This window comes from Dipodomys spectabilis, unplaced genomic scaffold (genome assembly GCF_019054845.1).
Source record: "Dipodomys spectabilis isolate Male_0828 unplaced genomic scaffold, ASM1905484v1 ptg000118l, whole genome shotgun sequence".
In the NCBI taxonomy this organism is placed as follows: domain Eukaryota; kingdom Metazoa; phylum Chordata; class Mammalia; order Rodentia; family Heteromyidae; genus Dipodomys; species Dipodomys spectabilis.
Genome location: NW_024870795.1, coordinates 3806149 through 3876351, shown reverse-complemented (window position 1 = coordinate 3876351; position 70203 = coordinate 3806149). Strand labels below are relative to the sequence as shown.

Here is a 70203-nt window from a genome sequence, read left to right as displayed (position 1 = left end):
TAGCTTTTTTACTCAAGGCTGGTGCTCTACTACATGAACCACAGATTCACTTCCAGGTTTTTGCTGGCAAATTAGAGATAAATATCTCATGGACTTTCCTGCCCAGGCTGGCTTCAAACTAGGATCCTCAGATCTCTACCTCTGAGTAGCTAGAAATACAGGCCAGAGCCACCAGAGCCTGGTGATTGGAACTTCTGTAGTCTTGGAAAAGGAAGTTGTGAAGCAATGTGCTTACAAAATACACAGGTGAATCCCTGGTTGTGAAGAAAATGCAAATAAAGACAACCCTGAGATATCACCTTACCCCAGTCAGAATGTCCCACATCCACAAGTCAGCCAACGACAAATGCTGGAGGGGATGCGGAGAAAGAGGAACCCTATTACACTGCTAGTGGGAATGTACACTTATACAACCACTTTGGAAAGCAGTCTGGAGGGTCCTCAGAAAGCTAAATACCACTTCTAGGTATCTACCCTGAACAACAGGACCCAATATACAAGGACACATGCACCTCCATGTTTATTGCAGCACTGTTCACAATAGCTAGGATATGGAAACAACCCAGATGCCCCACCACAGATGAATGGATCCAAAAATTGTGGTATCTATACACAATGGAATATTATGCAGCCATTAGAAATGACAAAATAATGGCATTTGCCGGGAAATGGATGGAGCCAGAAGGAATCATGCTGAGTGAGGTAAACCAAGAGCAAAGAGACAAATGGTACATGGTCTCCCTGATAAGTGGATGTTAAATCCAAAATGTTAGGTGATATGACAAAATTAACAGGACTTAAGAAACAAAGAACTGGGCTGGGAAGGTGGTTCAGTGTAGAGCGCTTGCTTTGCATGCTTGAGGCCCTGGGTTCGATTCCTCAGCACCACATAAGCAGAAAAAAAAAAAAAAGCCAGAAGTGGCACTGTGGCTCAAGTGGTAGAGTGCTAGCCTTGAGCTAAAGAGCTGAGACAGTGCCCAGGCCCAGAGTTCAGGCCCCACGACCGGGACCCCCCCCAAAAAAAAAAAAAGAAACAAAGAACTTCCACTCATCTGGTCAAACCACTACTAAATAACCCCATGCTGCTGATCACATGTATGGTGTATATGTGTACACCATTATTGTAAGGTCCGCCCCTGGATGGCAAGCAGACTCCACCCTCCTCGCAGCAAAGTCTCCACCCATTACCTGCATTACCTAGGCAACTGGGACACCTGGAAGAGGTCACATCTGCATCCGCTGAGGTCACATCTGAATTTGATGTGGCCACACCTTTCCCGGCCCATACTGTACATAAGGCCTAGCCCAGGCCCAGACTCTCTCTCTTTCTCTCTCTGTTCGTTTCTAGCTCTTGCTCTTGCTCTTCTTTTCTACCTCTGTCTGTTCTCTCTCTCTGCTCTAGCTCTTTCCTCTCTCTTTCCCAGCCACGTGGAGTGCCAACCTTGCCTGGTCCCAGCAGGTCTACTGAATAAACCTACCCCTTACCTGAATACCACGTGAGTGCTACTGTTCTTACCCCTCTCTCTGCTCTTTTCTAGCTCTTTCCTCTCTTTCCCAGCTCTCTCTCATTCCCAGGCCTTTCCCAGCCACGTGGAGTGCCAACCTTGCCTGGTCCCAGCAGGTCTACTGAATAAACCTACCCCTTACCTGAATACCACGTGAGTGCTGGTGCAGTTCTTACTCGGTTACCTCTTTTTAAAAACCTAACAATTATATGTTATAGACCGTGATAGACAATTTGCTCCAGGAAAGTTAGAATGAGTTTGTGACTTTAAATGAGCATTATTATCCCATAATACTGTGAAATTTGGGAAATTATGTAATCACTTAATCACAATTTTAAAAAAAAACTAAAAAATAAAAAATTTAAAAAAAGAATGAAAAAAGACATTTGGTGAACAAATGCAGCAATAGTACTCAATAGACACTATGTTGAAGATGCACTCTTCAATTTGTGAGTGGGGATTGGAAGGAAAATTTGAGAGTAGGGGAAATAATGACATTGTCCAAAAAGAAATGTATGCTTGACTTATGTAACTGTAATTCCCCTATATATCAACTATATAACAAAAAATTAAAAATAAAAATATAATATAAATGAAATAAATAAATACACAGGTGAGATCTTTAGCTCCTTGGGCTGTAGCCTGGTAGGGGATATCTATAGGATTAAGATATTGTCTTTATCACTTTATCTATTCTTAGCTTTGTCTGTTCTTAGGATTCGTGGTGGCCGGACTGAGGTGTGTAGTGAAATGTTCGAATGGTTCAGGGGACAAGGGGCGAGATGCAAGGTTGATAGCAAATAGCTATTAAAAGGAGCTAAAAATAGCCCAGATAATTTTAGCACTTGACCTACAACATTCCATCTCTAGAATCTCAATCATGTTCTATTCAGCCAATGCAAAGCAGTCCGCAGGAGCTTTAACAAAGAGACAGCTTCTTCCCAGTCAGATCTTCCCAGGTCTCCTGTTGGCTGAACATCATTCTCTATGTAGGCAGAGGCCAAATGTTGCTTTGTGTCCTGTAGAGCTATATGGCTCCTTCCTGCAATCTGGCAAAGATGAGGCTGAGTAAGCAGGAGAGTAGCCTCCCCAGAGAGAAACAGACATTAACACAAAGCAAGAAGTCTCCAGACCATTTGAGTGTATTAACCATCATGATCATTTGGTTGTAGGTTGTCTTCTTTTTCAGCCCTTTGCATATGAAGTGATATTTACACACAATACCTAACAGGAGATAAAATAATTATGAATGAAGTATGGCTTAAAGGACAAAGGGGTAACACACGCCAGTCCAGGTACTCTATACCACTTGAGCCATACCTCCACTTTCAGCTTTTTGCTGGTTAATTGGATGTAAGTCTCACAGACTTTCCTGCCCAGGGTTGACTTTCAACCGCAATCCTCACATCTCAGCCTCCTGAGTAGTTAAGGATTACAGGCAAGAAGCCTGGCTTCCTTCCTCATTCTTCTACCTATAACGTAACCTTCACACAACAACTCTAATAACTTTATACTTTCCTCAGAAATGCAATCGCCTGAACTCAATGCCATTTCACAAATAATGAGAGCAAGGTTTTGGAGAAAGGGATGTTGAGGTTTATTAGTTTTATCAGACAAAATTGAGGGAAAAAACACTGTGCTGTAGTAGAGGAGGAAGAGGAAGGAGGGAGAGGACAGGCTTTTATAGAAAAACCCAGCAGCATGCTCTCCCAGATACATTTGCAGAGACATGATTTGGAGCTGGATGGTGCCCTTGAGTCTACTTATTTTAGAGATGTCAGTCTCCAAGATTGCATTCCATGCTGTCCAGAATGTTCCTCTACTCCCACAGTTAGAAAGATAAGGACTGGAGCACAGTGACCTTGCCTAGAGCTGTAAAGACATTCTTCAGTTTCCCAGCTTAAAGGGAATTGGGGGGGCAGGGGGCGGGGGATATAAGACAAAGAGAAAGGCCTGGCACTGATCGCTGAAGCCTGTAATCTTAGCCACTCAGGAGGCTAAGATCTGAGGATCTCGATTCAAAGCCAGCTGGGTCAGGAAAGTCCATGAGACTCATATCTCCAATAAACCACTCAGAAAACTGGAAGTGGTGATGTGGCTCAAGTGGTAGAGTGCTAGCCTTGACCTGAAGAGCTGAGGGACAGTGCCCAAGCCCAGAGTTCAAGCCCCACAACCAACAAAAAGAAAAATAAAGAGAAAAAAATGTTCACTTTTAATTATTATTATTATTTTTTGGTCCAGTCATGGGGCCTGAACTCTGGGCCTGGGCGCTGTCCCTCAGCTCTTCAGCTCAAGGCTAGCGCTCTACCACTTGAGCCACAGTGCCACTTCTGGCTTTTTTCTTTTTTGCTTATGTGGTGCTGAGGAATCGAACCCACGGCCTCATGCATGCAAGGCAAGTGCTCTACCACTGAGCCCTCATTTTTAATTTTCATAACTAAAAGCATTCCTGGTTGGTAAAATGAGTTATTTATTGGGCTAAAACTACATTTGTAAACATATTAGGTATCTGTTCCTGTTAACATTTTCTAAGAGTAAGCAATGATTCCATCCCATCAAGATCTGTTTTCTACTCCAAAATTTATGATATAGAATATATCTTGAGAGCTAGGGTTGTTGCTCAGTGATCGAGCAGAGGCTGAGCATGCACCAGGCTTTGGGTTTAATCCCCAGTATTGTAGAAAAAAAAAAATTAAAAATAGGGCTGGGGCTCGGAATGTAGCTCAGTGGTAGAGGGCTTGCCTAGCATGCATGAAGCCCTGGGTTTCATTCCTCAGTACCACATAAGCAGAAAAGGCTGGAAGTAGCACTGTGGCTCAAGTAGTAGAGCGCTAGCCTTTAGCAAAAGAAGCTTAGTGCCCAGGCCCTGAGTTCAAGCCCAGGACTGGAAGTTAATTAATTAAAAAATAAATTTAAAAAATATACAATGAAACAGAAAGAAAGTAGTATCTACCTCTGTGTTCATTCTTTTGTTAAGTCTTCTTTTCTTTCTTTTCCTTTTTTTTTTTTTTTTTTTGTCAGTTATGGGGCTTGAACACTGAGCCTGAGCGCTGTCCCTCAGCTCTTCAGCTCAAGGAGAGTGCTCTACTGCTTGAGCTACAGCACCACTTCCAGTTTTCTAGTGGTTTATTGGAGATAAGAATCTCTCCATTTTCCTGCCTGGGCTGGCTTTGAACCAAGATCCTCAGATCTCAGCCTCCTGAGTAGCTAGGATTACAGGCACGAGCCACCAGCTCAGTGACAATCCCGTCTGGGCATAACTCAAAGATTAACTTGGACTCAGGTACCAAAACTGTCTTCATCCTATAATGTTCTCACTTGTAAGCTTCCATAAGTCCCTATTATCTTCAAAGGCAAAATCCCTGCTGTCATTGGGATAAGTGTCCCCCAAAGGCCTGTTAAAGGCTTAGTTGAAAGCTTGATTCCCCAAACCATAGTGCTACTTGAAGGCAGTAACACCTTTAAGAAGTGAAGCCTAATTGGAAGTTACGTCACTGGTGTGTGTCCTCAAAGAGAATATGAAAAGCAGGCCTCTACCCTGACCTCTGCTTCCTGACCACCATAAGGAGAACAGGGTTGTCAGCTGTGTGTTCCCACCATGATGCACTTCCTCAGCACAGGCTCAAAAACAGGGCCAAATGCTCATGGACTGAAAGCTATGCAACCATGAGCCAAAGCAAACTTCTCCTGTCTAAGTTGATGCTCTCCTATATTTTGACACAGTGACAGAAAACTAACACAATACCTCATAGCTTGGGATTTAAAGCCCTACTGAGGTAGGCCAAACTTTCTTTCCTAACTTCTCACTGCTGAAATTACCAGGATCTGTATCTCATTTCCCAAACCTACCTTCTATATTTCTCCTTTACAGGCTTTGGATCTGTAAGATGTAATGTAATATAAGATGCATTCCCCATCTTTGGATTTTTGTTTTGTTTTGTTTTCTTTTTGTTTATCATGCCAGTATGGGGGCTTGAACTCAGGGCCTGGGAGCTGTCCTTTAGCTTTTTTGCACTCAAGTACTGGTACCCTACCATGTGAGCCACAGCTCCACTTCCAACTTTTGTGGTTAATTGGAGATAAGAGTCTCATGGACTTTTCTGATTGGGTTGGTTTCAAACCCCAATCCTCAGATCTCAGGGTCCTAAGTAGCTAGGATTACAAGAATGAGCCACTATGCCCAGCTCCCCATCTTTTCTGTTCTACTTCCTGTGTTCCACATCTACCCATTGTTCAAGGCCTGGCTCAAGTTCAATTTCTCCACACAGTTCTTTCCTAAAGGCATTAGCCCTCAGGGAGCAACCAGGGCTTGCTTTCCCGCAGTACCTTGGGGCATGACATCTCCCACAAATCCATTTACTAATCACTGGCTGTAGAACCTAGAGAAAATGAATTGGCAATATAGCTGTTCATTCAAAAGTGCCCAAGGCCCTTAATGCTCAACATCAACTACTTGTAGCCTCCCATAGTGCCACTAAGACTCCACTCTATTGAGAACTATAATGGAAGCTTTCACCATCACAAACTTCCAAGGAATTTGGCTGGCCTACAGAGTCACGAGTTCTCAAATTACTAGCAGGCTGGCAATCTACATGTAAATCACACAGCCTGTCAGCAAATACAAAGACAGAAGCAAACAAAATGCTGGCAGGGGGTGCTGACCTACAGGAGTCATTTGCCCTCTGAAAACTGCAAAACACTGAAGAGCAAAGATCCAGTACGTATAACTAGACATGTGCCTCCCTCCCCAGGTTCTTAAATGGCCAACCCAGAAAACCACTAGGACATAATAGTCACTTAGAAGAAAGAAGCATTTAATGTCAGCTAGGACTGACAGGCTAGCTCTTGTGGGATAGAGTGTAGCAAACTGCTCTTGCAGCCTTAGAGATAGATATAGTGTCCCGGAATCTGAGGGCAGAAGAGGGGCTGAGGCTGGATATGTCCGACAGCCAAGGCAGGAAGTTCTATAGCTGGTTCACAGCCAGGGAAAACATCCTATCACAGAAACAATACATTAGCAAAACCAACATATCTTACGGCTGTCATGTAGCTGGGAGAAACATCTTGGAGCAGAGACCTTACATTCTATAGTTGGCACCTTGCGATCATATACCAGAACCAGCATGAGACTGAGATTAGTATCCGGACTCTTGCTGATGCAGCTGGGGTCAGTGGGAATAGGTGACTGTGGCCAGGCCTGGCTTGCAAAGCACCCAGGGTGAGGGCTGTCAACCAAAGTGGGGCAGAATAAGCTTACAGGGACCATTTGAGGATTTTTTTTTTTTGGTTGGTTGTGGGACTTGAACTCAGGGCTTAGGCACTGTCCTTGAGGTCGAGGCTAGTGTTTTACCACTTTGAACCACAGTGTCCCATCACTTCTGGTTTTCTGATGGTGAACTGGAGACAAGAGTCTCATGGACTTTCCTGTCCAGGCTGGCTTTAAACCTGGATCCTCAGATCTCAGCTTCTGGAGTAGATAGAATTATAGGCAAGCGCTACCAGCATCCAGCTCCATTTGAGACTATTTCAGTACCAGCAACTCCTATAGCCATGAGGATTTAATTACTTACATACTATTTTATGGTATATAAGTCCTTTGTTGTCCCAACTAAACACCTGTATTATCCTTGTGGCCATTGCAAGAGAGTCCCCAGTGTTCCTTGCTTTGTGGCTGCAGTTCTACTGCCTCAGTCTGGATAGGAGACATTTGATTGCTGAGGCCTAGAACAGGGCATACCTTAACTGCAAGGGAGGCTAGGACTACAAGTGTTGGTTCTACAACATCTACATGTAAAGAGGAGAATGCTCAAATGGGCAAGGGTTTCTTTTGGGTAGGAAAAAGAAAGATGTTTTCTATGGGTATAGGAGAAATCTCTTACTTTTAGCATCAACTTGCTTACCTGAAAATAAAGACACCAATATCTTCTTCCCACAGTGAAAGCCCATGGCCCACCCAGCCTCCCTGTCTCACATGACGGGTGGAGCAAGGGGACACAGCTGGCTGGCCTTGGTCCTATCTGCAGCTGCCCTATTGGTAGATTCAACAAGTTGTATGGATATTTATGTTTTTAAAAAAGGGTGGGCTAGATAGTTTCACCTTCATTTCCCCTATGATGATTGCTCCCCTTCGACCTGGGCAGATGATATATTCCACCATTCTTTTGTCACACTGCCTTCACAATTGATTGGGTCCAGAGATTTTCAAGGTCAGCCTGGTTAGTAAATTTTGAGAAACACTGTCATGAGTGCCTAAGCACCCACCCCTCTAAACACAGAATGGGTGTAATTGATACTCCCTTCAAGACAGTTGTACAAACCTTGAGATAAATATTTTTCTTTGCAAACACTTTTTGTTCCCAAAGGAGTTATCTTCTCAAGGTTTTTTTTTTTTCTTTTTCTTTGTTTAAAAATTACTTTCCTATTTCTTCTCCCAGATTAAGTGTCATTTTTTGAGACAATTTTGCTCAGTCTCAGGGCATGCTAATCATTTGGGCAAGCAGCTAAGGTCACAGAGAAAGAAGTGCTCTGATTCCTTTTTCATTTATTTATTTTTATTTTTACTAAATGTTGCAGTTTATTGGGGGAGTATGAAACCTAAAGATAATAGTGCCTGTGTGCTTGTAACCAAGTTGTTCATGAATACAGGGATTGTCTCTGAGTTTCTGGCTACTGTTTCTCACAACTCACATCCCTTGGTCTATCCTGCTTCGCCTCCATGTAAAACAAATATACTGATCCAGGAGTGAAAATAAATAATAACCAATTGTGGGATATGGTCCAAAAGAATGCTAATAAATTTTCTTATGGTGTGTTTGAATTCTACTATAGTTTGAGTTTTAATATTAATAATAGTAAACTATAACTATGTAGTATATATACACACATACCCATCTATATAAATTTTATTTATTTGTTTGTTTATTTGTTTATTTATTTTTGCCAGTTGTGGGGCCTGAACTCTGGGCCTGGGCGCTGTGCCTCAGCTCTTCAGCTCAAGGCTAGCACTCTACCACTTGAGCCACAGTGCCACTTCCGGCTTTTTTCTTTTTGCTTATATGGTGCTGAGGAATCAAACCCAGGGCCTCAGGCATGCAAGGCAAGCGCTCTACCACTGAGCCACCTTCCCAGCCCAATATTTTTTTTAATTTTTATTTATTTTTTTGTGCCAGTCCTAGGCCTTGAACTCAGGGCCTGGGCACTGTCCTTGAGCTTTTTTCTCAAGGCTACCACTTGAGCCAAAGCTTCACTTCTGCCTTTTTGGTGTTTAATTGGAGATAAGAGTTTCTCAGAGGGGCTGGGAAGGTGGCTTAGTGGTAGAGCGCTTGCCTTGCATGCATGAGGCCCTGGGTTCGATTCCTCAGCACCACATAAGCAGAAAAAAGCCAGAAGTGATACTGTGGCTTAAGAGGTAGGCGCTAGCCTTGAACTGAAGAGCTGAGGGACAGCACCCAGGCCCAGTGTCCAGCCCCCATGACCGACCAAAAAAAAAGAAAATTACCATAGAAAGACAGGCATGGTGGTACAAATCTATAGCCCAAGGTGTGAGAGTCTTTCAAGCCCAGGAGAGCCTGGGAACATAGGGAGATCTCATCTCCATCTCAAAAAAATATGAGGCAGAGAAGAAAAAGAAGGGGAAGAGGAAAGAAAGGAGGAGAATAAGGAGAAACCCTTGACAAGATTTAAGCAAAATTTTCATCCTGCAGAAAACATTTGCCTAAGATAATTTATAACTCACTAAGATAAATTTATAACTCACTGTGTATGTTTATGGTGCTAGGCATCCAACCCAAGGGCTCACATATAGTAGGCAAGGGTTCTACGCTGAGCCCCCTTGCAGCCTTAGTAATTTCTTTGAGCTGGTACTGGGGCATGAACTCAGGGCCTTTTTGTTAGCTTCTTCAATTGTGGCTGGAGCTCTAGCACTGGAGCCACATCTCTAGTTTATGGCTCTTCTGATGATTAATTAGAGATAAATGTCTTGTGGACTTTTCTGCACAGGCTGGCTTTAAATATCCATCTTCAGATCTCAGCTCCTCAAGTAACTAGGATTATATGCATGAGCCACCAATGTCTGCTTAAAAGATATTCTTATGTTTGGCAAGAGAAAAATTACAAATAAATACATAAATAAATAAATTATATGTATACATATAATTTCAATTTTTTGTGTAGGTGTGCTGGTCCTGGGACTTGAACTCAGAGGGTAGGTGCTGTCCCTGAGCTTTTTTCTGCCAAAGGCTAATGCTCACCACTTGAGCCACAGCTTTATCTCTGGCGTTTTGGTGGTAAATTAGAGGTAAGAGTTTCACAGACTTTCCTTCCTGAAATGGCTTCAAATCATGATCCTCAGATCTCAAGCCCCTGAGGAGCTAGGATTACAGGCTGGGAGCCACCAGTGTTTTACCAACCTTTGTTCTGAAATAGACACACAATTACATAATTCAGACTGAGGGTTTAGCTTAGTGGTAAAGTACTTGCCTAGAATGTGCAGAGCCCTGGGTTTAATCTCAGCTCTAGAAAAAAAAAAGTAACAGCTGTACAAATGCATAGAAATACATCAAATAGTGCTGAGTAGTAGGATCATAGGTGATTATTTTTCCCTTTAAAATGATCATTCTCGGGCTGGGAATGTGGCTTAATGGTAGAGTGCTTGCCTAGCATGTATGAAGCCCTGGGTCCAATCCCTCAGTTACACATAAACAGAAAAAGCCGAAAGTGGCACTGTGGCACAAATGGTAGAGGGCTAGCTTTGAGCAAAAAGAAGCTCAGAGACAGTGCCCATGTCCTGAGTTCAAGCCCCAGGATGACAAAAAAAAAATACAATCATACAATCTCTACAAGTAATAAAAATGAAGATATTAAAAGGCTGGGGTGTAGTTCAGTGGTAGCAACATGCACACACACAGATATTCAAATAAATAAAGCTGGATGCCAGTGGCTTATGCCTGTAATCCTAGCTACTCAGGAGGCTGAGATCTGAGGATCACGGTTCAAAGCCAGCCTGGGTAGAAAAGTCCGTGAGACTCTGATCTCCAATTAACCACTAGAAAACTGGAAGTGGTGGTGTGGCTCAAGTGGTAGAGTGCTAGCCTTGAGCTGAAAAGCGCAGGGACAAGTGCCCGGGCCCATAGTTCAAGCCCACGACTGACAAAAATAAATAAATAAATAAGATATAATAAGTGGGTTGCCTTAGCAGATTGAAGATAGCAATCTGCATGCTAGAACTGAACATCTAAGGAGTGCAATAAACAGGAATTCACTCAGAGAGCAGAATTTCCCAGGGCAGGGAGAAGCATTAAAAGGAGACTGTACATAGGTAAGTTGATGGACAGGTATGTGCACAAAGAGTAAGGAATGTTTACAGAACTCTGAATCCTCCAAGAGCAGAACTTGACTTATATCTTGTTCATTGGAGAGAGAAACTTACAGGTAACACTTAATGAGGCATGTGTCTTATTAAACAAATTAAGGGGAATTGTCTTCACAGACATACTGCGCCTAGCACTACCCTGGACAGTGGTCTAAATTAAATTCTTGTACCAATAAGACTGATGTTAGATAAGCTCAAGGGTTTGTTGCCTCATCCACAGACCTCCTAATTCCACTGATGGATCAAACAGAATCTGATGGGACACTGTAGATCTCATTCCAGCAAACCACAACGTTTATCAGAAAGTTGTAGTTGGGCCAAGGCCCGTATGCCAAAGAAATGTTTTAAGAGTTATCCTATCTATTCTATTCTATTTTCCATTCCATACCATTTCATTTGGACTCATTCGTGCAATTCTGAAAATAGTACCACCAAATCATCTTTTTCTGGGATCTCAAAGCACAAAATAGCCAAGGGACATTGTGTGTGAGGCTCAGAGCAAGGAAGGAAGTATTTGTCCCCTGCAGGAAATCTTGCAGTAAGGAAATATTTGTCCCTTGCTTATCCTTATTATTTCTTAAGGTGTTCTGAGTAAGAATCATAATTGCTAGAATTTAGGGTTCCTTTCATAGGCGTGCTACTGATTCAGTGGTTCAGGCTTCAAGTTCAGAAAGACTCTGTGCTTACTTAATACTCTACTGTTACTTTGAAATTCTTTTTGGGTGCTGGGATGGAGCCCAGTCCCTCACAAATGTTGAACACCTACTCCATTTAGCCTTTGAATTTGTACATGTGTGCATGTGTGTATGTGCACATGCGCATGTGCACCAGTGCTGAGACTTGAACTCAGAGTCTCAACATTGTTCTTTAGCTTTTTTGCTCAAGCCTGGAGTTCTTCACTTAAAGCCACAGCTCTACTTCCAACTTTTTTGTGGTAAATTGGAGAGAAGGTCTTTCTGCCCAGGCTGGCTTCAAACTATGATCCTCAGATCTTAGCTACCTGAGTAGCTAGGGATTACATATGTGAGCCATTGGCACTCAATTGTGAACCAAGTGGTAAAGCACCAATTTGAAACAGTAAAAGCTAAGGCACAGTACCTAGGCCCTGAGTTCAAGCCTTAGGATTGGCATGCATGTGTACACGTGCACATACACATGTGCAAACACACACATATAGTTTACAAAGTATATATAATTTTCCTGTTCTCTATTTACCCATCCTGTTTCAGTCATGTTATACTAATAAAATAAAATTACTTGGACTGGAGTTGTGGTTCAAGTGGTAGAGTGTCTACCTACCAAACACAAGGCACAGGGTTCAAACCCCAGTCTCACAAAAATAAGAAAGTAATAATAATAAAGACAAATATACTGATTGATTCTTTAATAATACATAAATAAATTCCTTGCTAAGAATTCTCAGGCCAGGTGCCAGTGGCTCATGCCTATAATCCTAGCTGAGGAGATTTAGCTCAAAGCCAGCTCTGGCAGGAAAGTCTCTCTTTTGCTGTTGTTGGTAGCGGTGGTGGTGGTGGTTGTGGGGCTTGAACTCTAGGCCTGGATGCTGTCCCTCAGCTCTTCAGCTGAAGGCTAGAGCTCTACCATTTGAGACTCAACCCCACTTCCAGCTTTTTCTGCTTATGTGATGCTGAAGAATTGAACTCCAAGGCCTCATGCATGCAACGCAAGCACTTTACCACTAAGCCACCTTCCCAGCCCCAGTCTCTCCTTCTTGTATGACACCTTGAAATTCTTTCCACAGGTGAACCTCTAGTACCTGTGATTTTTTTTTTTCCAGAAACTCATAAGCTGAAGGGACACCCACATTGTGGACCCAGTGACATTCCTGGACAACCCTCTCTTTTAGTACTCAACAACAGAAAGGAACAAGAGCAACCCCATGGCATTACTCTTTCATATCATAATCTGTAACTACTTTACTCACTTATATTTTGCTACTCCCTCTGGAAACACAAGTTACAAGTTGTATATTGCTAACTTGACAGCATCTAACACCATCATTAGTATATGCTAGATAGTCAATAAATATTTTAGTAAACTAAGCTTCCAAGGAAACTTTACATAAAGAAAAGTAGGAGCGGGGTGCTGGTGGCTAATACCTGTAACCCCAGCTACTCAGAAGGTTGAGATTTGAGGATCCTGGTTCAAAGCCAGCCTAGGCAGGAAAGTCCATGAGACTCTTATCCCCAATAAACCACTCAGAAAACCAGAAGTGGTGCTCTGGCTCAAGAGGTAGAGCGCTAGCCCTGAGCTAAAGAGCTGAGGGGGACAGCGCCCAGGCCCAGAGTTCATGACTAACAAACAAACAAAAAAAAAAACCAAAACAAAACAAAAAACTCCTACAAGCTTTTCATAAAACAAAAGCTCATTTTATTAAATAGTACTTGGTCTTGCAGACATTCAGTAGATATTCTAATGTGGTGTGTGGGGGGGAGTGTCCTCCAAGATGAAAACTATACTAATCATTATATAATGGGACTTGGGGATTAGGATTCACTTTCTTTTCTTTTTTTCTTTCTTTTTTTTTTTTTTCTTTTTTGCCAATCCTGGGCACTGTCTCTGAGCCTCTCTGTACCCAAGGCTAGCACTCTACCACTTGAGCCACAGTACCACTTCTGGCTTTTACTGAGGAATCGAACCAAGGGCTTCATACATGTTAGGCAAGCACTCTACCACCAAGCCACATCCCCAGTCCTAGGATTTACTTTCCAAAAATTGTCATTTGGCAGGGTGCTGGTGGCTCAGGCTTATAATCCTAGCTACTCAGGAGGCTGAGATTTGAGGATCATGATTCAAAGCCAGCCCAGGCAGGAAAAGTCCACCAGAATCTTCTCTCTCATAAATCGCTCAGAAAGCCGGAAGTGGCACTGTGGCTCAAGTGTTAGAGCACTAACCTTGAGCTGAAGAGCTGAGGGACAGCACTCAGGCCCAGAGTTCAAGCCCCATGACCAACAACAACAAAAAATGTCCTTTGCACTTTAGCTCCCTATCTAAAATACCATAGTGAGAGAGAAAATGTTAACCCCAAAGTCCTGACACCTGGCTCTGTGATGCTGTTTGGCTAATTGGAGCCCCTAGCTAAATCTACTGCAGGTATTCCCTTCATCTCTTCTGCAAGTTCTAGCACTGCTGTGTACAAGGTAGACAAGCATCTCTCTCTCTCTCCCCCTCCAGTTTTGACCAAAACAATAACTACATTCAGCATTTCCTTTTTCTTAATATGGATGAGCATTCAGGATTTAGCGACAGGAATCTCAGTGGAAACGTTTTCCCTCCAATGCTCATCCTGGAGGCCCAGATGCTGAATGATAGGGCATTTGATGAAAAGTAGTGGAAGGTGTGCTTGTGTATTACTGTGTTTCAATTTTCTCCACTGTAAGTCCTAATGCAGTAAATATGCATACATAAATCACATTTTAAAAGGCTGTGGTACAGCCTTTGCTTAGCATGCCCAAGGCCCTGGGTTCCAGCACCACCTGTAACAAAAACAAACAAAAAAATCTACCCTCATTGGAGTCTTCCACAATTTATTAATCGTAAAGGCGTCTGCAAACAATAAATCTGAGAGTCTCTAAATATCCATTAAGTCATTAGCAACAAATACATAATAGAGACACTAAAATGTGGTGTTTGGTCGTAGCCTTTGATCTGGAGACTACCTGAGCGGGACGGACAGGTGGAGAGGTCGGAGGATGCGGGCGACAGGCCAAGGGACAAAGCCCCAGGGAATGAGCCTTCCCTCACCCCACGGCCCGTCCACAGCCAAGGCTAAACGCGTTGGAGAGCCAGGCCCGGCTTCCTGTACCCCTTCCATGTTGCTCTCAGCACAAACCATGCATTCTTCTCTCGCTGGCCCGGCACAGCGGAAACCTCGGCATCCTTGGACCACACAGGGAACTTTAGGGCCGGTGGCACTCCGTGGGCCAGGCCGCTACGTAATAACTGCCAAGCTCAGCACAGGGGTAAAACATCCGCTCCTAGATTTGGGGAGGGGGGCGTGTGCCAGGCAGAAAAGGGCGGGAAAATGAAGCGCTAAAGAAAGAAAGAACGAAGTTGGGGGCGGGGGAAGCAGGCCGTGCGGGAAGCCAATGAATGGGATCCGGGCAGCCGCGCGCGCTCCAGTCCTCGATGTGCGCAGGCGCGCGACTGGCGCTCTCGCGGGAAAGAGCCGTTGCCGGCGGTGTACAGACATATAAGGGGCGGGGAGGAGGCTGGGGAGGGGGGGTGGGAGAGAGTGGAGGCGGGAGTGAAGTCTCGCGAGAAGAGGCGGTTGCCTTAGAGGAGCCCTCTGGCTGTGTGCGTCCTAGGAGCCGCCGCCGCCGGAGCTGCGGACGGTTTCTCTCAGCCCGTTAGTGCGCCCGGCCGAGACTTCCCGCCGCCGGCATGTCGCGCTACTTGCGTCCCCCGAACACGTCTCTGTTCGTCAGGAATGTGGCGGACGACACCAGGTAGGCACCGGGCTGGTCCTCCGGGCCTGCGCGGGGAGACCGCGGGTGCACGGTGAGGAGCGGCGGCGGCGGGCCGGGCAGGGGCGGGGCGAAGATGGCGGGGCCCGCGCCCGCCCGGGCGCCCGACTAGGCCGCGCTGCTCGTCAGGCCCGCCGCGCGGGAGCGAGGGCACGCCCGGGACGGCTTTTCGGGGGTGGGCCGGGTCCTCGTGGCGCAGCCGGCCCTGCAGGCCCGACTTCCGCTCCCCATTCAACTCCGGTCCACGTTCCGGAGCGTGCACGCCCCCTCGCCCGGAAAGGACCTGGTGGCTTGTTTCTTTTCTTTTATGCCAATTAAACGTTTCCGTTAAAACACCGTAGCGAAATAACGGATTGAGGAAGGAAGATGTGCATCCGCGTGTGCTACCACCCCCACCCCCCCGGACCAGCATTTGGTACCCATTCGTCCCCTCCCTTGGCCGTTATTTTGATGTTTCATCTACTGCAAGTAAAGGACTGGTGAAGTGTGAGAAACGAGAGGTTGCTGGGGTTCCCCCCCCCCCCCCCCCCCCCGCCCCGGGCTAAATGGACTAGTGTTTCCCGGAAATTCTGGTTACCTTTGAGACAGGGGCTTGTAGAGGAAGTCCCTCCCCTTTGAACGCTAGCAGCTAAATTAGATCAGTGGAGATAACGTCTCTCCTGGCTTTGTTTTTGGTTAATTCCCTTAATTACTCCGGCTTACCCTCAGAATTTCCTGGTGGACACCTTGTCACACCGCGTTTTGAGTTTCCCTAATCTGACAAGTTTTTTTTTTTTTTTATTGGGGTGTTTTTTTGTTGTTGTTTTTTGTAGTGGGGGAGGGTTAGGTTTGCGTGATTTACTTACTCAGTCTTATTAAGTAGAAGAAAAGGCAGCGGTAGTAATCGTTACAGCGTCTTCTCATTTTAAGGGCGGAGATGCAGTTAGGATTCTGATTTTTCCTGCTATTGGTATTATTAAAGTAGTGTCTGATCCTGTCCACACAGTTTTGGGTTAAAAAATAAAACATAGAATCTAATTCTGTGGTAATGTCTGTGAAAAGTAAAAGAAGGTATTTTAAAGTAATCCCTTTGTAATGTAAAATAGCATTAGATGTAGAAGCTGCATGTGTGCGTGCATGTGTTTGTGTGTATGTGTATGTGTGTATGTTTGTGTCCTTGGCTGTGTTGTGTGTGTGTATGTGTTCATGTCCGTATGTTTTCCATGTCCTTGGCCATCTGGGGACTTGAACTCGGCCTGATCCCTATCTCTGAACTTTTTTGCTCCAGTTATCTCTTTTAACATTTGAGTCACAGCTGTGCTTTTTGAGTGGTTAATTGGAGACAAGCATCTCATGGACTTTCCTGCTCAGCTGTCTTTGGATCTTGATCCTCAAATCTCAGCCTCCTGAGTAGCTGGGATTACATGTTTGGGCTGTGTAATTCCAGGATGAGCTCAAGTTTAGTAACCCTCCTGTGTCAACATCCCAAACAGATTTACAGACAGTACCTCTGTGCTTAGCTGTACAAACTGCATTTGCTCTTAACACATTCTTGAATTTTGCCTTTCCTTGATTAAGAAAAAATGTACAGGGCTGGGAAGGTGGCTCAGTGGTAGAGCGCTTGCCTTGCATAACTGAAGCCCTGGGTTCAATTCCTCATCACCACATAAGCAAAAAGAAAAAAAGCCAGAAGTGGCGCTGTGGCTCAAGTGGTAGAGAGCTAGCCTTGAACTGGAGAGCTGAGGGACAGTGCCCAGGCCCAGAGTTCAGGCCCCACAAGCGGACCAAAGAAAAAGAAAAAATGTACATATGCATCTCTCTCTCTCTATATATATATATATGCTTCTTCTGTGGTTATTCTTCCCTGGGGTTTGAATTGGGATGGGGTCTTGGCATGAGCCATTTCTTTAGCGGTTTTAGCTTTAAATTATGCTTATGTTTTTCTGTGGCTGTTCTCTCTCCTCTCCCTCCCTTCCTCCCTACTTCTTCCTTCTTCCTCTTCTCCCTTCTTCCCTTCCCTGGAGATTGAACTCTGGGCCTTAACTTGAGCATGTCTCTAACTCTCTTTGTCTAACAGTCTTTTTTTTCACTGGGCCTGGGCACTGCCCCTCAGCTCTTCAGCTCAAGGCTAGGCTTCTACTACTTGAGCCACAGTACCACTTCTGGCTTTTTCTGCTTATGTGGTGCTGAGGAATCAAACCCAGGGCCTCATGCATGCAAGGCAAGCACTCTACCACTGAGCCACCTTCCCAGCCATTGTTTTGTTTTGCCAGTCCTGGGGCTTGTTTTGCTCAAGGCTAGCACTCTACCACTTGAGCCACAGCACCACTTGAGGCTTTTTCTATGTGATATGTGGTACTGAGGAATCAAACCCAGGACTTCATGCATGCTAGGCGAGCCCTCTACCACTAAACCACATTCCTAGCCCTAACAATCTTTTCAATAGGGTCTCTGTTTATGCCTGGGTTGGTCAAAACCACAAGTCTCCTGTTAGCACTAGTTAAGGCATTGGAATGAAAGACATGTACCAACACACTCAGCTTTTATTGGGTAGGTGGGGGTCTCTTAAGCTTGTGCTTGGGCTGTCCTCAAACCTTACTCCTTTTGATCTCAGCCTCCTGAGCAGCTAGGATTGGTTCTTAATGTTATGTTTTAGAAGTTTGTCCGTGTCAGGTCCTCCAGGGCAAGGATATAGCTAGGACCCTTGGGGCCCTTTCATTGAATTGATTAAGGTATTTCTGAAAAGTTAACTATTGCTCATAAACTGCTTATAAACTAATTTAAAAGTATGAACCTAAAAATTTGAGTTCTCTTTATGGTGTTCTAGGTCTGAAGATTTGCGGCGTGAATTTGGTCGTTATGGTCCTATAGTTGATGTGTATGTTCCACTTGATTTCTACACTCGACGTCCAAGAGGATTTGCTTATGTTCAATATCCTTTCTTCAGATGGCTGATTAGTGAGGGGTGTTGAAGTTTCAAATTCAAGTTTATGTAAGTGGTAACATCTAAGAAGTAGTTTATTTTTGTCCTCTAATAAATGTCATATGGCTTCAAATTTTTGAAAATTAATTCTGACTCACATTGCTCTTGCTGTTTCTTAAAGTTAATCCAAAAATGGTTAATTATTAAAATTCCCATCCATGCTGCTGAAACTCAAATCAATGAATATAGTATGTGATTTAAATTTGCTACCATCTTAATATAAGTCAATTAAAAGTTAATATGTTCTTGTGCTTAGCAATAAAAGTTTAGTATTGTTTGTTAATTTGAATCACTTGATCAAAAACGAATTGTATAACAATGAGGTAAACTTCTTTAATATTGTCCCCTAATTTGCTGTCCTCTTGTTACCTCAGAATGTAAAGCTGTACAGTTATGGCGACCCCAAAGAGAAAGCATGAAAGAACCTTTAGAGTAGAGTTCAACACTTAAGGCAAGTAGACAAGCCAAAGACCTCTTAAGGATCAGGCTTGAAGAGAAGGGAGAGTTTGGGAAAAGAAAAATAAAGAAAAGCTGGAAGAAGGACAAGCCTAATGGGAGACAAAGCCTCGCTTTATCTACAGAGGGGGAAATGGTTGTTTTTCAAAGTTAAAGATAAAGCCATCTGTCATATTTGGCCAAGCATCTCATGACAAGTCCTTCTGACAAGCACTAAAAGAGTTAAAGGTCAAGATGAAGTTGAATGATGGCCAAGATTAAAGGAGTCATACCTGATGTATCCTACAGAATTAACTTTTTTTCTTTTTCTTTTTTTTTCTTTTTTTTTTTTGTTAATGTTTTATAAGCAGTTACTTTTCAGAATTATTCTGGTTTGGTGTAGTGACAAAACATGTAACCTGTAACTCTTTGTGTGGGCCTATGATGTGATTGTGGTCTTGTGTAAATGCACTTTTTCTTAGGCTTTCAAGTTAAAGTATAACAGGGTCTAACATGTTAAGCTTCAGTTTGGCATGTTTGGGTTAGCTCAAGTGATCAGAGGCTCTTTGGAATAGCATGAGAACTTTACCTAAGGAGAGATAGGTGCATGTACCAGATGCTACTTAGAAAGAGCTCTGGTGGTCTTGCAGGGTCAGCTATGCTAGCATTAAAAAGAGATGGATTCTTAACTGGCTGCCAGGAACACAAACTCCTATTAATTTCTGGAGTCTTAACTCTGAAGCCTGCTGGCCCTGCAAAGTGATCATTTGCCCCTGAGTGGGTTGCAGAAGGCCTTCTCTGTAGGTACCTAATCCAGATCTATGGGAAATTGATCCTTGACCCAGAGTTTCAAATGACTTTGCTTCCCTTCAGTGAGATCATCTCCTTACAAAACAAAGATTTGGGCTGTGAACTACACAGGAGGAATTCTTACCACTTAAAAGTCAGTGAGTCTCTTGCTACTTTCAGGTTGTCATGTTCTAGTAAGACTTGGAAGGGAAGGCCAAAGGCTGCTTGTACAGAGTCAGTGATCACAGACAGCTTTGGGAATCATTTGCATAAGTCTATTACAGAGAGGATATTAGCTTTTTCTAGCTTGGAAAATAAAGCTAGTGATCTGTCGTGGTTTACAAAGTTCATCTGATTTTACCTGGTTTAGGGTGGCCTTGAAACAAGAGTTTGCAGTAGTTTAGCCCAGGAGTATGTGATACATGAGAACAAGGGATGGTAAATGAAGAATCCAAGTAGAGTGATAGTGCTTTATACATATGCTTTAGGTCTTCCTGTAGTTGTAAAATAGCTCGAAAGAAATAAGTAACAGGCTATAAGTTTATTTTAGATGACTGAAGTACAAATTTGTCCATAACTAGTTTCAGTTACAACTTACCTACTCTTTCCTACCTGATTCTATTCCTATTTAGCCTTCTCTTCCTTTCCCTGGCTTAACAAAAAATGTATACCCTTACTATCTAGCCTAGAATCCTGTTTTTTGAGGACAGCATCAGAGGGTACTTGGTTCTTGTTAATTGTCTTTCTAGCTTTTGATATAAATTCTCTTAAGTTATTTTGTCTCTCTGGGTAACAAAGAGAGTGTACCCATAAGTAAACTATTCCTTTTCATTAGTTAGGAGCCTGAGTACAATTAACGTTGAAGGAATTAGGTTACAGTATTTCTGGCCCTAAATGTTCCATTGGCCTTTTCATGTTAAATACCTGGTTACTTAAGACTTGGGGAACCCTCTCCTTCCATTTAACCTACGGGAAGAGAGCTGGAAACTACAGTCTTAATTTCTTCCATGATAAAACAAGGGAAGTTTAGTAAGGCTGAAGTGTAGACCATTTTGTCTCTGAAATAAAAGAACACTAATATTAGTCTTGAATGTCATTTCAGGAATTTTTTCTAAATTATATGTAAGTTATATAATTATATATGTCATATTATATATATTATTATATAAATTATATTATTATAAATTTATCTAAATTTATGCTCTTATTTATTCTCAGGTTTACATTTGAAATAGAAATGGACAGGCCAGTATAGGATTTTTAGTATAGAATAAAAATTCACCCCAAAACGAAGCTAGCTTCCTTTCCAAGTCTTTTTTAATCAAACATTGCCTTAAGTGTATACATGGGTTCTGTTAGAAATTCTGAAGTTGGAAACCAGTCTAAGACCCACTTCTGTATGTTTAGTGTTACACTTCAGGCTCTCCAGTGTGAGAATCCTTAAAATGATCTGTTGTTTCTTGATAGGATTTACAGTCTGCATGGATGTAATGTGCATTTGGTATCATGGTTGTTTGACTATTGACTTAATACCAAGGAGAAGCTAGCATGCTTGTTCTTCCTGAGTCATGCAAAGTACTCAACTACATGAATAAATAGTATCAGCTATATCTGACAAAAATAAATTCAAAATTAATGCTTTAATCTTTTCTAAGTTACGGTGTATTTTTGCTTGCTTACACAAGAACTATTGGTGTTTTCATTTGAAATGAATACAAATACTTTGGATTTAAGAAATTCTACTTTAGTGCCCAACATAGAATTGACCAATTTTGGTTTTCTTTCCTGTTGAGAGAAAAGTTTTAGTAGCATATTTTGTTAGTTGAGTTAAAACAGGTCTTATTGCAATGTGTTTCCAAAATGTCGTAGGAAAACACAGGTGCTTTTATTGCTCTGGTGTTAATGGCTGGATCAACCAAGTAGTAAGTAGGATGTGGTTGGCTTTCTAGAGATTATGAACTATCCCAGACTTATCAACTGAGCTTTCATTAAAGTTTACAAAACTTCCCAAGCCCCTTAACATTTAGTACATTTGAGGATGTTCGTGATGCTGAAGATGCTTTACATAATTTGGACAGAAAGTGGATTTGTGGACGTCAAATTGAAATACAATTTGCACAGGGAGATCGGAAGAGTAAGTACCCTTATACCTAACATACGTATAATACATTGCTTTTAAATAAATGTCATAAGATTTCTTGGAAGTATTTGGGCAGTTTAGGCAACTCTTGAAAACCCTAATGGATCTTATTTAATACTGGGCAAGATACTGAAAGATACAAATTAAAATAGTTGCTGAGAAAGCATTTAGGTAGTTACAAATTAATGGTAATTTCTCCAGTTGTTGAATCTGGACAGTGTCTGTCTTACAAATTTGAACCAGGCTGGCAAGATAGCTCAGTGGTAGAGCGCTTGCCTTGCATGCCTGAGGCCCTGGGTTCGATTCCTCAGCACCACATAAGCAAAAAGAAAAAAGCCGGAAGTGGCGCTATGGCTCAAGTGGTAGAGTGCTAGCCTTGAGCTGAAGAGCTGAGGGACAGCGCCCAGGCCCAGAGTTCAGGCCCCACGACCAGACCCAAAAAATAAATAAATAAACAAATTTGAACCAGAATGATGACTAAATGTGTAGGTTTGTATGAGAAATTTGTTAGCTATCCATTGCTTTTCTGTGTCATTGTCTTTCAGAACTGCATATTTATATATTACTATGTTTTGGTGCTGCACATAGTTCATAGGCCAGATTTAGAATTTGAAGTAGTTCTATGGTATAAATTCCTGTAGTCAAAGGTAGGTATCTTATATTGGACAGCCTTGTGAGGAGACTTGGAAAAAGAAAATAGAAGAATATTAGCGTTATTTTTAACAGAAAGCAATTCAAATATATTACTCACTTTCCTTGGTATAAAGGGATGCAAGAAAGAGGAATGTATAACTCATTTTGTGGGTTTAAATACTGTTTTTAATGTTTCTAAATATTTCTGTTCTCTGTGTTCCTAGCACCAAATCAAATGAAAGCCAAGGAAGGGAGGAATGTGTACAGCTCTTCACGTTATGATGACTATGACAGATACAGACGTTCTAGAAGCCGAAGTTATGAGCGGAGGAGATCAAGAAGTCGGTCTTTTGATTACAACTATAGAAGATCTTACAGTCCTAGAAAGTAAGTGATGTACAGTGATCTGTCTTTTTAAAGTGACTGTGTGGCCAAGTGTGACATGTGCCTCTAGTCCTAGCTACTCAGAAGGTAGAGGTGGGAGGAATTGGAATTTGTGCTTAGCCTATGCAACAGGCACAATCTCAAGAAAGATGATTTGTTCACAATATTTTACCTGTTTACTTGAAATTGTATGTATCAAGTACTTCATTGAAAAAATATTTTAGTGTTCCATTTTAAATGAATTAAGACTCTGTAAATAGACATTTGTCACTGTTTGCTTTTTTTGATATGCTTTTCAGCAGTAGACCGACTGGAAGACCACGGCGTAGCAGAAGCCATTCCGACAATGATAGGTAAATAACTTTGTTTTGAAAAAGACTTGTGTATTTTTCAATTTCACAGTGAACTTTTTCTCTAAAAATAAGTAATTTGATTAATATAGAATCTAATTTTTACTCTAATTGTATCTCTCCTCTGTTTTGAAAGATTCAAACACCGAAATCGATCTTTTTCAAGATCTAAATCCAATTCAAGATCACGGTCCAAGTCCCAGCCCAAGAAAGAAATGAAGGCTAAATCTCGTTCTAGGTCTGCATCTCACACCAAAACTAGAAGCACCTCTAAAACAGATTCCAAAACACATTATAAGTCTGGCTCAAGATATGAAAAGGAATCAAGGAAAAAAGAACCACCTAGATCCAAATCTCAGTCAAGATCACAGTCTAGGTCTAGGTCAAAATCTAGATCAAGGTCGTGGACTAGTCCTAAGTCCAGTGGCCACTGATAGTATAAACCATGATACTTTCTAGGCATGTATCACTCATTTATTCATAGTTTGGTATACTTAAATTATCAGGAATACAATGTTGCAATGATGCATAAAAACACTTGTTAGTTTTCCCTGTACCAGGCAATGGTTATAATTAAAATGATATGGTGTTGAGAAGCCACTCTTAAGAGTCTGGTTTGTTTAATGTTATGGGCAGCTACCAATTTGTGGTGTCTCTGTATATTTTTGTAAAGATTCTCATTTTTTATGCTTGAAGTCTTGGTGAAAAGATGTTGGTTGACCATAGTTTGCAACATTGTCTTATTAAAATAAATTTTCATAGTAATATTTGGTAGAACTGTTAACCTAGAAATGTAGCTTGCTAATAAGATAGAATGATACAAAAGTGAGGTTGTAGCCACATTACAACACTTACTGCTCAGACACATTTAGGTTCAGGGTGGACCTTTATGTCTTGTCAAAATGTCTAGCCCTGTGATAATAGTTTATTTATGATGCAGTGTGGAATAGTTCTTTTGTTAATCCCACTGTTGTGGGGAATGATGCCAACTGGGTCAAATAGCATTTTCAGGAAAATTTGAGTTTTTTGCTGAAACATGGAGCCTTCACTGTTTTGTTTTTTGTTTTTTTTTTTTTCTGGTTTCTAAGATTTGGAACAGAAGAATTCCCTTTAAAATTTGAATTTGTCAGCAGCAGAAACAATTTTAAGGGGAAAGGGTTGTTTTTATTTAGTCTCCAATTTAAGGAATATTGTTACTTAGTTTTCTTACTGCTATTAGAAGCATTAGATAGTTTCAAAGTAGGTTTCTGTGTGTGTGAGTGTGTGTGTGTGTAGTGTGTAAAAATAACTGAATTTTAATGCTTAGAGCACTTGGCACATGCATTTGTATCAAAGTCTGCCTGCCTCTTTAAGGGAGGCTTGCTCTTCACACCTCAGTTTATTTAATGTGAGGCAAGTTGAAAGATACTCGCATCCTAGCTGATTCTGTGGTGCCATGAAACAAAATAATTTTGAAAAAAGGATTAGTTTTAAGCAAGAGCTTCATCTCTTAGTTTTTGATTATCAATATAGTATCTGACTCAAATGAGGAAATAATTCCCTTAACTATTTATAATTTCTAGTCTTTCTCTGAAACATTTGAGAAATAATAAGACTGACTTGAAATGTCCAGGATCATTTCAGAATAAAAGTTAGCATCTTTGAAAATCTCACACTGCTTGTTTGCAGATATGAGTAAGAAATGCCGTGGGGAAATGATTTCTTTTGGAAGGTTACTTTTTTAAATTTTTGGTTTTAGAAGTCTAGGCCCTGCCTGTATAAGAACAAAGATGGTTTTTTAATACTGTTTGTGGAATGTGTTTAAAGGATTGATTCTAGAACCTTTGTATATTTGGTAGTGTATCTAACTTTGATTTCTTTACTGTTTGCAGTTAATGTTCATGTTCTGCTATGCAATCATTTATATGCACGTTTCTTTAATTTTTTTTTAGATTTTCCTGGATGTATAGTTTAAACAACAAAAAAGTCTATTTAAAACTGTAGCAGTAGTTTGCAGTTCTAGCAAAGAGGAAAGTTGTGGGGTTAAACTTTGTATTTTCTTTCTTATAGAAGCTTCTAAAAAGGTATTTTTATATGTTCTTTTTAACAAATATTGTGTACAACCTTTAAGACATCAATGTTTGGATCAAAAACAAGACCCAGCTTATTTTCTGCTTGCTGTAAATTAAGCAAACATGCTATAATAAAAACAAAATGAAGGAAATAATGATTAACTGGAATTATTATAGTATTGGATCTGATTTTAAATAACAATGGAAATAATCCTTTATAGAGTTAGAAATATCAGTGTTGCATTAGGCACAACTAACTTTGGAAATGACAACCTCACAGAAAGTTACATCTTTTCCAGAGTACTTAAAAATTCCTATCTCAAAGTTGTTTTATGATTGTTCTTAGGGTAAGCAACGTAGGAGGTTATTCAAAAGTATTAAGATACATCCAAGTGAAATTTGGACCAGTTGGTTATAAATTTATTCATTTCTTATGGCTCTCTTTGTAAACAAGATACATTTAAAATTCTTCTACTGAATGTTGGTGAGCATTTATTACGTGATGATAATCACTTTGAGGAAGTTGTTTAGGTATTTTGTGGATTGAATTCTAGATGTTTTAATAATAGTAGAGCTGATAGTTTGTTATTGGAGATGTGCCAGACACTGCTTAACAGGCTGTGTTGACTTGTTCACTCTTCACAAAACCCTAGGAAGATGCTTTTCTTTTTTCCAAATACTGTTCCTAACATTTCACTTCACACAGACTAATAGTTGAAATCATAAAGGACCTGGATCCTATCGGTGGTTGGTGAGGATTGGTGTGCAGTATTCTAAGTTAATTTTAAATTATTTTTGAGTACCTGATATGTGTCTGTCACTGGGCTGTATTTATTATCAACACAAAAGTTAAAGGCTGAAACTTTGCCTCTTAAGCCAAGTAAGCGGGACAGAAAGTGCCTCTTAAGCCAAGTAAGCGGGGCAGAAAGTGCTTGTGTGAGAAAGGACAGGTGCTACATAGAGTTGGGCTGTTAAATTACAACCCAGGGAAAAGACCTGGGAACTACTGTACTATCTCATGAGAATTTGGCCCAGTAAGCTGCTACATCCAGTCAACTAACAAATTCCTGTATACCACAGAGAAGAATAAAGAAAACCAAACTGACAAACATCCTTCTTTTATTTAAGACCAAACTGCAGCTGGAATACCCAGTACAGTTCTGCTTACTACACTTCAAGAAAGATCTGAAAGCGGAAAAAGAACCAAAGAAGGGCAGTTCAAGCGACCAAAGGGTGGGTGGAAGGTGCTGCAGTATGAATACTGTACGAATATTTTGACTCTGGTCTGAAAAGATAAAAGAATTATCGAAACTACATGGAATAATTGAAGTCCCTTCAAGTTTGAAAGTAAGCATTTTAGGACAAATAAAAGGCAATTCCATTTTGTACTTACGGAAATCAGTCCCTAAATATGAACAGGTTTATATTGATTCATAAGTTATTGGACTCTAGGATGTCTGAACATGGAGGAAGACAGCCACAGTCTCCTATGGTGCCTCTATTGGTCTGTCTTAACCTGAATTGAGTGGGGGGAAAGTATGGTCCAATATAAACTTTTCTTGGTTGTCTCTTAAAACTCAGTTCCATTTATGGCAAGTCTTGCCTTGTTTATTCTGATGCCAGTATTTTCTGCTAAAAAATGCTTTGTGTTGGCATCTGAGTTTATTTACTTGTATATCACATGCAGTTTACATCTTTAACCACTGTTTCCCAGGTAAATCCCAATTATACTTGACATCTGGCTGAAAGGGCCTGTCTCTAAGCACCTCTTCCTAGTCAGTGTGTTCAGTGAATATTTAATGTGCCCTTAGTGTGGACAAAACATTTTACTGGATAATTAAGGAGAATGGATAATAAAGGTCTACTGAGCACAAAAATCTAGTGAATCATTACCATGTGCCTCAGGGTTCTGGGGTATCATTTTACACCATATCCTCATGTAATTGTACAACCCAATATCATATCAAAGATAAGTAATTTTATGGTTATCTGCCATCTAAAAGTATCCAGTATTCCTCTTGTTTGCATCCCATTAATAATGAAAAAGATTTAATCTGTAATTCATTTACTGTGCAGTGGCTGTATATATTATATTGTTAAACTCTGTCTCAAACATACAAGAAAATAATTCTCAAAATGAGTAACTGCATTAGACATAAAGGAGACCCTGGGTGCTATATTTAAATTATTTGGGGGCAGACAGCTATTACTCCAACTGATTTAGTATATTCTGTAATGGAGAAATTGTTCACAAAATTATACTTTCTAGTGATTCACATGTACATTTTATAGGGGACACAACTGTATAGTGAATAAATAACTTTTATAGTGTCACAAAACTTTGGATTCCTTAGTTTCTTATTAGGCTATAAAGTTTTGTTATACATTGATCCCATCACATTTGATTTTTGTTGTATTTTACCACGTATTTAAAACTATGAGTTCATTTAAAATCTGGAAATGGAGTGTAAACCTCTACAACAGTTTTGAAAAACATAAATATGCACATCACTGAAGATACAACATGGAGATCCATTTTTAAAAATTTAGTCCGTCAAAGAGTCCACAAATTTTAACTTGGTTCAATCAGGTTGGAAAATGGCTATACCTTTATTTTCAAGGAGATACTACAAATTGATATCTAGAGTTTAGTAAAGCAGAATTACAGAATTACAAAATGTATTTTATACATTTACATTGAATTCGTGGTTCTTAAAGGTAGAGGGAGTTTTATTTTTTTAATGTGTGTTTATATTTTGTCCTCTATCCCTTACTTTTGAAGTTAAAATATTCCAGAGTGGGGGGGGGGGTTAAAGTTACATATTTGGTTGGTTGAGATTTTCTTTAAAAGACTGTAAACATAGTTTTTCGTTTTAGTATTTGGGGCTGTTTTGGGGTTTGGGGGGGGGGTTGGCTAAAAATTATTATTCCTAACAGTAATACCTGACAATTCTCTGCAACTTTTAAATGTGGTAAATCAGACAGGACCTATGTTTTTGGCAGCTGTTAAGTTACAATGAATTGTCTACCTTTTCTGGTTTCCATGTACGTTAAAAGCTGTTGTTACTAAGCACCTGCCAAGAACATGCCACACCTAAAGCTGCTCACATATTCCTACTTAACACTCCTGAGCAATGGGTGCTATTTCCATGTATAAGAAAGTTGTCCTTCATGGAATACCTACCATGTGACAGGCTTTTTGAAATACCTGTCCATTCCTCAGTACTTGTTAAACAACAGGTTGCTTTTAGGATGAGAAAAATTAGGTGGAATCCAAGATCTCCCAGGTTGTTGGGACTCAGTATTAACCATCTTTCCAAAGTTAAATTTCTATAATTTTCATGGTAATATTTGACCATGTTCCTGTTAGTCCCAAAATTATATCTTGGCATGGGAAGGCTGAGATTGAGCAATAGTTGGGACTCTTTAAGGAGGATCATGAAGATTTAGGAGCCACAGGAGTGAAATGTTCTTTATTTTTACAGTGATAACTGGATAAATAGGTGATGTAAGCAACCTGTTTACTTCAGCTGTTAACATCTATAAGCTTATCCTAGTAGTCATGGAAAACGACTCCTTGGGTCTTTTCCTCTGCCTTCTCTAAGTGTTGGTTATTATGATGTGTGTATGTGTAAAGTTGTTTCATTCCCTTTTTAGAAAAAAAGGGATGCATGTAAATTAATTTGACAGTAGTTTGTAAAGTAAAAGGCCTTTGTAATCTAGTTTTCTGCAGATCAATTTTTTTTTGAATGCTGGAGAAATAATAAACTGGTCTAGGAGCAAAACAAAAATCTTGGTTTTCTTTAGATTTTGCTCTATCTCAAAGATGTGTCTACCCTGGTAGACTTTCTCCTTATTTGTGTAAGAGGCTTTAGGTACGGATTTGTTAAAGTTGCCTAGAAGAGCCAGGTGCTGATGGCTCAGGCCTGTAATACTACCTACTCAGGAGGCTGAGATCTGAAGATCACAGTTCAAAGCCAGTCTAGGCAGTAAAGTCCATGAGACTTTAGTTGCAAATTAATCACCAGAAAACTGGAAGTGGTGCTGTGGCTCAAAGTGGTAGTGTGCTAGTGGTAGTCTTGAACAAAAGAGCTCAGGGACAGCGCCCAGGCTCAGAGTTCAAGTCCCACGACTGATGTAAATGGCCTAGAATGCAATTTAAACTGGGAAGTTTGCAAGTGCAGCTAAAACCCTTTGCCCTCCTCACGCCCGTTTGGGAGAATATAATTTGCTGAGATCTTAATAGGTCATGGACCTGGATTTCCTCCTTATGTATGATATGGCCACCAAAATGATATTAAAAAGTGACATTTACCTATGACTCACAGTATGGCCAGCAGCAGCCCTGCATAGTACGTTCCACCACTACTAAGTTCATTAGTTTGGGGAAATCTTGTCACCATTTTCTGAAAGCTAACCAGAACCTTTATTTCTGTGTATTTCTTAAGGTATGAGGTATTCATATGACCAAAAATTCAGGTTACCCTTACTCAGTAACTCTTGTCTACTCCTGCCCTACATTTTAGAACTTTCACCACTTCTGTCTCAGACTGAGAATACATTAAAAAAAAACTTGGTATGTGTGGCTAATTGTTCAATGTAAAGAAACTGCAGCACAGTACAGAAAATATAGCCTTGCTCTGAGCAGCTAAAATTCTTCCAGCTACCTCTCCACTGTGAGTGATCTCTCCTTCCAGGGGTGTTAACTAAACCAAAGGGTTCTTGGCAATTTGAGTTCTTTTGTGCTAATTAAACCTGTTTTACTCAACTTTGAAAACCTTGGAAATTTTACAAGTGTTTTTATTAACAATGGTAGGAAAGTGAAGTCCCAAGTAATGTTAAGGTTAGTAGCAAGTGAGTAGCCTTTATCCAGCCAAACATTCTCATTCCAGTTTAGTTGTGTGCATTCTAAGATTAGGCATGTTATTTAAATAAAACAAGATACTGGGGAGAAAAAAAACTTTAATTTCATGTTTTGAATTCAGATCATGTACATTAAGTACCATATAAACTTGTTCTTTTAGGGTATTCAGTATTTGGCTTATTCAGATTTGGAGAAATATACAACCTAGCTGTTTGCTTTAACAAAGTATCACATTAGCCAGGCACTAGTGGTTCATACTTGTAGTCCTAATTACTTGGAGGCTGAGATCTGAGATGACAGCTCAAAGCCAGCCTAGGCAAGAAAGTCTGACATTCTTATCTCTAATAACCAAATAAAACCAAAAGTGGAGCTGTGGCTCTAGTGGTAGAGTGCTAGGCTTGAGCAAAGCTCAGGGACAGCACCCAGACCCTGAATTCAAGCCCCAAGACTGATACCAAAAAAAATAAGAAATTAAGGTATCAAATTAGAAAACAGGACATTAACTTGTAAATCAGCCCACATTTTTTGGACTTGCTTAGGGTTAACTGTAGCATTTACATTTACTCCTAAGATTGGCAAAAACACATTATTGGGATTGAGCAAGATATTTCATCTTTTACGCAAGTAGCCTCTTACACCACCCCCTTGCTAGACTTAGACCTGACAAAAAAAAATTTAAAATCACTAGCACCAAACACTGTAACCAGTACAAGAATTGGTGAAAGCCAAAAATCGATCTTTGGGTTTAAGAGTGGGGTGGGGAGGATTCCTATACTTCATTTTACATCTCTCAAAAATAGGATGTGTTTAGCAGCTTAAAAACTCCAGCTATAATATAGAATATTACACTAGGATGTACTTTGAAGTATAGTATACAACCAAATCAATCTTGAATACACTGGCACTTTAGCACAAACTAAAAACACAGGGACCTTTAAAATTAGGCCATAGCATAAAAAACAGTCCATGATCTTACAGTCTGTAAATTCATACTAAAAATAGTCTTTTGTAGGATAAAAGCCAAGAAAACTTTACATATGCTACAGGCTTATTACATGTATTTACATGGCTCTTTCTTCCCTCAGTACTTAAAACTTTCACATTATACAACTTTCTATTAAGCTTTGCAGAGATCCAGATCACTGTTAGAATAGCTTGTACAGTGCTATAATACAAAAAAATGTTCCTCCAAACAACTAAGTGGCTGGGAACCGGTGGCTCATATCCAGGAGGCCTAGGATTTTACAATCTCAGTTAAAAGCCAGCCCAGGCAGGAAAACCCTTGACTATCTCCAATTAACCACCAAAAAAAGCCAGAAGTAGAGCTGTGGTTCAAGTGGTAGAGCACTATCCTTCAGCAAAAGAGCTCCCAGACAGCATTCAGGCCCCGAGTTCAAGCCCCAGGACTGGCAACAATTATTAAAAATAAAAAACTAAAAACATAGTGATCTCTTAATACTACTGTGAAAAAGTTTTGGTGCATCTTACTGGCAAATACCTATCTACTTACATTTAAGAAACCAGACCACTGGGGTCTACTGTGCCTTGTTCCAATAAGCCTCAAACACCAGTTACACATTTGCTACTGTACAGTTCAGTAAAATGCTACTATTAAGGAAAATTCACATTTTCTTCTGGCAGTGCATTGGGCTATTGGCATGTTACTAGTTTGGGTGTTTCTAGGACATTAAACTTTAAAATGTCAGCCTAGTTGTTTTTTTTTTGTACATCTTTACAAGTAAACCTGACCTACAAGTATTAAATTGCTCTCTCCCAAGATTAAAGTAATTCCTTTAACATTGCTCCCAAATCTAACCTTCAATGGTCTCATTTCAAAGTTACTCATTTGCGAACACTAACTCAAGTACAATCACTTAGTTATTTGAAGTTGCACTGTACTATTACACAGTGCACATAGCACATAAAAACATGATAATAACATTTTTACATCATTAGCAGTTTTGCACAATCTAAAGAATTTGAGACCGGTCAAGCACCATTTGTAATTGTGGCTAAATTTAAACTACTTAATCTTATACCTGAACTACTTAATCTTATACCTGTACTTTAAGTAAAGTTTTCAGTTGGAATGTCATTGTTTCCTTATCTGAAGGATTCAATGACACAGGAACCCAGTGACTGGGTGGCTTGGGGAGAACACTTGGAGATGGCGGCTCACTGAATTTGGCTCCAGCATAGTTCTGATTAGCTTTAGACTTAAAAAGCAAGCTAGGACTTGATAAATTAGAGTTCCAATTTGGATTATTTGGGAAGTTTTTCGTCTTTCCCCCATTTTGAATGGCTTGCCATGCAGCTGCTGGTGAGTTATAGCCATGTCCTCTTTCTTTTTTTGTATGAACAGTCTTCATCTGGGAATTCTGATCCTTGGCCTTCTGTCTATTAAGCTGTGGTTGGTTCTTACTAACATTTCTAGATTGAGGGTCTGGAATGTTGTACCTCTCTCCACCACCCATCTTCAGCTTCTATGTCACCTGTAAGTAAATACAAACAGAGAGAAGAATTCCAATTTGAAAACCTTGGGGAAAACGGAAGAAAAAACAAAACAGGCTATATTCAGCTGCTTTGACTCAGAAAATTCATTCTATGCCAGGTGTACTTACTATCTTTCCTAAGAAGCATGGAACTTACCCACAAATCAATGTAATCCTGTACGATATACAGTTTAGGACAGGTCATCTTAAAATACTTCCCTGCTTTGGCATGTATTTTTATACCTTTCAGTCCGCTTTTCAGATTGCTGGATTTCCACCTGTACTCTTCCTTGCAGCCAAGCCCAGGATAATAGGTGTTGCTTTCTACCGGATCCCTTCCTTTGTCTCAAAACAGAAGTTTTCATGGGCCAATCTGCCGAGTTCAGCCTAAGAGCTGAGGCCAACATCTGAGTCTCCTCAGCACACAAGCTCGAGAGAAGTCCTCCTGGCTAGGAAAGTAAAGATTTCAATTCAAAACCACGGGGATAAGCGATCGTTACATGTGCCACAGAAATACCAAAGAATAGCTCTTTGCTTAAGGTATCCCTACAGATGGCTTAGTTTGACCTCAAGTCGCACACAAGTTTGTTTCCATCTGAAGTCAAACTAGAAATGCAGGAGCCTCCAGGCCAAGCAGGAAGTTCTTATTAAAGGTGCATCCGGATGCCCCAGCCCTCCGACACCAAGTACCGCTGGCGCCCGAGGGCCGCGCCGCGTCCCGGCCCGGGACTGCACCGTCCGCCGGCCGGACCGCGGTTAGGAAACGGCGCTCCTCCCGAAGCGGGGCTCTGGCCAGCGCCCTTCCTGCTCCTTCCTTCCGCAGGATGGCGGGGGAGGTGCTCCGCCGCCGGGTAAGCGCGGCTTTGGGCCTCTGAGTCGCCGGGACGCAGGGCCTGGGAAGGCCCTGCCCGCCTCGCCTTGTCTCAGGCCGCTCCACAGTACAGACCGCGGACGCCGCCACGGCCGCGCCATCGCACTCACCGACTTCGAGCTCCCGCGACCGAGGCGACTGCCTTCCGACGTCGAGGCCCCCTCCCTTTCCAGGGGAGACGAGGCACGGATGGAGCGCGGCCGCGAGCAGCGACAAGCTAGCTGAGAACGGGCTGCGCCTCGTACCCGACCGCTCCGGCCCCTACCGACAAAATGGAGGCGGCGGCGGGTCTGGAGTCTCTGCGACCAATCAGAGCGCGGCGCTGCGGGAGCAGCCAATGGGGGGGAGGCACCGCCCGTTGCGTGGGCGGGGCGCGAGGGCGTGACCAATGGGAGACGGGCAGCCGCCTGTTACTGGGCGGCAGGGGCGGGGCGGGGCGGGGTGGAGGCGGCCCAGGATTTGAAATCCTGCGGGAGAAGCTAGTCGGGAGTAACCGCCGGCCGCGCCGCCTCCGAGCCCGGCGCCTTTTCCCCGGCCCCGACTACCCGAACGGGGGCGCCCCCGAACTTGCCGTCTACCCTGGGCTCCTCACCAGCACCCCGCAGCCCTTCAGAAGTGGTGGGGGCGAGCTAGCGCGTCGGGACTCCGCGGCGCCCCGTGGCCTGACGTCACCGCCGGCGCGGCGCGGCGCGGCCCGGCCCGGCGCACCGCACGCGGGCGCTGCGTGCGCCCCAGAGCTGCGGTGGGAGCGGCCCTGCTCCGCATATTCTCCCTGGTGAAAAGGGAGACGGCAAGTATCCTTCGGCTGACTGTGCCAGAAACCTGCAGCGAAGGAAAAAGCGCAACTTCTTTGGAGTAAATAACCCAAAAAGTGAAAAACACAAACCTCTATGGACGTCAGGCCCCCTGTGCTTTTTGTTTTCGTTTGTCGATGTGGGCCTGGAGCTCCGTCTGGGCGCTGTCCCTCAGCCCTTTGCTCGAGGCCACCGCTCCGCCACCGTGGCATTCCGGTTTTGAGTGGTTTCTGGGAGATTAGAATCTCTGGAGGACTTTTCTGCCCTGAGGCTGGCTTTGAACTGCTGATCCTCAGCTCCCAGATCCCAGGCACCATTTGTTTTTTGTAGACAGGAGCTCACTAATGGAGCTGATTTCATAGCCCTGCCAAGCCTTAAACTCAAGATCCTCCTGCCTCAGCTTCCCAAGTGCTGGGAATGCAGACAAGGACCACCATGCCAGCCATTAGTTTTATCTATTCAAGACCGTTGGCCAATCAGAACTTTTCCTTCTTTGGTCATCTGAATCTTGCTAATATAAACACAACGTATTGGAAATGCATGTATACTTTCTTCTCTCTGACCCAGAAGTGCCGCTGTGGCTCAAGTGGTAGAGCGCCAGCCTTGAGCTGAAGAGCTGAGGGACAGCGCCCAGGCCCAGAGTTCAAACCCCACAACTGACAAGAAAAAAAAAAAAGACTTAAAGAATTCTGAGGCTCCTCCCCAGAATTGAAATCTTTTGTGATGGTCCCATGTGTACTAGAATCCATGTTTGGTTTATTTTTAATTTTTTTCTTTTTTCTTTTTCTTTTTTTGGCAATCCTGGGGCTTGAACTCGGCTTGGGCACTGTCCCTGTGCTTCTTTTGCTCAAGGCTAGCACTCTACCACTTGAGCCACAGCGCCACTTCTGGCTTTTCTGTTTATGTGGTACTGAGGAATCAAACCCAGGGCTTCATGCATGCTAGGCAAGCACTCTACTGCTAGTTCACATTCTCAGCCCTTATTTTTAATTTAAAAATTAAAAAAGCCCAGCATTGGTAGCTCAAGCCTGTAATCCTAGCTAGTCAGGAGGCTGAGATCTAAGGATTGTGGTTCAAAGTCAGCCCAAGTAGGAAAGTCCCTGGTTACCTGTGCTGATAACCTGTTCACAGTGATGCTGGATCTGTTCAAGGGCGCAGTGCATTCATGTAGAAGGGAAATTACTGGAAGAACTTGAGATTTTTTTTTAATTTTTTATTGTGAAAATACAGAGGGCTTACAATTACATTGATTCCAAGGTGGCTCTTTCTCTCTCGGAGGACATGGAACGTGTAGGGCTCCCTGTCATGGTGATGGATGGCAAGAAGTTTATCCCTGTAGCTGGCTGCTTGGTTTTGAGAAGAGACTGAATCAAGACTCCACGAACCAAGGGGCTGGAAATGTGGCTTTGCAGAGGACCTAGCACGTAGTAGGTACTTTGATTTACTGAATGAATTATGTTTCTGGGAGGGCCCTACCCATGCTGTTCTTCCCCAGGTATCAAAAAAGGCCGCAGGGGCTGAGAATGTGGCTCAGTGGTAGAGTGATTGCCTAGCATGCATGAAGCCTTGGGTTCAATTGCTCAGAACCATATAAGCAGAAAAGGCTGAAAGTGGCACTGTGTCTCAAGTGGTAGAGTGCTAGCCTTGAGCACAGAGAGGCTCAAGGACAGTGCCCAGTCCCTGAGTTCAAGCCCCAGGACTGGCAAAAATAAAAATAAAGGATTCCATGGGCCAAGAGCCTATGTTTTGCCAAAGCAGGAAAAAAATTAAAAAGTAACGGCAGATAACAGCTTCTGAGGCAGGGGAAGCAGAGGACTTGTTCGCTCTGTGTGATCTCCAGCTCTCTCCCTCCCTCTCTCCCTCCCCTTCTCTCTTCCTCCTCGTGCTTCCCACTTTCTTTCCTCCCTTTCTCTTTTTCTCTCTGTTCTAACTTTTCTAAGTAGGATGTTGTCTGTGTAGCCCAGGCTGGCCTCCAACTTTCAATCCTCCTCCCTCATCCTTCCCAAATCCTGCGGTTATAGACATTCACCACCACACCTGGATTCATTTCTCGATTCCAATTCAGAGTGTCCTTGACTTTGGTATATATTGTGTATTACGAATGAACTGCTCAGCAGACAATCACATCAGTATCCTTGAGCACTTCACTGCGAGCAAGCTACTGCACTAAGCAACTTAAACTCATTATCTTCATTCTCACCACACTCTCCTGAGTCAATATTAGTGTCTCCATTTATGATAAAGCTCATTCTGATACATGATAAAACTGAGCCTCAGAGAAGCGAAGTGGCTTTCTCATAGGGCACATATATTAAACTGAAACCCAGGTCAATCTGATGCCAGAACCATTTTTTAAATTTGGAGACAAAAACTATAATAATTTGTAAAAAACTGTAAATATATATTTATACCATAAAATTGTTTTTTTTTTTTTTTTTTGGTCGGTCATGGGGCTTGAACTCTGGGCCTGGGTGCTGTCCCTCAGTTCTTCAGCTCAAGGCTAGCTCGCTACCACTGGAGCCACAGTACCACTTCCGGTTTTCTGAGTGGTTTATTGGAGATAAGAGTCTCATGAACTTTTCTTGCCCAGGCTGGCTTTGAACTGTGATCCTCAGATCTCAGCCTCCTGAGTAGCTAGGATTACAGGCATAAGCCACCAGTGCCTGGCTTATAAAATTATTTTTAACAATACATAAACATTTACAACAGTTATAGCTCAGGCTACAACCCAGGGCTGGCCTTGAACTTGAAATCCTCCTGCTTTAGTTCTGGGATTACAGATATGGAAACACCTCATCCATCCTTTTTTAGTTTTGGATAATGGGATTCTCACTGTCTTGCTCAAGCTGGCCTTGAACCCCTGAGTTCAGCCTCCTGTGTAGCTAGGTCTCCAGGTATGTGCCACAGAGCTCAGCTGACACAAAAAGCTTTGTTCTTAACCATTCTGCTACCATTCCTGGCCTTCAGAGTTTACTAGGTTAGGAGCTGCTCAGAGTACCACTTGCTCTGGAAAATGAGGGAGCTGCCCTGAGCCCCTGGGGCCTGAGATAATCAGTCCAGTAAACTCCTGCATATATTGTCATTGTCAGGAACTGAAGAAAAGCTTGTGTGTGTGTGTGTGTGTGTGTGTGTGTGTGTGTGTGTGTGTCTATTCAGAATGAAAAATTGCCCATTGCAGGGCAGCTCTGCAATGACAATCTGTGAGAGGCAGAACACACACACACACACACACACACACACACACACACACACACACACACACACACACACACACACACACACTCTGGAGAGGAGGATTTACTGAAGAGACCCAGGAGAAAGACAGCATTTGATACGTATCAAGCCAGGAAAACAGGAAAGCACTTGACAGGCTTCTTAGCAAGTGGAAACTTCCTCTCTCTGCTTTATTCTCCCTCCTTTACTTCAGCCCCATGGTCTTAAAAAAATGCTGTTAACAAGCTGCAGCAGGAGGAAAAAGGACAACACATTCAACTCAGTTACATTAAATAGGCATAGTAGCACAAAGCTGTAATCCCAGCACTTGAGAGGCTAAGACAGGAGAATGAAGATCAAAACCAGTATAGGCATTGTTAACAAAAATACTAGGAACAGAAGAGAAGCACCTCCATATAATAATGTGTGGAAAACGTGCATCAGAACTCTAGGCATTCTCGCATAGTGAGACAAAGGAGGATTGGGAGGGAACACAAAGGTGCAATACTATGTGCTTCTTGTCATACAAAACAATACTTATCACAATGAACTTCAGGAAATAGAAACCAGAGACAGAGAGAGACATGGAGAGAGATCCACTCCAAGCTGAATGATAGCCAGCATTTACTCTGTGGGGAAGATGCTGTGTTTTCATTACACCTCGCTCTCCTTCCCTCCTTTTGTCTTTGCCCCTTTCTACTGTTTCGCATTGCAGAGTTCAGAGTTCAGTCAAGTGCAGGCAGAAAATCCAAGTCCATTTGATTTTCTGCAGAAAAGACACTTCCAGCCTCTTTTCCAAGGCTGCTGGGCCTGAAATACCTCATCACAGGGAGGGGTGGGGGGGGGGGCGGGGGGCTCTTGATTTTTTTTGGCCAGTTGCGAGGCGTGAACTCTGTCCCTGGGTGCTGTTCTTAAGCCTTGAGTCTCTTGAAGTCTCTACCACTTGAACCATAGCTCCACTTCCAGTTTTTGAATGGATAATGTCCCACCAGGACTTTTCTGCCTGGGCTGGCTTCAAACCATGATCCTCAGATTTCAGCCTCCTGAGTAGCTAGGATTACAGGTATGGGCCTCCAGCACAGGGCACATTGTGTATTTTTTTTTTTTTTTGGTCGGTTGTGGATCTTGAACTCTGGGCCTGGGTGCTATCCCTGAGTGCTTCAGCTCAAGGCGGGCACTCTACCACTTGAGCCATAGAGCCACTTCCGGCTTTTGCTGTTTATGTGGTACTCAGGAATCAAACCCAGGGCCTCATGCATTCAAGGCAAACACTCTACCACTGAGCCACCTTCCCAGCCCCGACTGTGTATTTTTTATTTATTTATTTTTTTTTTTTGGTCCGGTCGTAGGGCCTGAATTCTGGGCCTGGGCACTGTCCCTCAGCTCTTCAGCTCAAGGCTAGCGCTCTACCACTTGAGCCACAGCACCACTTCTGGCTTTTTTCTTTTTGCTTATGTGGTGCTGAGGAATCGAACCCAGGGCCTCATGCATGCAAGGCAAGCACTCTACCACTGAGCCACCTTCCCAGCCCACACTGTGTATTTTTTAAATTCCCAAAATGTCCGCAATGAGAATTACTATGTTTCATAAGGGGTGTGTGTGTGTCTGTGTCTGTGTGTCTGTGTCTATGTCTGTGTCTGTGTGTCTGTGTGACAGTCCAGGAGCATGAACTCAGGGCCTGGGTGCTGCCCCTTAGCTTTTTTACCACTTGATCCACAGCTCCATTTGGGGCTTTTGCTGGCCAACTGAAGATAAGAGTCTCATGGACTTTTCTGCCCAGGCTAGCTTCAAATCTTGATCCTCAGATCTCAACCTCCTAAATAGTTCGGATTAGGGGCCTGAGCCACTGGAGACAATTTGAGACTTTTTATTGTTGTTTGGGTAGTACTTTGGGTCTTGCACTTGGTGAATTTGTTTGCTCCTCAACTGGTGTTCTTCCATTTGAGTCCTGGTTATTTTGGAGATGGCATCCAACAGACCTTTCGACTCAGGCTGTTTTGGAACCACAATCCTCTGAATCTTAGTTTGTTGAGAAGCTAAGATTATAGGCGTGAGCTACTGACATCTGGCTATGGATATCACTCATTTCTAAGCAGGTCCTTTAGCTTCTAGTTCACCATTGTCCTGCTCTGCAAGGCCCCCTGGTAGATTTGACTGGTTATTTCTTTTATACCTTTTCCTCCTATCCCCCAGCACCACAGGGGCCCCTCTGGGATACTCATTGGTTGATGAACTTTAAATATGGCCTCCAGTGGAGGGGAAAGGCTCAGGGACAGAGTGGTCACTTTCCTGGTATTCATGAGGCCCTGGTTTCAGTCCCCAGCACCACAAAACAATGTCTCCTTAGCAGAATATGCCATGCAAATTGTGTAGATTTTCTATAATCTACAAAATGGTAGCAGATTACACATCCTATTCTGCTTCCTTTTCCCGCCCTGGAAACCCAATCATCCATTTTTCTAGGAGGGGAAGTGTCACCTAAGAGTTTATATTGGGCTCACCGCCTCTCCTTTGGATTCCAGTTGTCTCCAGAACAAAACTTGAGTCATGTGCCAAGACTGACTATTCGTGATTCCTCACTGAGCGCCTGCTCTGTGGCAAGCACAGAGGATGGCGCATTGACACCTAGGACAAAGCACAGTACGCAGTGAGAGTATGCAACAGCTTCACATCTGTGGTCGCTGTGTGGTTTGCGGTCCTGCAAACCACGTGTGCTGTGATTTAAAGCTAGGTGGCCAGGTCCAGGGGCTCTTTCAGACCTCACACACCCATACTTGCCAGCAGGTGTGTTGGTTGTCTTTTTCCTTTTGCCTTGTTTGGTCAGCTTTGCATGCATGAGGCCCTGGGTTCGATTCCTCAGCACCACATAAGCAGAAAAAGCCAGAAGTGGCACTGTGGCTCAAGTGGTAGAGCGCTAGCCTTGAGCTGAATAGTCTCTCGGACTTTGCTACCCGGGCTGGCTTTGAACCACAGTCCTCAGATCTCAGCCTCCTGAGTAGCTAGGATTACAAGCATGAGCCACCAGTGCCCAGCTGACTATAGTTTTAAAAAAGGTATTATCTTCCTCTTTTTGGTTTGAATTGAACACCTCATACTCTTGCTTGGCTGGCTTGCTTAGCAGGTGCTCTACCACTTGAGGCATGTTTCTAGCCCAGCTTTTGGCTGTCTGATTAGAGATAGAGTCTCAAGGACTTTTCTGCCTGGGCTGGCCTCGAATCATAATCTTCCAGGTCTCAGCCTCCTGAGTAGCTGCGATGACAGGTTTGAGCCACCTGTGCAGCTAGTATAGGCATTTTAGGGTGAAACTATGTTATCCCCCCACCCCCCACCCGGCCAGGCCTGCAGATATACATTTTGTTTTTCTTTTCCTGGATTAATCCCAGCACTGACAGCCCTGCTGGAGATGATCATCCCAAGAGGCAGGTGGCCCATGGATGACCAAGGCCGCTGGGCAAAAGTACAGGTCTCAGGACTCCACCTCCTTTACTCAGACCCAACCAGAAATCTGCAGCGCAGGGGCCAGCACAGCACACATGTGTCCAGTAGATGGCAGTGGTTCACAGTCTCACAGGGATTGAAGCAGCCCCTGGGCCCTTGCCTGCGAATGCACCAGTGAGCATGTGGAATCAAAAAGCTCCTTTCTGTGTGGGACCCAGCAGCCCTTACCCAGGGCACCCCAGGGACCGGGAGGTCCTACAGCATCCTGCTGCCCAAGGTAGGTCCAAGGACCCAGCTGGTTAGAGGAACCAAACCGGAACCTCTGAGGATGGATGGCTTGACAGTTGACATCCAGATGTGGCGGCCCTTGAAGAGGCATCTCTTACTTTCAACTTCCTCATTCTAGGAATGGGGAAATTAAGAGCAGACAAAGGAAGTGACTTGCCACAGGAGAGAAATTCAGATTCCGGTGTTCATATCACTTTTGCCATGAAGCAACTTCCTGCTCTCTTCATTCATGCCCTCACTTACATGTGTCTGAGGTGACCCCAAACACATCAAAATTAGGGCATCTGAGCTACTGTTCACAGGCAGGAAGTCCTTCCTGCTGTCTGGCCACTGTTCCTCTTGCTACAGGGAACTTACTTGCTCCCCTGAGCCCTCCTCCCTTGGGAGAGGAGGCAGTGCATGACCCTGGAGCTTAGTAGCCCATAAGTCTGCAAGCTCCCAGGTGTACCCCAATTAATACCATCCATCTTTTTTTTTTTTTGGTTGGTCATGGGACCTGAACTCAGCCTAGGTGCTGTCCCTCAGCTCTTCAGCTCAAGGCTGGCGCTCTACCACTTTGAGCCACAGCGCCACTTCCAGGTTTTTCTATTCATGTGGTGCTGAGGAATCCAACCCAGGGCCTCATGCATGCGAGGCAAGCACTCTACCACTGAGCCACCTTCCCAGCCCACCCCACCCCCCCGTTTTGTTTTGTTTTTTTTTTTGGTCAGTCATAGGGCTTGCACTCTGGCCCTCAGCTCTTCAGCTCCAGGCGAGTACTCTACCACTTGAACCACAGCGCCACTTCCAGTTTTCTGGTGGTTAATTGGAGACAAGAGTCTCACGGACTTTCCTGCCTAGGCTGGCTTTAAATGGTGATCCTCAAGTCTCAGCCTCCTGAGAAGCTGGATTGCAGGCATGAGCCACTGGCACCCGGCTCTTGCATCATTTTGTAAATCTCTTTTCTAGTCACATTCCATTTGAACAGCCGACACATACTATAAGGATAGGGCAAGCATTGAAGGCAGGACCTCTTTGTAGAAATGCCAGGTTAATTATTAAAAGAAATTCTCAGAAGTAGAGACTCAGAGAAAATTAGAGTCAGACAAGCTAACTGTGGTAAATAACAGTGAAACTCAGAAAGAGCCAGGAAACCTGAAAGGTAGTTTGATTTTGGATGTGATAAGTAAGAAGTTTGGAAGAATGTGTTTTGGTAAATGTCAGCTAAACCCTTATTGTGAATGAAACAAAGGAAGAGCCTGGAAATGTAACTTTTGCTTTGATGACTTATTGCTTGGTTTATTGAACTAGTCATTGTTATTTGTGATCATTAACAGCTAGTTTTGCTTCTGTAAACCTGCTTGCTATCACATACGCTGCCACCTGTGTGTGACCTGCTTGCCTCTTTTAAACCCTGCCTCACCAGATGCGGTGGCTCATGCCTATTATCCTAGCTACTCAAGAGTCTGAGATCTGAGGATCACAGTTCAACGCCAGCCTGGGCAGGAAAGTCCATGAGACCCTTATCTTCAATTAACCACCAGAAAACGGGAAGTGGCGCTGTGGCTCAAGTGGTAGAGCACTCATCTTGAGCTGAAGATCTGAGGGACAGCGCCCAGGCCCAGAGTTCAAGGGCCAGGACTGACAAAAATAAAAATAATAAAACCCTGCAACAAGAGAGCTTGGCTGCTGTTCTTCACTGTCCCAATAGTGGAGATCAGTCGCCGCAGCTAATAAAGATTCCTAGTCTTATTGGCTGAGTGTTGGGGACTCCTTTTGCCGATCGTGGGTTCGAGTCCCACCAGCCCCAAGAAGTTGTGATACTTCAGTGTTCTGCTACCACCACACACTGGGCTGCAGTGGAGAGCCAGTCACTCATCTTCCTCAAGATGGCTCTGCAGAAGCACCTGCCAGGCTCCTGCACCTCAGCATTGGCATCTCCACTTGCAAAGCGAATGTGGCTTCGGTGGCTGGGGAGGGGAGGGAGGAGGGCACCCCTACTGCCATGCTCCCTGGCACTCTGGGTTCCTCACTATGCAAAAGCTGAGGCCATCACCCCACCCTCTAAAAAGTCTCACTACTAACTTTAACTGGGTATACGCCACCCTGGTTTCTGGAGCCTGAGCTGGGTGGTTCCTCCTTGCCAGGGGGTCCTTCTGTATTGTAGGGTGTTTGGCAGCATTACCAACCTCTACCCCTAGAGGTCAGTAGAATCCTCTGCTGGATTGTGGTGACCAAAAATGTCTCTAGACATACCTTGCTAGTCCCTCCGAATAGGGTTGCCAGGTAAAATACAGAACAGCTGGTTAACTTTCTTTTCTTTTTATTCTTCTGTATTGTTATCTTTAAGAGGTGGTACAAAGGAGTTGTTAGTTAACGAATGCAATATGTCTTGAAGAATGCCACTTCTTTCAACATTTTCTCCCATTGCATATTGTTGTTGCTTGCTTGTTGAAACAGGGTATTGAAAAGCAACCCATACTGGCCTCAAACTCCTCAGCCTCCTGGGAGCTAAGATTACAGGTAGAAACCTGCATACCCAGTTCTCACACAGCATTCCAAAAGTGTTTGGCTTTGTGCCCTACATTCAAACACTGAACACTGTCATGTAAAGGTCAGGATTTCCTCCCTGTCTCCCTCTCTCCCTATTTCTCTCTCCCCCCCCCCCATCTTGTCAGTCATGGGCCTTGAATTCTGGGCCTGGGCGCTGTCCCTGAGCTCTTCAGCTAAGGCTAGTGCTCTACCACTTGAACCACAGTGCCACTTCCGGTTTTCTGGTAATTTAATGGAGATAAGAGTCTCACGGACTTTCCTGCCAGGGCTGGTTTTGAACCATGATCCTCAGATCTCAGCCTCCTGAGTAGCTAGGATTACAGGTGTGAGCCACTGGCACCCACCTAGGATTCTGTATCTCCTGTGGAGATGTATAGCCCATCTTCCAACCAGGCCTGCATTCCCAAGCGGGAAAGCTTAGCCAGATCTGGCAGGTGCCTGACCCCATTACTTCACCCCATGACCCCCAATCCCAACCCCACATTGTACGTTCCACTCCCTGTGACCCGACCCCAGTGCCCGTCACTCGCCGATGCTATCTGCCTGGCACCAGCGGGCACGTGTACTCGAACACTGTAGCCTAGCAGGGAGTGGAAGGAATGTTCCAGTGACATATGGAAGGCTGGAGCTTCGGCCCCATTTTGCAGGTGAAGAGAAGTAAGCTTTAGGTTCGGGAGATTGAATGAAAATTTTCCACCATGATAGCATCTAGTCTAGATTGGAATCCAAGTCCTGGGGCTCTGGGGCCTAGGGCCATGGCCCACCCTGACCAGAGTTCCTGGTAAGGAAAGCCTCACTCAACTACAACTCAAGCACATTGCAGCACAGGGACCCAGAGGGGAAGTGGTAACGGGACGGAAGGCCAGACCTCCGCACTCACGCCTCAGAGTACAGAACTGCAGCTGGGCGGGCACAGCTCAGCCGGCAGCTGTGAGCTTCTAGAAGCCAGCCCAGACCACTGGGTGGACACCGAGCAGCCGGGACCAGACCCTGCAGACAGCCTCCTGGGCCCAGACGTCCACCGACAACTGTGAGTGGCTTTTACATTGTTGTTCCAGGCTTCTTCCTCATTGCAGAAAGCCGATCCTTTTGCCTTTCCCTTCCCTGCTGGGCTGAGAGAAGCCGGCTGAGCCTGGCTCTCCCATTGGGACAGCTGAGGTTTTGAGGCACAAATCACAGGTGCTGAGGACGGCGGGGTTTTCTGGGACGGGACGGAGGAGTGAGGCAGCCTTTGATTCATCGCAGCCGTAGGAGCCACAAGGACACACATGGCTGTGCCGTGAGCCAGGTGCCGCTCCACGGCCTGCCCAGGTTTACGTCCTTAATCCTCACACGCGTGAGTGAGTGTGATTACTAATGCCAGCTAACAGAACGGGAAGGGGTACTGTGACCTCCCTGAAGTCCCGCGGGCATCACTCAGGACGTAGGCTTGGGTACTGGTAGGCTGACTTCATGGCCCGTCCCCCAGGCTGCTTTGCCTTTGGAGGTGCAGGTGGGGGCCCAGGAAGGGACCCAGAAAGACTAGGCAAGGCTAGTCTTGAGGATTGCCTGGTGAGTGTCCACTGCCCCCATTATATAGATGGGAAAAGTGAGGCACAGGGATACAAGCTTCCCCAGGACCCAGACACCAGGGCTCCACCTGTGCCTCCCTGGAGGTTGCCCTGGGGAGGAGGCTGGGGTGCTGCCTATGCCCAGAGCTTGGGGTCTAGGCCACATGTGGCCTTACTCAGCCACCAGTGGCAACTCTACAGCTCAGACAAATCACTCCTCTGGTCTCCCGGCCAATTTTCCTCTTTTGAGCAAGCTAGCTGGGCGCCAGTGGCTCACACCTGTAAGCCTAGCTACTAGGGAGGCTGAGATCTGAGGATGGCAGTTCAAAGCCAGCCCTGGCAGGAAAGTCCATGAGACTCTTATCGCCAATAAACCACTCAGAAAACTGGAAGGGGCGCTGTGGCTCAAGTGGCAGAGCGCTAGCCTTGAGCTGAAGAGCTGAGGGACAGCACTCAGGCCCAGAGTTCAAGCCTCATAGCCAACGATGACAACAACAAAAAGGCAAAACAAAGCAATACAGGCTGTACAGTGAGCATCACTGTCCACCTTGGGTTGGGGCTCAGGGAGGAGATGCTGAAGCAGAGGCCGGGTACCTGAGCTGGACTCAGTGTGAGGCCTTGACCTTTACCCCATCCACCCTTGCTGTGGATGAGAGGTGAAGAGAAGAGGAAGTGCTGCTGGTCTTTCTCTGAAGGTGTGAAGGGTGGGACCGGGGCAGAGGAGGGGCAGGCCAGAGCTGGGGGAGGCCAAGGGACAGGCCAGGCCCAGCACCATGCCCACTTTGCAGCTGGAGAGACAAAGCTCCCGGTCCTTCCTCGGGCCCAGCCTTCACTCTTTGGCTAGCTAAGTTGTGCAAATGGCAGCCTTGCTCAGTCCTCCTTCACTTTCATGGAGTCGCTCAGCACAGTGCTGAGCCCTTATGCACCTGGGCCAGTAGCAAACCCGAGTCTCAGTTGTCCTGAGTCTTTCTCCCTGCCACTGCTTCTCAGCCTTTGACCCTCAGGACATCTCAGAGCCTAAGATGGAGGAAGGCGCCCTCATCCTACTCCAACAAAAGGTCATCATAAACCAGCCTATCACTTCTCTGGCACACCTGGAATTCCAGATTCTTTTTTTGGGTCCGGTCCTGAGGCCTGAACTCTGGGCCTGAGTGCTGTCCCTCAGCTCTTCAGCTCAAGGATAGTGCTCTACCACTTGAGCCACAGCGCCACTTCTGGCTTTTTTCTTTTTGCTTATGTGGTGCTGAGGAATCGAACCCAGGGCCTCATGCATACAAGGCAAGCGCTCTACCACTGAGCCACCTTCCCAGCCCCTCCAGATTCTTAAAGACTTAAAACACTGTGATTTAGCTGGGTGCTGGTGGCATATGCCTATAATCCCAGTTACTCAGGAGGCTGAGATCTGAGGATCAAGGCAGCCTGCAGGAAAGTCCATGAGACTATTATTCCACTTAACCATCAAAAAGCCAGAAGCGGAGCTGTAACTCAAATGGTAGAGCACCAGCCTGGAGCAAAGTAGCTCAGAGACAATGCCCAGACCTTGGGTTCAAGCCCCAGGACTAACACACACACACACACACACACACACACACACACACACACACACACACACACATACCAGAAAACCACTGTGCTTTGTATCCAACCTTTTTTTGGGGGGGAGGGGGAAGGGGCCAGTGTTGGGCCTTGAACTCTGGGCCTGAGCTTCGTCCCTGAGCCTCTCTATGCTCAAGGCTAGAGCGCTACCACTTGAACCATGGTGCCACCTCTGGCTTTTTCTCTGTATGTGGTACTGAGGAATTGAACCCAAGGCTTCGTGCATGCTAGGCAAGCGCGCTGCCACTGAGCCTCATTCCCAGCAGCTAGCTTCCCCTGAGAGCAGAGCCCAGGCCCCAGCACTCCAGGTCCCTTCCCCACCTAGGGCCAGAGAGGACTTCTCTCTCCTTGGTGGAGACTCTTGGCTCCTGCCCATCTGGATGCCACCTTAATCTCTCCTGGAGTGCTGATTCTCACCAAGGGTGGGAAGGAGTTGTTTCTGGCAGCTTCTGCTTTTACTCCACTCCTCTGAAAAGTCCCTGAGGCAGGAGATGCACAAGGGCACCGCGAGAGGAAACAGGAGGCCCTGTCTCACCGATAAGGAAAACACAGCAGGGGCTTGCACAATGACACTCGAAAAGGAAGAGCAGAGCCTGCTGGAGTAGGGTATGACTGTGTCCCGGCACTGAGCGCTATCCACACTGAATCACCTGTTGGCCACCCAGTTAGTGACTTGGGGCCATCACACCACTTTCCGATCTTGATCGTCTTGAACTCTCCCAGTCTCCCAGCCCACCCGCCTCAAGGGGTGCTGCTTCTCCTTCCATTACTTCTCCTTCTGGAGCACTGGCCGTGGGTGGTGCCCCAGGGGGTCCCCGCTCCGTTCCACTTGCACAGCAGCCTTGTCTCAAGGCCTTAGACCTGGTCCAGGGTCACCCAGCCTTTGGAGGATGGCCGAGGCCAGGCTGGAATCCAGTCCGGATGTAGACCCTGCTGTGTCATGCGAGCAGATGTAGAGCGAGCCACATAGGACTAGAGGAATTGTCACTGCTGTCATCTTTACTGTGTCACTGTGGTGTGTGTCTCAAATACCACATCACAGACAGCCTGACACCCTTTGCTGAGGGACAGAGAGGCTACTCCGTGTGGGCGGCCGTCTAGCCTCTAGCCTTACCCCAAAACTGGACAACCCAATGGTCACTTTGTGTTTGTTGCATGCAAGGCCCTGGGACTCCAGCCCACCACCCCGGGGGCTCCAAGTGTTTGCAGTTTTCTGGGCCAGCCCTGCCCCTCCACACTTGCCAAAGCCATTAGTGCAGCCTTGCCCTGCTCCCATCAAGGGATTTCTTTCCATCTCAGTCCCAAACGAGGAAGGTGTGGTCTGGAGAGAGAAACCACCTTCCCAAAGCCAAGGGAGACAAAGACAGAGAGGTGGACAGACAGTGCGGATGGGAGAGGGGAGCCCAGCAGCCGTGGTGTGGCCCAGGGAGGGGAGGCTGAGCCGTTCCACAAGATGGGGGTGCTAGGGAGATGTTGCGCCCAGGTGATAGTGGAGGGTGTGTGTGTGTGTGTGTGTGTGTGTGTGTGTGTGTGTGTGTGTGCCCGTGAGATTTGGTGTTCTCTTTTCCTCCCCAACTTGCTCCTCAGATCTTAAAATGTGCCATGAGCCAGGAACAGCCCCACCCATGGAAACTCCTGCTGCCTCCTCTTGGTGACTCCTCTTGGTGACTCCCACGTCTCCCTAGGGGTTGTGGCCGCCCCACAGTTCCTCTTTGAGAACCACATTGAGAACTACATTCCCATGGCGACCTCAAAATTCAATGAGTGGCCAGAGTGGGTGGCACACACCTGTAGTATCAGCTAAGGACAGACAGAGATCAAGAAGATCCAGGTTTAAGGCCAGTCCAGAGAAAAAAGTGAGAAAGTAAGACCCCCCCCCCATCTTAGCTGCTATGTTGAGAGTGGGCAGTGCACATCTCTAATCCCAGCAGGTGGGAAGCTGAATCTGGAGGACTTCAGTTAGAGGCCAGTCTGGGCAACATAGCCAGATCCTGTCTCAGAACACACACACACACACACACACACACACACACACACACACACACACACAGAGTCTCCCAGGCATGGTGTACACACAATAGCAGCAGAAGATGTTGGAAATTGTGAACTCAATTTTGAAGGACTTGCCTCTCCCCTCTTGGCCCTATCATTTTATGTATCTAAAGATGGACTATGAAGGATTGACCCCCACCCTATTGTCCTGGGCCATACAGACGCCAGGCAAAGTCCCAGGTCTGTGTGAACTTATTTGAAGTGCAGGCAGGGCAATCCACCTAAGCCCAGCTGCAAACATCCCATTGTGGCCCAACTGAAAGGCCCCACCTTCCTTGACCAAGGGGCTTCTCATTAACCTCTGCCTCCTTGCTCAGACCTCCTATAAAAACCCAGCTCCCGTCCCAACTCGGGGGCACAACCTCCAAACCCCCCTCACTGTTCCTAGCTAAACAATCCTCACCTGTTGATTGCATCCGGCCTATTCCTTTTCCATTCTCCTCCATTTTCCTAACAAATTTCATAATGTGTTCCCAGATAATCTAAGTGATAAGACCCTGTCTCAAAATAGCAAAGAAAGACAGAGAGGAAAGAAAGGAAGGATGAAAGGAAGAAAGACAGAAAGGAAGGAAGGAAGGAGGGAGGGGGGGAGGGAGGGAGGGAGGGGGGGAGGGAGGGAGGGAGGGAGGGAGGAAAGAAAGAAAGAGAGAAAGAAAGGAGGGAGGGAGGGAGAGAGGAAGGAAAGAAAGAAAGAGAGAGAGAGAAAGGAAGGAAGGAAGGAAGGAAGGAAGGAAGGAAGGAAGGAAGGAAGGAAGGAAGGAAGGAAGGAAGGAAGAGTAACAAGGTTCTGGTGGCTCACACCTATAATCCTAGCTACTCAGGAGGCTGAAATATGAGGCCTCCAGCTTGAAGCCAACCAAGCAGAAAAGTTCATGAGAACTCTTATCTCCAACTAACCAGCAAAAAGTCAGAAGTAAAGGGGTGGCTCAAGAGGTAGAGCATCAGCATTAAGTAGAAAAACTAAAGGAGAGCCCTGAGTTAAAACTGATGTGCGCGTGTGCGTGTGCGCCCACACACACACACATACACACACACACACACACACACACACACACACACACACACACAGAGGCAGAAGTGACTGTGATCCTGAAGAAAGAAGCAGTTTACTAGGGATTGCATACAGAAGCATGACTTGGAGACTGGAAAGACAGAAGAAAGAGTTTACAAGCTAAGCTAGACTAAGCTGGGCCATAGCGAGTTGGAATATGCCAGGCCATGGTGATGCATAGCCAGCCAGTAATCAGGAGGCTCTGATCTAGAAAGACCATGAGTTTGAGATTAAGCTTGGACTACATAGCAAGACTCTGTCTCAAAAACACCTGGGTGGTGTGAGTAGCCAGCATATAACATTTGTCCACTTTAATGACTTCTGCACCCTATTGGTTCTGCAATGTGTGCCAAGGCCACCTGTAAATGCAGAGTGACATTACAGCCAAGGCCACTGTAGGGTCAAGCTGGGTCCCTAACATGGTCATGGTGCAAGTTCATGGTACAGAGAGGACTCAGCCCAAACCCTGCGCTAGAGATCAGATCATGCTCTTCTTCATGAGCCCAAAGACCCAGTGCAAACCAACCCAATGAATTCGATTTGGAAAGGGCAGAGGAGCAACTCCCAGGTGTCTGGCCATCTCTCTATGATCAAGGTTTCATTTATCTATCAGCCTTTTTTTGTTTGTTTGTTTGTTTTTTTGAGTCTGGTCATGGGGCCTGAACTCTGGGCCTGGGCGCTGTCCCTCAGCTCTTCAGCTCAAGGCTAGTGCTCTACCACTTGAGCCACAGCACCACTTCCGGCTTATCTATCAGCCTTTTTTGCTGTGTCTAGGTCCCCAAGCCCAGTGGATCAGCCTCTCAACTGGTGCCTGTTTGCCCTGCTAGGTTTAGGATGGGGCTTTTGTCCAATATGAGTTACTATGGGAAGTGCCTGGATAGTCTGCCTCATAGTACACAGGAAACACTCATCCAGTTTCCTAGCTATTATCATAAGTGAGGCTGAGTCTCCATAGCTCTGCATATTACTTCCCACAAGTCCCCCTAACCCTTTAATTTTGTGCCAGTCCTGGGACCTGAATGCAGGGTCTGAGTACTGTTTTTGAGCTTTCATGCTTATCACTTGAGCAACAGCTCCATTTCTGGTTTTCTGGTGGTTAACTGGAGATGAGAGTCTCAAGGACTTTTCTGTCTGGGCTGGCTTTGAACTGTGATCCTCAGATCTCAGCCTCCTGAGTAGCTAGGATTACAGGTGTGAGCCATCAGTGCCGGGCTCACACACATCTCACTGCTAACACTCTGTGAAACAAACCAGAACCCTACCCTGTAGGATCTGGTCAAACCAGGAAGAGGCAGAGGTGGCCTGGAGAGAAACCACAGGTAATGAGGAAAGACGACCTGTGGTTAACCCAGTCACAGTCCTGTTGTGTTGAGATGCCTTTGCGAAAACACCTCAGCATCCTCAGGCGCCCGCGTCCCCTGGTTGATAGGAAAGTTTCCTTTCCCACTGAAGGGCCCCACCAGGCCTGGTCTTCTTGGTGACCCCTGTCCTCCCCAATGCCTGCTTTCCATTTCACCCTTCCCAGGCTGAGGGAGACCCAAGTCGGTGCCCGTCACTTGGTACCGCTAAGTTTCACATTTCAGAGCAGGATTTCTCAGAAAAGGAGACACAGGCATTCCAGTTCCCATTAGAAAGAGGAAGGCTGGGCTGCAGGGGTTGGCTCTGTTGGCATGTGTAAGGCCCTGGGTTCAATCCCTAGCAACAAAAAGTGATGGACGAGCCAGGCAGCAGTGGCTCACACCGTCATCCTAGCTGCTCAGGAGGCTAAGAGCTGAGGATTGAGGTCCAAAGCCAGCCTGGGCAGAAAAGTCCATGAGATTCTCATCTCCAATGAACCACCAGAAAACCAGAAGAGGTGCTGTGGCTCAAAGTAGTAAAGCGCTGTCCTTGATCAAAAGAGCTCAGAGACAGCGCCCAGGCCCTATGACTGAGGAAAAAAACAACAACAACTAGATGCTGGGTCATAGAGCATGCCTTCCCTGGAGGCAACACCTGACACACGTTTCCTTAACACCTGGACCCTGGACATGGGGTGAAGCAGGAAACGGGAAACCTGATGTTATATGGGAGTTGGGGGGAGGGGGCACACAAGTACTAGAGCTTGAACTCAGAGCCCCGGCTCTATCCCTTTGCTTTTTCTTTTTTTGGGGGGGGGGGTCCGGTCGTGGGGCTGAACTCTGGGCCTGGGCGCTGTCCCTCAGCTCTTCAGCTCAAGGCTAGAGCTCTACCACTTGAGCCACAGCGCCATTTCTGGCTTTTTTCTTATGTGGTGCTGAAGAATCGAACCCAGGGCCTCGAGCATGCAAGGCAAGTGATCTACCACTGAGCCACCTTCCCAGCCCTCCCTTTGCTTTTTCAATCAAGGATGGCACTCTACCACTTGAACCACAGCCCAACTTCCAAATTTGGGCTGTAAGATAGAGTCTCATGGACTTTCTTGCCGTGGCTAGATTCATATACCACGATCCTCAGATCTCATCTTCTGATGTTACTTTTTAATATGCAAAAGGCTCTGTGGAGAGACCAGATGTTTTCCCCGGGGAAAGTGGCTAGAGCCAGTGGAGCAATCCAGTGAGAGAACCATGGGGCCCTTACAGACCTGAGTTCTGCCCTTTGCTGTGATCTTGGGCAAGTCACGTCACCTCTTCAGAGGGCCTCTCCTTGTACAACAGAGCTAAGACCACAGCGCTGCTGTCCTGATCCCTGTGAAGTCTGGGGGAATTACATCAGTCCTCCTCCCCTCCCCCCAGCTCCATCCCCTGCCAGCCCCACCCTCTTCTAACTCCAGCATTTGTCTGGGGCAGGTAAAGCTCCGCTGCCTGTCCCTGATCCTCTGAAAGGGCTATTGGGAGTTGCTGAGTGCAACCTGGCCTTGCTGGTCACTGGCACAAAGTAGGTACTGTGTGTCCCCTGTGGTCATCTTAGAGATAACCCCCAAGATTTTCACACATATCCAGGAGAACATCAACCTACTTGCTCCATATCACCTACCCAGCAGCCACTGGGAAACTGATGGGAGGAGTCAGCGGCCCTGGGGCCCACTGTGAAAACCTGGCAGCTGCTGATGGACAGAGGGCACCATCAGGGTCCCAAGAGGAAAGAAGAGAAAGGGAGAAGATTAGGAAAACCCCTGAGCCTCTCCACTTCAGCCTCCTGCCTTTAAGATAGGAAGAGCAGCACAGAGTTCTGATTCTGCTCCTGGTGAGCCATGTGCTCGCAGGTGAATCTCTGTAAGCAGATTCCAGGTTTCACATCTGCACGACAGTTCATTCCATCAGCTAACAGTTTGGAAGATGAAGAAGATACTTCTTTCAGGGCTGGGAAGGTGGCTTAGTGGTAGAGTGTTTGCCTAGCATGCACTGGGTTCCATTCCTCAGTACCACATACACAGAAAAAGCCAGAAGTGGTGCTGTGGCTCAAGTGGTAGATAGAGTGCTAGCCTTAAACAGAAGCTCAGGAACAGTACACAGGACCTGAGTTCAAGCCCCAGGACTGGCAAAAAAAAACCCAAAAAACAAAAAACTTCTTTCTTGGGGGTGAGAATATTTAAAATCTACTCTGAGGAATTGTTGTAGATTTTGTTTTTGGTTTTGTTTTGCTTTGCTTTATTCAGCGACAAGGGATCAAACCCAGACCTTGAGTATCACAAGCATGTGCTGAGCTACTGCTCCCAGCCCCTTTTATATGACTCAATACACATACAGGCCCAACAACACATTGTGAAATCCACAACTGTAGCCAATAGAGAACAATTATCAGGTATTAATTAAAATAAGATTGTTGGTGTTGGTGTTGTGTTTGTGGGGCTTGAAGGCCTAGGCACTGTCCCTGAGCTCTTTTGCTCAAGACTAGCCCTCTATCATTTTGAGCCATAGCTCCACTTCCTGTTGTTAATTGGTTAATTCAGGATGAGAATTTCCCAGAGACTTTTCCGCCCAGGCTGGCTTCAAACTGTGATCCTCAGATCGCAGCCTCCTGAGTAGCTAGAATTATAGGCGTGAGCCACTGGCACCTAGCTTTAAAATAAGATTTTTAATAATATATAGCATATACATTGGCGAGACAGTAACAGAAAGAGAATGAACAAAGCTTGTAATGCCTACCACAAATGGAGTTCTCAGAGTTAGGGTGGCAAATTCATTCTCTTCAGAGACTTTTTTTGGTTGTGGGGGCTGAACTCTGGGCCTGGGTGCTGTCCCTCAGCTCTTCAGCTCAAGGCTAGCGGCTTACCACTTGAGCCACAGCGCCACTTCCGGTTTTTTTCTGCTTATGTGGTGATGAGGAATCAAACCCAGGGCCTCAAGCGTACGAGGCAAGCACTCTACCACTGAACCACCTTCCCAGCCCTCTCTTCAGAGACTTTGACCATAACAACATAGTACAACAGGCTGTACATGAAATAATCATTTTGGATCCAGTCCCAAACCCTGGGAGCTCCACAGGTCAGGTCTGGCCACTCACCCCTACATACTACATAAAGAGACACGATGAAGGGCAGAGAGAAAGGAGACATTACATGGCAGCCGTGGGAAGGCAGCACTCAGTACATCTTCAGCCATCTTCAGGGGACAGATGTAAGCTTTGAAAGCTCATGGACAGGGACCTGGGGGCAGGGGAAGAAAGGTATGTGGAATTGCTAAACAGTTCTGGTCAAAGTATGGCCTGGCTGGTCATTATTTCAGTGCTTATGTTGGGAGGGGTTCTGGAGAAGTCATTATTGCGGTCATCACTGATCAGGATGGACAGGCAGGGCGGTGGTCTGTCCTGAGGAAGCATTGTTGTTCCTCCCGGGTAGTTTTGGTCTCCATAAAGACGTCATTGATCAGTGGTAAGTCCTGCCCTTCCCGGGTTCTAAGGTGATTGCACGTTGCAGGGAGACTGGCTTAGAGCAGATACATGTAGAAAATAGAGGCAGAGGGGCTTGGAAGTTGGTTCAGTGGTAGAGTGCTTGCCTCGCATGCATGAGTCCCTGGGTTCGATTCCTCAGCACCATATAAGCAGAAAAAAGCCAGAAGTGGTGCTGTGGCTCAAGTAGTAGGGCGCTAGACTTGAGCTGAAGAGCTGAGGCCCAGAGTTCAGTCCCCATGACCAAAAAATAAGCAGCAGAGATGCCAAGCTTTGCTCCTGCTCTTAGTTCATTCGCAGGCCCAACAAAAGCAGCTTTGAAGTGCCTTCTATAAATGCACAAGTAGATATGAAAATCCAACTGCAGCCAGGTGCTGGTGGCTCATGCCAGTAATCCTTGCTATTCAGGAAACTGAGTTCTGGGAATTGCAATTCAAAACCAGCCTACAGCAAAAAGGTCTACAAGACTCTTATCTCTAATCAACCAGCAAAAAGCCAGAAGTGGAGCTGTAGCTCAAGTGGTAGAGTGCCAGTTTTGAACAAAAAAGCTAAGAGACAGAGGACAGAGCCCAGGCCTTCAGTTCAATACTCAATACTGGCACAAAGAGAGAAAAAGAAAGAAAGTCCAACTGCCTTTGCCTATGCCAGGCAATATATTTGCCATTTAAAAACTGTATATTTTTAAAAGCTAGGTGCTTGTGGCTCATGCCTGCAATCCTACCTCTCAGAAAGCCAGCCCAGGAAGAAAAGTCTGCGAGAATTTTTTTTTTTTTTTTCATGGGGCTTGAACTCTGGGCCTGGGTGTTGTCCCTGAGCTCTTGAATTTAAGGCAAGTGCTTTACCACTTGAGCCACAACACCACTTCCCGTTTTCTGGTGGTTAATTAGAGGTAAGAGGGACTTCTGGGAAGAGCTGGCTTTGAGCTACAATCCTCAGATCTCAGCCTCTGAGTAGCTAGGATTACAGGTGTGAGTCACTGGCACCTGGCTTGTGAGACTCTTATCTCCAATAAACTACTTAGAAAAAGCAGGAAGTGGTGCCGTGTCTCAAGTGGTAGAGTGTTAGCCTTGAGCACAAAGAGGCTCCAGGACAGCGCCCAAGCCGCAAGTTTATGCTCCAAGACTGGCAAGGGGAAAAAAAAGTATATTTTTATTAAAAATAAGTTTTGAGGGGTTGGGAAGGTGCATTAGTGGTAGAGCGCTTGTCTTGCATACATGAGACCCTGGGTTTGATTCCTCAGCACCACATAAGCAGAAAAAGCCAGAAGTGGCTCTGTGGCTCAAGTGGTAGAGCACTAGCCTTGAACTAAAGAGCTGAGTTCAGGCCCCATAACTGACCAAAAAAAAAAAAAAGTTTTGAGCCAGGCACCAGTGGCTCATGCCTGTAATCCTAGCTTCACAGGAGACAGATCTGAGTGAGGATTGTGGTTCAAAGCCAGCCAAAGCAGGAAAGTCCATGAGACTCTTATCTCCAATAAACTACTCAGAAAAAACCAGAAGTGGTGCTGCGGCTCAAGTGGTAAAGTGCTGGCCTTGAGCACAAAGAGGCTCAGGGACAGTACCTAATCCCAGAGTTCAAGCCTTGGGACTGTTTTCGCCAAGTGTAGTGATGCATGCCTATAAACCCGGCATTCAGAAGGCTGAGGCAGAAAGATGTCCAACACAGGCTGAATAATCTATAAGACATTATTTTGCTAGCACTGTAGCTCATGTCTGTGACCCTAGCTACTTGGGTCACGGAGAACTGAGGGATCACAGCCAAGACCAAAAAAAAAAAATAGGTGAGAAAGGGAGACTATTCAAAACACAAAAGCAAAAAGGACCGAAGGCATGGCTCAAGTGGTAGAACCCTTGACAACAAGAACATAGCCCTAAGTTCAAATTTAAAAAAAGGTTATTTCTACTAACAAGTAATTGTATTTCTACTAACATATATATGTTTACATATATTTAGTTCCCTGCTTTATTTTCCAGCACAGTAAATACTGATCGTGATAGATATAAGCTGTATCACATGTTCTGCAGAGTTAATACTGGAGTTTTAGGGCAAAAGTCCTGTCTCTGAGAGCCCCAACAGCCCCAACTGGTGTCTGGCTCAGACACCGATCCAATGCCACAGGAGTAGAGGTAACATTCAGAGAAAGAAGAATTGTTCAATGTGGCCATGTTGGGAAACACAGAGCCTAAGTTCCATGACCCTAAGTTCATCTTCATGGGGTTTACAGGAACTTCGAGGTTTTACAGCTAGAGGAGACAAAGGGGAGGGAAGTTGAACTGTGCAGCTGACCGAGCAGGTGATCTCAGTCAGGGCATGGGCTGAGCAGCCCTTATCTCAGGTCTGGTTTTACAAGGGTTTCCAAAGTTCATATTGCTGCTATTTGGAGAGTAGTTTCTATGCCTTATCATAAAGAAATGTATCCGTCTTGGATTCTCTAAGAATGCAAGGAGACTATATGAAACAGACTCAGGAGGAAAAAGTTAAAAGACCCTTTGTAGAAACAGGTACCTGAGATATGTTCCTAGTAGGAAACAAGAGAATTGGGTCTTGCCTTTCAATCCAAGTTACAATTCTGTGTCTTTTTTTTTTTTTTTGCTTGTCGTGGGGCCTGAACTCTGGGCCTGCGCACTGTCCTTCAGCTCAAAGCTCAAAGCTAGGCTCTACCACTCGACCCACAGTGCCACTTCTGGCTTTTTCTGTTTATGTGGTGCTGAGGAATCGAACCCAGGGCCTCATGCATGCAAGGCAAGCGCTCTACCACTGAGCCACCTTCCCAGCCCCACAATTCTGTGTCTTTTAATTGAAGAATTGAGACCAATAACACTCAACATTACTATTGAAAGCTATGTTGTATTTTCTGTCATTTTGTTGGTTTTATGATACTTCCTTCCTGTCTATTCCTGCTTGGCTAATATACTCACTTGCTGGGGGTTTATTCCTTTCTGTATTTTCCTGTTGTGTTCTATTTTTAAATTTCTTCTGTGGATAGAATTTCCTCTTTTTTTTCCCCCTTTGGTCAGTCATGGGGCTTGAACTCAAGGCCTGGGCACTGTCCCTTAGCTCTTCAGCTCAAGGCTAGCATTCTTTCACTTGAGCCACAGCACCACTTCCAGTTTTCTAGTGGTTTATTGGAGATCAGAGTCTCATAGACTTTCCTGCCCTGGCTGGCTTTGAACCGAGGTCCTCAGATCTCAGCTTCTTGAGTAGCTAGGATTACAGGCATGAATCACCAGTGCCTGGCTTTAGAATTCCTTTAAATATCTTTTGCAATACTGGTTTTGTAGTCATGAATTTCTTTTTGTGTAGCCTGAAAGCTTTATATTTCTCCCTCAATCATTTATTATTTTTTGTCAGTTGAGGGCTTGAATTCTGGGCCTGGGAGCTGTCCCTCAGCTTTTCAGCTCAAGGCTAGTGCTCTACCACTTGAGCCACAGCACCATTTCTGGTTTTCTGATGGCTTGTTGGAGATAAGAGTCTCATGTGGGGCTAGGAAGGTGGCTCAGTGGTAGAGTGCTTGCCTTGCATGCCTGAGGCCCTGGGTTCGATTCCTCAGCACCACATAAGAAAAAAGAAAAAAGCCAGAAGTGGTGCTGGGGCTCAAGTGGTAGAGCACCAGCCTTGAGCTGAAGAGCTGAAGGACATCGCCCAGGCCGAGTTCAAGCCCTACGACGGGACCCCCCTCCCCCCCCCCTGCAAAAAAAAAAAAAAGTCTCATGTACTTTCCTGTCCCGGCTGGCTTTGAACCAAGGTCCTCAGATCTCAGCCTCCTGAGTAGCTAGGATTACAGGCATGAGCCACCAGCGCCCGCTTTTCTCTCTCAATTATAAAGAAAAATAGTCCAGGAAATAATAGTCCAGATTGGCAATTGTTATTTCTTTGGCTTAAATTAAATCTTTCTGTTCCTTCCTTGCATTTAGTAAATCTTTCTGTTCCTTCCTTGCATTTAGTATCTCTGCCAAGAAATCTGTTGTGTTTCTAATGGCTTGCCATTATAACTTGTATCCTCCCTTTTACAGCTTTTAATATTCTTTCTTTGTTCTGTATATTTGGTGCTTTTATTGCTCTGTGTCTAGGAGTATTTTTTTCTCTGATCCTGACTATGTGTGCCAATCTGTAAACTTTACTCACACAGATAGTACTCTCTTGAGTACTTGGAGATTGGAGAAGATTTTTGCTATTATTTTATTAAACTGGTTCTCAATGGCTTTGGTTTTTATTTCTTTTACTTTATCTATGCCCATGATTTTTGGCTTGATCTTTTGAGTCCAAGTGCACTTGTAAATCCCCTAAGTCTTGGTTTTCTAAGTGTTTTTACAATGTCTGACTATTTACTTTAATTCTTCTGCTTTATCCAAAACCCCTGATACCCTGTTTTTAATTCTTTCTGTTAGAAAGACTTTCAGTTAAGGTTTTTTGCTGTGTTTTGTTTTGTTTCTGGTCCTGGGGCTTAAACTCAGGGTCTGGGCTATGTCCCTGAGATCCTTTTTCTCAAGACTAGAGCTCTACCCCTTGAGCCACAGCACCAATACTGACTTTTTCTGAGTAGTTCATTGGAGAAAAGAGTCTCACAGACTTTCCTGCCTTAGCTGACTTTGAACCATAATCTTCAGATCCAAGCATCCTGGGTAGCTAATATTACAGGCATGAGCCACCAGCACCCAGCTCAATAAAGTTTTTCATTTAGACAATTGAGCATTTCATTACCAGGGCTTCAATTTTTTTTCACAATTTCTATATCTTTATCCATCTCTTCTTCGTAGCCTTTATTGCATTATTTCATTCCACTCTTGTTCTGTAATTATTTGCTTATATTTTCTTGTTTATTTGAATCCTCTTTGAATTTTTTAAGCTGTTTAAATGTCCCTCCTTGGGTTGGGAACATGGCTTAGTGGTAGAGTGCTTGCCTAGCATGCGTGAAGCCCTGGGTTCAATTCCTCAGTACCACATACACAGAAAAAGCCTATACTGTTGTTGTGGCTCAAGTGGTAGAGTGCTAGACTTGAGCAAAAGAAGCTCAGGGACAGTGCCCAGACCCTGAGTACAAGCCACAGGACTGGAAAAAAAATCCCTCATTAATTAACCATTCTTGTTTTAAGTTGGTCGAGTCTGCTGTTTGTGCTTTCTTCCTCTGCACCATCACTCAAGTCCTTTATCAGGTAGTTGGCTTTTGAGGGAGACATGATCCTTATTTGATTCATAAGTTTGGTGACTTTGGGAGATGGGAGGGGAACTTGAGATTTTTACCTCTGACTTGAATATTTGGTGGAAATTTCAATCTCCTGTGTCCTTTTAGTTAATATCTTCTAGATAACTGAAGACTGGGTAATGGCTGTGTGTTGCTAGATTAGAAGTGGTGAGTCCTCATTTTGAAATAGTTCATGTTGATGCTTGAGACTGTGTGCAGAACTCTTGTCCGCTAACAGTGAGTAAGCTTGGCTACTACAGCTATTTCAGGTAATAACCATATCCTGGTGTTTGTGGAAATCCTTAATGAAGACTAGACCTCTTATTGGTCTAATATCTCATGGTAGGGGCTCCATTCTTTCATCTCTCCAGGCCAGGAGATAAATTTACTAGATTCTTCTCTGCTCAGTGTGTGTGTGTGTGTGTGTGTGTGTATGTGTGTGTGTGTGTGTGTGTGTGTGTGTGTGTTTGTGTATAAAATCTGCACATCCAGAACACAGGTGATTAGTTTTCTAAATCACAGATGAAGACACAGAAGCTCAAAGAGTTTGAGTTACTTGCTCCAGGCCACACAGCCTGTTCATGACAGAGCTGAACCTGGACCCAGGTGAAGTTTCATTCCAAAATGTTGGCCCCACACCTTTGCTACAGTGAAAGAGACCTTGGACATCATTTTGCTCAACTCAATCTGGGAAGAGGGATGAAGGTGATAAAGGCAGAGGCAGAAGAAGACCCAGGGAAAGAGGGAATTCCAAAAGACAAGTGTTTGGCATCACTAAAGCCTGGCTAGTATGATGAGTAGGTGTAGACCAGGTCTGAGGTGGAATCTTTCTCCCCATGGGAGACTCCTGTGGACTGATCATCTTTCATAATCAAGAGACATTTAGGAAGGGAGTTACCTCCTAAGTGTACAGTAGATTGCCACACTAAGAATTAGTACAAGCCTGGAGCCCATGGCTCATTCCTATAACCCTAGTTATTAAGGAGATTGAGATCTAAGGATGGACATTTGAAGCCAGCCCTGGCAGCAAAATCCATAAGACTTTTATCTCCAATTAACCACTAAAAAGCCCGAAGTGGAGCAGTGCTCAAGTGCTGACCTCTTGCCTTGAGCAGAAAAGCCCAGGCCCTGAGTTCAAGCCACAGGACCAGCACACACACACAAATTAGCATAGCAGCCAAGCGTGGTAGTACATGCCTGTAACCTGAGCTATTTGACAGACAGAGGCAGGAGGATCTCCAGTGAGAGGCCAACCCTGGACAAAAGTTAGCAAGCCTGTATTTCAAAAACAAAGAACAAAAGGGTAGGACTGGAGACACTTCTCAAGTAGAGTATTTGCCTAGCATATTCAAGGCCTTAGATTCAATCTTGGGGATAGGGAGGGAGAGAGAAGAATTACAGAATTAAAAGCAAAGCAAAGCATCAGAACCTACAAAAGGAGCAATAAGGGAATCAGGAACCAGTCCTGAATAGCCAGGGCTCCAGCCCAGGATATTTCACTTCGAGCTCATTATCAGCCCAGGAGAAAAGAAATACCCCAGTCCTTCTGAATACCTGGGAGTTCAAGGGCAGCCTGAGCTACACTGAGAACCCTTGTCTGAACAAACAAAATCAAGAGGCCTGTTTGTTGTTGTTGTTGTTTTCCTAGTAGGCATTTGTCTATTAGCTCATTCAGTAAAGCAATTAGGAAGCACTTAAGAGCTTTGTGGGCTTCCTGCCAGCTCCAACGCTGGGGACCCCAGGAGGACGTACTAAGGGATCTGATATTAGGGAACCAAATCCCTGGAAAGGCCCCTCCGCCTCTCCCCTGGAGGGCGGCTGCCTTTGCTCTGCATCATCAACAAACTTCCCCTGAGTCAGACAGGACAGACCACAGCTCCTCAGTTCCTCCCTCAGCACCATCCCGCTTCGCCAGCACACCCATCTGCAGAGCGCTCTTACCACCATAGGGCTGTTGGCTCAGCTGGCCCCATCCAAAGGCCACCACCAAGAATCCGCTGAGGGCCCAGCACTGTGCCAGGGCATTTCACGTCCAGTCAGAGCTTAGACACTTACAGTCTGGAGGCAAGGTGCTGAATGGACACAGATAATACAAGGTGGAGAGTGATCACTCAGTAAGACTCTACAGTTTCACCCAGCTGATAGGAGAGCAGAGAAGCCTTCCTGGAGGAGGTGGCTTTTATTTGGATGAGAGTAAAGGGTAAGGGTTGCTGGGCGTTCAATCCTTAAGAATTGTCCCATTAACCCATTTGCTTTGAAGATGAAAAAAAGAGAGGTCCTGAGGGAAAAGGGACTGTCCCAAAGTCACTCAGGGACTGGATCTCTGGCCTTGCCACTCTTGGTAAGGGACAAAACATCAAATCTCAGCTTTCCACTGAGGGTGCAGCAAAGGGCCACTGCGGGCGAAGGGTCACCCTCTTCCTCCTCCTCTTCCCCTCCAGCTCCAGGATGGCTTTTCACCAAGGTGCAGGGGACAGCTCCGGCTGAGTGGCCTTTCACTTCACTTTGGGTTTTCACTTTGAGTTGTCAAACCCCAGACAAGATTTTTCCTGCTAGTGTTCTGATCTCAGGTCTCTTCTCAGCTGCTCAGCCACAATCAGGCCCAGGCTGCAGCCCTGACACACCAGCCCAGCCTGGGTGCTGCTGAGGGAGGTGAGCCAGGGAGGCATCGGCCTGGTTGCTGCTCTTCGAACCTAATGTTTGGGGCATCAGACCACAAAGTGCTTTCCAGTGCATCAGTGGCTCTTTGCGTTGGGAGTGGCACTCATGTGCTTTCCCCTGGGGAGATGCGCAGGTATCAGGCCTCATGAACACTTTGAAAAGGGCCTCACCGCTGGTGGCTCACGCCTGTAATCCTGGCTACTCAAGACATTGAAATCTGAGGATCTCAGTTCAAAGCCAGGCCTGGGCAGACAAATCCTACTCTCCCCAATTAACCAGCAAAAAGCCAGAAGTGGAGCTGTGGCCCAAGGGAGAAACTACCAGCCTCAAGTGACAAAGCCAAACAAGAGTGCAAGGCCCTGAGTTCAAGCCCCAGTAGCAGTACACACAGAAAAGGGAGTGGGGAGCCATAGCCAAAGCTCTGCTGAATTCCTCCGCCCATTTGGCCTCCCGAAAGAGAAGAGGCAGGTGCAGCTACTGTCGCTTTACAGAAGAGAAAGTCAGAGGGACTTGCCCAAAGTCACATGACCAGAGTGGCAGAGGTGGCAGCAGACCAAAAACTAAGCCACAAAAACTGAGTGTGTGTGTGTGTGTGTGTGTGTGTGTGTGTATCCATGCGCATGCACATGCTGGGTGTCAAGCCCAGGCCTCCCTCTGGCTCTTCTAAAAGCCTAATGCTCCAATTCCTACGGCCACTGTTCTCTGTGGACCAACACAGAGCCAGCTTCTCGTCACCCCCTGCACCCCAATGCTGTGGGATGCCCCATTCCCACAGCTGCGTTTCCTGTCCTTCCCCACTTTGCGTAGTAACTGCGTGTTGTAGGCCCGACCAGGCCTGTGTGGGGCACCGATGCCAGTACTGTCACCCAAGACACCATCCTCTATTCTGACTCTGCACAGGGCAAGCCACTCCCACTTCAGGGAATATCAGTCTTCCCAGGGACCCCTGTTGGGAGCAGAAGGGGCTCAGGGGAAGAAGCTCCCAGGAGTGGGAACAGAGAAACACACTGGCTGTCACTCACGGGTGACCACTAAGGTTAGGGCTGGGCTTGTCTTCTTCAGTCCCTACTCACAACTTGGGGGGGGGGGGGAGTGGAGGAGTGGAACCCAGCTCAGAGAACTGTCCCTTTTCTGCTTCCGTGGTAGCGCTCCTGACCAGTGAGCTCGCCGCTGCTTTGCCTGCTCCATGATGAAATCGGGCATGAACAGAGGTTTCCTTTCTGCTCCTCAGAGCCTGTGGGTTACACTGTATGAACTCCCCAGCCTCAACCATAAGTCTTCTGTCAAAGAGCTGTGCAAATAGAATGAGATCATGCCAGAACAGCGTTTTGTAGGATTTTACTTTGTACACAGTAGAGGTCATGGTGGCTGCTGATGGCGGGAGGGGAGGACTGGCATGGCGGGGGTTGTTGCTGGTAACTTGGGGCCTGTGAGAGGCTTCGCTGGGCAGAAGAGTCCAAAGGAAGGTCAAAAAGGAGGCGAGCCAAGCATCAGTGACTCATACTTGTAATCCAGACTCTTCAAGATATGGAGGATTGCAGTTTGAGGCCAGCCTGGGCAGAAAAGTCCTGGAGATTCCATCTCTAAAATAACTAGCAAAAAGCTGGGCTGTAGGCATGGCTCAAGTTGTAGAGAACCAGACAAACAAGTATGAGGCCCTGATTTCAGACTTTGGTACTGCAGGAGAAAAGATGGTGTGGCAAAGGCAGAAGGCAGAACTTCTGGTTTTTGAGTGGTTAATTGGAGATAAGAGTCTCATGGGGGCTAGGAATGTGACTTAGTGGTAGAGTGCTTGCAGAGCATGCATGAGGCCCTGTTTTCCATTCCTTGCTACCACATTAACAAAAATAAAATAAATAAAAATTAATTAAAAAAAAAAGAATCTCGGGCTGGGAAGGTGGCTCAGTGGTAGAGTGTTTGCTTTGCATGCATGAGGCCCTGGGTTCGACTCCTCAGCACCACATAAGCAGAAAAGGCTGGCACTGTGGCTCAAGTGGTAGAGCGCTAGCCTTGAGCTGAAGAGCTGAGGACAGCACCCAGGCCCAGAGTTCAGGCCCCATGACTGGCATGCACACACACACAAAAGAGTCTCACAGGGACTTTTCTGTCCAGGCTGGCTTCAAACCTCAATCCTTAGATCTCAGTCTCCTGAGTAGGATTACAGGTGTAAACCACCAGCACCAGGCTCAACTCACAAATTACAATGCGTTGCAATTTCGTATCATTCAGCTGCACATATTTTATAACTTCATTTATGGTATGTTTTTAAGGTTTCATCCCTATGAAATTTACTAGTCATATATTTTTAAAGTTCTTGCCTAGCACTATTGGCTCATATCTGTAGCCAGACCAGGCAGGAAACTCTGTGAGATTTGTTTGTCCAATAAACCATCCAAAAGCTAGATGTAGAACTGTGGCCTTGCAAGAGCATGAAGCCGTGAGTTCAAGTCCCAGCGCCATCAATTTACATCTCATCTAGGATTCAGTCTATTTTGGTGAGTGTCTGCATTGGCTTCAAATGTGTGTTCCCCAGTTTTCTGGTGCCGGGCACTAAACATGACTATAAGCAAGCCCATCCATTGTACACCCAGACATAGTCCATCCTTATTAATTAATATGCTATCTGATGCCAGGCATGGTGACACACCTGCAATCCCAGTACTCAGGAAGAGGCAAGAGAATCCCAAGGCCAGCCTGGGCTACAAAGAGAGACTCTACTTTTAAAAAAATCATTTGTGGAAAAAGTGTTATCTACTATGTTTATCAAGTTCCAACAAGAGAATGCTAGAATTGCTCACTATGCAATTCTAATTAGACTTGACTACACAAGTATTTACTGAGTATTTAATATGTACCAGAAAGTATTCTTTTTTTTTTTTTTGTCAGTTGTGGGGCTTGAACTCTGGGTCTGGGCGCTGTCCCTGAGCTCTTCAGCTGAAGGCTAGCGCTCTATCACTTGAGCCACAGTGCCACTTCCAGTTTTCTGGGGGTTAATTGGACATAAGAGTCTCACAGACTTTCCTGCCTGGGCTTTGAACTACAATCCTCAGATCTCAGCCTCCTAGGTAGCTAGGATTACAGGCATGAGCCACCAGCACCCAGCTCGCCAGAACCTATTCTAAGCCCTTATGATGTCTCAGTGAACAAATCCATCCAAGTCCCTGACTGCATGAAGCTTATATTGAGTCCCTGGGCACTTGAGCCCAGGGACTTGAGCTCTTATTCTACTTTCTTGCTCACACGTGGTGCTCTACAACTTGGGCCACACTTCCAGTCTAGCACCTTTCTGGTTAATTGAAGATGAAGGCTCACAGACTTTTCTGCCCAAGTTGGCTTCAAATCATGATCTGTGGTGCTTCTATTCTAATGGAAAATGCAATGTACAAGACAATAAACTAGGTAAGTGTTATAGGATAAGGTATATATAGGATAAGGTATAGGATAAGATAGATGATAGGAAAAAATGAGGAGTAAGTTGGTGTGAATGAAGCTGAGAAAACTGGAGGCTGAGGTAAGTTGCAGGGTAGTCAGGGTAAAATCTGAGCCAAGATGGGAAAGCGAGAGAAAGGGTGTTCCAGGCAGAGGGAATGGCCAGTGCAAAGGCCCTGAGGTAATGCAGAAAGACTGCAAAGCCGGGCGCCGGTGGCTCACACCTGGAATCCTACCTACCCAGGAGGCTGAGATCTCAGAATCGTGGTTCAAAACCAGCCCTGGCAGGAAAGTCCATGAGATTCTTATCTCCAATTAGCCCCCAGAAAACCAAAAGTGGTGCTGTGGCTCAAGTGGTAGAATGCTTGCCTTGAGCTGAAAAGCTCAGGGACAGCATCCAGGCCCAGAGTTCAAGCCCCATGACCAACAAAAACAAACTGCCTGAGGAAGTGGTGCTGTGGCTCAAGTGGTAGAGCAATAGCCTTGAGCTGAAGAGCTGAGGAACAGCGCCCAGACCCAGAGTTCAGGCCCCATGACTGACAAAACAAAAAACAAAACAAAACAAACTGCCTGAAGCTTAGAGACTAAATGAACTGTGGTAGATGGGAGTTCAGAAAGGCAATTATAGATACAACTCGTAGGCCTTTTAGATCACTGTGAGGGCTTTTTTTTTTTTCTTTCTGTGAATGAGAAGCTACCATCATTTGAAACAGAGGGGTGACATGTTGTGAACAGTTCACCCTAGCTGCTATGTTAAAATAGGGTAGCAACAGGTCTAGTGAAAAGCCAGGAACCCCTGAACAAGCAATTGCAGCAAGCCAGACACGAGATGAGGCCAAGAATAGACGTCTCTATCTTATCTGGAATATTTTATCTTCGAGACTTCATCTTCTCCCACTTTATGTAAAGAAAAAGTGTGATCCTTCACCCCCAGATAGTTATAAAACTTCATCACCCGGGGCCTGGCATAGTGGCACACACTTGTAATCTCTTCCTAGTAGTAATAAGAGGAGCCATGTCCAAGGCCTGCTTCCACAAAAGCAGGAAACTCTACTTGAAAAACAAATGGGCTGGGAAGGTGGCTTAGTGGTAGAGTGCTTGCCTCTCATGCATGAAGCCCTAGGTTTGATTCCTCAGTACCACATAAATAGAAAAAACCAGAAGTGGTGCTGTGGCTCAAGTGGTAGAGTGCTAGCTTTGAGCAAAGGAAGCGCAGGAACAGTGCCTAGGATGGGGAAAAAAGACAAAAGAAAAAGAAAAACAAACTAAAAAGGACTAAGGCATGGCTCAACTGCTTGCCCTAAATTTAATCCTCATTATTGGATCTTTAAAAAGCAATAAAATAAACCAGATTCCCTTTTCTCTTTTTGTTTTTCTCTTTTGTTGTTGTTGTTGTTTCTTGGGCATTTCCCTAGCTTTCAAAAGGAAGACTTAAAGATTAGTCATTGGGTAAGCAAAATGCCAGAAAGCTGACAGGTTAGCCAGGCATCACAGTGCATGCCTACAAAACCAGCCCTCCTCAGACAGGAAGGTCACGATTCAAGGCCAACCTAGGCTACCTGTCAAGAACCTTCCCCCCCCCCAAAAAAAAAAAAATCTGGTTGCATTCCCATAGCCCTGGCACCCTGATTGGAGAAAAGGCAAAACCCCAGGACAATACAATATAAATTGATTTTTTTTTCGGCAACAACTGGTGGCTCAGGCCTATAATCCTAGCTACTGAGGAGTCTGAGACCTGAGAGTCACTGTTCAAAGCCAGCCAGAGCAGAAAACAAGAAGCCTGCAAGACTCTCATCTCCAATGAACCACTCAAAAGCCAAAATGTAGTAGAGTGCCCGCTTTGCATGAAACAAGCTAAGGGCCAGTGCCCTTTGGACCTGAGTTCAAGCCCTAGTCCCAGCACAGAAACAGATCAATTAGCAGGGTGCCGGTGGCTCATGCCTGTAATCCTAGCTACTCAGGAGGCTGAGATCTGAGGATCTCGGTTCAAAGCCAGCCTGGGCAGGAAAGTCCGTGAGACTCTGATCTCCAATAAACCACCAGAAAACCAGAAGTGGTGCTGTGGCTCAAGCAGTAGAGCGCTAGCCCTGAGCTGAAGAGCTGAGGGACAGTGCGCAGGCCCAGCGTTCAAGCTCTACCACCAACAGAAACAAACAAACAAACGAATCAACTAAAATAAATTGTGTTTTCCCCCCCACAGGTGACTTATCCACACAGGTAAACCTTTGATTGGTGTCAATAGCCAGGTGTCTGTCCACTCCTGCTCCAACTGAAAGAACTTCTTGTCCTTGTCTGCAGCCAAGCCCTGCAGGCCCAGCCCATGGAGGCATGCTGGGGTTTGAGGCCGGTCAACAGCTCCGAGGGGGGCTTGGAGTTCAACCCGATGCAGGATTACATGATCCTCAGCCCTTCCCAGGCGGCCGTGGTCGGGGTGCTGTGCCTGCTGCTGGGCCTGCTGAGCGCCCTGGAGAACCTGGCCGTGCTCTACCTCATCGCGTCCTCACGCCGGCTCTGCAGGAAGCCCTCCTACCTCTTCATCGGCAGCTTGGCCGGGGCTGACCTCCTGGCCAGCGTGGTCTTCGCCTACAACTTCGTCATTTTCCACGTCTTCCATGGCAGGGACACCATGACTGGGTTCCTGCTCAAGATCGGCAGTGTGACTTTGACCTTCACAGCCTCTGTGGGCAGCCTGCTGCTGACCGCAGCTGACCGCTACCTCTGTCTGCTCTACCCACCCGCTTACAAAACTCTCCTCACCCGGGGGAGGGCGCTGGTGGCCTTAGGTGTCATGTGGGTCGTCTCGGCTTTCATCTCCTACCTGCCTCTCATGGGGTGGACTTGCTGCCCCAAGCCCTGCTCGGAGCTTTTCCCACTGATCCCCAATGATTACCTTCTGGGCTGGCTCCTCTTCATCGCCCTCCTCTTCGCCGGCATCATCTACATCTATGGGCGTGTCCTTTGGAAGGCCCACCAGCACGCAGTCAGGTTGGCAGAGCACCAAGAGAGCCAGGTGGCAGGAATGGTCCGGATGAGGCTGGATGTGAGGTTGGCGAGGACCCTGGGGCTGGTGCTGGCTGTGCTGCTCCTCTGCTGGCTGCCTGCCTTGAGCCTCATGGTGTACAGCCTGGCCACGCCACTGAGCCGCCAGGTCAAAGAGGCCTTCGCCTTCTGCTGCATGCTGTGCCTGGTCAACTCCATGGTCAATCCCGTCATCTACGGCCTGCGCAGCAGGGAGATCCGCTCCTCCGCCCACCACCACCTGGCCCGCTGGAGGAAGTTCCTGTGGGACCGCGACCTCCAAGGCAAAGAAGAAGCCGCCAGGTCCTCAGTCACCGAGACGGAGGCGGATGGGAAGTTCACCTCCGATCACACTCCAGAATCCTGTGCTGCTCCGACGGACTGAGGAGGCCTCTGTCCCTCCTCCCACCAATCCACAGACATCAGTTCTCATCCTGGGGGTGGAGGAAGGGGTCCTGGCCCTCATCATCCAGGGGACTGGACATGGGTGCCACCCATCCCTTGCACCCCCTTTTATTTTGTCTTTTGCTAAGTGGGGGGCCTGGGACTCAGGAGACCTAAAAAGAAGGACTGTTCAGAGCGCTCGGGGTATCCTGACCAGTGCCATCTAGGCCAGCAACTTTGTTCCCATCTTCCAAGGCTGTCTTCCTGCTGAAGCCTGGCATGACCCGCCCGCTCTTGTTCCTGTCACCCTTACCCACCTGAGCCCCCCCAGCACAGTGACGGGATGGGGAGCAAGGGGATTCACACACACACACGCGCGCGCACACACACACACTCACAGCTTTCAGAGGAGAGAAACCTCAAATCATCAGATGAGGCATCTGGGTGTTCAAGGCAGGGGCCCAGACCCTCACTTCTGATAGTCCTCTCTCCCAGCTACGGGGGCCCCAGGTCCTTGGGGGACCAGGGCAGGCTGGGTTCACTGTGACAACGACTGTTCAGAAAACTATGCTGATCCCAGGGTGTCCTGTGTACAGTCACAAAGATTCCCTAAGCCCCCAGCATGTTCCAAGTCCTGCCCCCCCCCCCCACTTCTGCTCAGCCCCTTCCTTCTCCACACCTGCCACAGATGATAAGCAAATAACCAGGAAGGTGGGGGCGGGGGGAGGATTCTTAGCCATAGGCTGTCCAGGCACAGGCAGGACAAAGTCCAGTGGCTGAGCTAGAGTTCAGCTGGAGATTCTGAAGATAGCAGGGTGCCCGGATTTTACATGGGGA

General features: G+C 45.4%; 3 protein-coding genes across 9 annotated transcripts; 2 read left to right on the top strand and 1 right to left on the bottom strand.

The window, feature by feature from the left end:
* Positions 1–15157: 15157 nt before the first annotated feature.
* On the top strand, positions 15158–27179 carry Srsf10 (serine and arginine rich splicing factor 10). 5 transcript variants are annotated; one of them, XM_042688598.1, is made up of 7 exons: positions 15159–15344; positions 18169–18273; positions 21579–21682; positions 22546–22708; positions 23005–23058; positions 23192–23293; positions 26235–27179. In XM_042688598.1, the coding sequence occupies exons 1-7, from the start codon at positions 15280–15282 to the stop codon at positions 26293–26295; spliced, it is 654 nt and encodes a 217-aa protein (XP_042544532.1). In that variant the 5' UTR covers positions 15159–15279; the 3' UTR covers positions 26296–27179. The 5 variants fall into 5 exon arrangements, with proteins under 5 accessions (XP_042544531.1, XP_042544532.1, XP_042544529.1 ...); XM_042688597.1 differs by lacking the exon at positions 23192–23293 and having other exon boundaries at positions 15158–15344; positions 23008–23058; XM_042688595.1 differs by lacking the exon at positions 26235–27179 and having other exon boundaries at positions 23008–23058; positions 23192–25258.
* A 4197-nt stretch (positions 27180–31376) lies between these two features.
* Positions 31377–33599, bottom strand: Pnrc2 (proline rich nuclear receptor coactivator 2). Its single transcript, XM_042688599.1, has 3 exons — positions 33444–33599; positions 32706–32911; positions 31377–32462 (listed from the first exon to the last, which is right to left on the bottom strand). Exon 3 carries the CDS (start codon positions 32442–32444, stop codon positions 32025–32027), a length of 420 nt encoding a protein of 139 aa, XP_042544533.1. The 5' UTR covers positions 32445–32462; positions 32706–32911; positions 33444–33599; the 3' UTR covers positions 31377–32024.
* A 10890-nt stretch (positions 33600–44489) lies between these two features.
* On the top strand, positions 44490–69367 carry Cnr2 (cannabinoid receptor 2). 3 transcript variants are annotated; one of them, XM_042688620.1, is made up of 3 exons: positions 44490–44628; positions 68165–68181; positions 68263–69367. In XM_042688620.1, exon 3 carries the CDS (start codon positions 68285–68287, stop codon positions 69365–69367), a length of 1083 nt encoding a protein of 360 aa, XP_042544554.1. In that variant the 5' UTR covers positions 44490–44628; positions 68165–68181; positions 68263–68284. The 3 variants fall into 3 exon arrangements, with proteins under 3 accessions (XP_042544554.1, XP_042544555.1, XP_042544553.1); XM_042688621.1 differs by lacking the exon at positions 68165–68181; XM_042688619.1 differs by having other exon boundaries at positions 68165–69367.
* The last annotated feature ends 836 nt before the right edge of the window (positions 69368–70203 follow it).

What these genes read in the sequence shown, in the direction of transcription:
- Srsf10 (XM_042688594.1), top strand. Translation starts at nt 15,280, where the DNA reads ATGTCGCGCTACTTGCGTCCCCCGAACACGTCTCTGTTCGTCAGGAAT. An exon ending in AGAGGATTTGCTTATGTTCA is followed by an intron (nt 18,274 to 21,578) that starts ATATCCTTTCTT and finishes AACATTTAGTAC; the next exon opens with ATTTGAGGATGTTCGTGATG. An exon ending in TGCACAGGGAGATCGGAAGA is followed by an intron (nt 21,683 to 22,545) that starts GTAAGTACCCTT and finishes CTGTGTTCCTAG; the next exon opens with CACCAAATCAAATGAAAGCC.
- Pnrc2 (XM_042688599.1), bottom strand. Translation starts at nt 32,444, where the DNA reads ATGGGTGGTGGAGAGAGGTACAACATTCCAGACCCTCAATCTAGAAAT.
- Cnr2 (XM_042688621.1), top strand. Translation starts at nt 68,285, where the DNA reads ATGGAGGCATGCTGGGGTTTGAGGCCGGTCAACAGCTCCGAGGGGGGC.